The sequence below is a fragment of the Bidens hawaiensis genome, unplaced genomic scaffold (genome assembly GCF_021521415.1).
Source record: "Bidens hawaiensis isolate Kalapana, Puna unplaced genomic scaffold, B.hawaiensis_p1.1 tig00002977_1, whole genome shotgun sequence".
NCBI classification, from domain to species: domain Eukaryota; kingdom Viridiplantae; phylum Streptophyta; class Magnoliopsida; order Asterales; family Asteraceae; genus Bidens; species Bidens hawaiensis.
The window spans coordinates 686,335-758,423 of record NW_027491160.1 but is presented as its reverse complement, the minus strand read 5'-3'; the positions used below and the strand labels follow the sequence as shown (position 1 = coordinate 758,423).

The following is a 72,089-nucleotide window of genomic DNA, read 5'->3' as shown; positions in this document are numbered from 1 at the left end:
AATTTCAGAAGAAAACTTAAACAAATTGCCGAAAAACCTCAAAACTAACCGAGAACCGATCTCTCTGGCCAAAAACTAGAGATTCAGTTGGATTTTGAGTATAACAAACTCCCGAGTTTAGTGGGATTTGATTTGTTTCCAAAACAAAATCAATCTTTCACCAAAAGCAATCCTTTCTCTTCTCCGATCAACAGTTCGCCGGAAATACAACCAAACCACCAAACACTTAGATCTTGAATCCGTTGATATCACAATAACGAGCCTGAATAGGTCAAAGGCTCTTATACCAATTGTAAGTCCCGAATCTGGATCACTACAATATGATATCAAGTATCTTGATGTTAGTGCGGAATCCTAACACAAGATGATTCAAGACAATAAGCAAGAACACGTAAAACACACTATGGAATGCTTCAAAACACACGTTATTATTAACGTCGGGTGCTTAAGCACTATGCTTACAATACTTGTTCTACCAACAACACAGTGAACGACTAATCTCTCTCTCTCAGAATTCCCACCCAAAACCCTATACAATATGATCTATATATAAGATAGCCAACACACTAGCTCAACAAAAGCCCAAAGCCCACCGAGATCCATAAGGATCTCGGTTTACATAATGCACCCCAAACTAAGCCCAAAGTACAAGCATAAACCACAAAATATAGCCCAACAATTTCAACTAGCATTTTGTTTAATAACTTGACACTAATAAGAGAAAAAAAAATGATATTCGCAAGGCACGGGTTAACGTTACAAGTTAAAACTAATTTTAACGGTTTAACGAGTTAAAAGTTAAATAATTAAAGTTTAACGAACGAATTTAAATTAATGGGTTAACGAAACAAATTTCAGTTTTTAAAAAGGAAATGACAAAATATAATTTATATTTTTTTTATAAAAATTTTATTTGGTTTAAACTAATTTTATTTGATTATTTCATAAATTTTCTTTTCTTTTTATAATTTATTTGATTAAAATATATGAAAAATGATTTACAAAAATTAAATAAAAAACATGTGTTCTGACCCAGGTTCTGGAGTGTGCTAACCAAGTGTCTTAACCATTGAACCAACATGTATTGTTGGTTTTTAAACAGAATCTAAATTATATATATAATAATAACCACTTCATCTTCTTCATTGAAACCCTAGGGTTTCAATTGGAAGAATCTGGTCCTTATATGAGAGATTAAGCATGGGGGTTTTGTTTGTGGTTGGACAACCGTTAATATACATATATAAATTACCTGATAAAGACGTATATTTCCAGAAAAAGAACTTGCCGGAAAACCGCACTTTAAATCTTAAAATTATGATTAAGTATAGAGAATGAGAGCGAGAGAAGAGAATGAGCGAGTTGGGAAGAAGGTCTGGACCCTATTTATAGGTTTAATCGGAGCGCATAGGCTTAAATGATCGTTATTGAATTTTGGAAAATTCCGGCGAGATTTACGGGATTGGCACTCAATATTAACATGATTAGAATCTGTTATGTCGCAAGTTGATTAAATATTATAATCATGGTTTAAGATTTCTACTCAATTAAAACGGGTCAACGGCGAGTTTAATGGAGAAATAATGTTGGCCGGAAAAGCATGGCCGCCGTCGACGGTTGCTGGCCGGAAAAACGAAGGGGAGGGACCAGGGGGTGGGTTGATTATTTTATTATTATAATTTAAAATACATTTTACAATTTTGGCCCTTCTACTTTCAGTTTATATTAAATCAGAAAATTAATTATAATTTACAAATTAAACCTTAAACTTTATATTAACATAAAACTTGAAATATAATTTATAAAGCTTGGATAATTTTTGTATTAGACCCGGATAGTTTGCAAATCGATTACACCTTTAAACAAAAACTTTAAATCCCGAAGTATCGTTGGTTGAACAAAATGAACAAGAAAACGAACGAGCGTTAAACGTAAATCTCCGTGAATGTTATGTTAAGGATGAACGTCAACACGAGTACGTTGAGACGTAAACACGGGTCGGTTCAACGAATACGAATACAAACCCAAATAGAAATAGCGAATGACACGTAAAATACATGAAGCGAACTTGAGATATAATATATATTTATACATATATAATTTATTAAACAAAACCGAAAATTTAAAATGGGTTGGGTTTTCGGGTTTGAAAAGTAACGAATGTTACAGGAGAGAACTGGGAGTCCGTCTTGCCAAAATGATTTCGAGAATCAAAGGAAAGATGATATTACTTTCCTATAGGATCCCGAACACGGTATTTGAACATATAGGCTAAAGCGGAGCATGCGTCATATAATCGGAACTTTAAGTGGTCAATGCAACCAATGTGATGGTTACCCTCCCAAAATTATCAACTCTAATTCACGGTGATTTCGTGGCTAAAATTTGGCAATTCTAGTTATTTTATATTATTATTTTAAAATGTTTAGTTGGGTTAAAAACCCATGTCATGCCATGGACACTCCAACAATCCATTTTATCAACCCGTTTTAATTATGATATTTTGTTGGAGTATTATGATCTGTGGTGGTTCACGAAATGCTTCAACTACCCATATTTGATTTCGTTAATTTGTTATTTAGTTGAACCATTTAAAATACCAAGGAACGCTTATAGCGGTTCAACTCCATTATCTTGATGATTCGTTATTTAGTTAGGCCAAAAAATGCCATGGAAAGCTCATGGGAAGCCAAACTCACAAATTTATTTTGGTGTGCTAACAAGTTGGGACAATAAAAATGTCATTGAAAGCTCATGGAAAGCCCAATCTATTGAAGAAAATTCGTTTATTCAATTATGTACTTGATTTTAATCAAAATTTCATGATTTGATTTATTCAATTTAATTTAATTAATCTAAGTATTTTAATTCCCATGATCCGACACAATCATTCAGTTATCAAGACACAGTTATCACAATTTATTTAATCGGTTATCACTTTGTTACTTTATTTAGATTGTCTTCTCTCATTTTTTTTAAATTATAAAACACGTTTCAATTTTCACCCTCAAATTTTAATTATTAACATTTTAGTACTTCATGTTTTGTTTAATCTCGTGTTACTTTTCATGTTACACAACTTGCCTTCCGTCTAAAAATCTTTATTGTTGGAATTCAATTATTGTAATTTTATTATTAATTGAATTTTCCATCATATAAATTTAATCTCTACTATTAAATTTAGATCTTCCATTACTTAATTTAATTTTCATTATTAAATTGAATGTTCATTCTTAATTGAATTCCCATGGTGATAATGGATAACTCAACCACCCATTTCATTTATTGACATTTCCACGGTTCTTGTTGAAAACCTATAGTGGTTCGCGGGTATCACAATGATCCAAGTTCACTTTTATTAAATTTCGTTATTTAATTGAAATTCCATGGTGGTACATGGATATTTCAACGCCTTACTTTGATTTTTGATATATTTTGATAATTTTATGTAAGGCCCCGTTACCGGTAGCCCTACTTTCGTGTTGGATTTACTCATAAACGCAGTTCTAAATATCAGAGTTAATTAAAACATTCGCGGAATATAAAAGCTTTCATAAAACATTTCATAACAAAACACGTCTTGTCTTAAAACATCATTTTGTCTTTCAAAATAAACAAAACATTAAACTTAAACGTCTTGAGTCTTCCGATGCCAGCCTCTTATTCAGTGCCACGTGTCTCCTCAAGCGAGTTGCCTCATCCTACTCACCTGCGTGCATATTAAAAGTCAGCTACGCTGAGTGAGTTCTAGTTAATCATACACTATACAATACACATAAACTTATATTCTTTCATTCATACTTTCATATTTTCATACTTTCTTTTGTATTAACTTACTTTCATATCTTACGTTATAAAGAGCATTACGCCCTACATTCCTCGAGTATTATTAGGGCTCGGTACCCTCCTTCCTCGAGTATTATTAGGGCTCGGTACCCTCCTTCCTCGAGTATTATTAGGGCTCGGTACCCTCCTTCCTCGAGTATTATTAGGGCTCGGTACCCTCTTTCCTCGAATATTAGTAGGGTTCGGTTCCCTAGTTCTCGAATATTAGTAGGGTTCGATTCCCTCTTCGTTACCATACAACCATACATCATACCTCGAGTATTATTAGGGCCCGGTACCCTCTTCGTAACCATACAACCATCCTTACCTTCTTTTATTAACTTTATCACATTCATACACATAAGCATACATATCATACTTACCTTATACTTAGCGTTACAACCTGACAGTACATGCAATATCCGAAGATCGTTCACGTACCGTCAAGCCATCATTCATACATATCACATCATTCACATAAGGCATACACTTATCTCTTAGGATAAGCGTATTAACAAACATATCGAGTATGCACACAGCCCCGAAAGCATAACACATAATTGGGGCTAGAAACTCACCTGAACACGGTTACGTTCACCGTTAATCATAATCCCTTTCTTCAGTTGTGCACGGCTGACTGTATAACAAGTATACGTATCAATTAACTATCACTACTCATATCATCTTTCTAGTCTTAACTACTACCCACAACGAACGGGGGTCCGGGGGTAGCGCCCCTGGCAGCGGGGTCTAGGGGCGGCAGCCCCTAGCAGGGTCTAAGGGGCAGAGCCCCTGGCTGGGGTCGAGCTGCCAGGTCAGCTTGGAAAAATTTTATTTACATTAACTGTCTTAACACATTTTCCATTAGGTTTTTAATTTATTTTCTAAGCGAACTTAACTTTAGGCGAAGTTAAACCTTAAGCGAACTTAGCTTTAGGCGAAGTTATCAGTTAGGCGAACTTGGCATTAGGCGTAGTTATCAGTTAGGCGAACTTGGCCTTAGGCGAAGTTATCAATTAGGCGAACTTGGCCTTAGGCGATGTTACCAATTAGGCGAACTTGGCCGTAGGCAAAGTTAAGCCTTGAAGGCGAAGTTAAGCTTTGAAGGCGAAGTTAAGCTTTTGCAGGCGAAGTTACCCAGTTCAGCTACGGGTTTAGTTTTTATCAAGCATTTTGGCGATTTTAATACCCTTGTTATGGTTCGACATCACCCACTACGTTCCCTAACCGTTTTCGGTCGTATATATATCCCGTATATACTATAAAGCTTGGACCTTTAAGTAAAAACGTTCAATACTACTTAAACTTTAAAGGTCAAGAACATACCTTTAGCGCTCGTTCGATCTTGGTTAGCTTGTTTATGCACTCTAGATCTCGTGTAATAAGATCTAATACCAACTAACGTTTACTCTTTCTCATGTCTTGCTCGTTTATGGTGTGTGTGTGTGTTTGGAGTGTGTAGAGATTATGATGGAAATGAAATGAGGGTTTTGGGTTTTAGCTTCGTTTAGGGGATATTTATATCCCTTAAAGCCCATGGACCTAAGGCCCATTCTCATTTAACCCATCTCAATTAATCTAAATCCATGATCCGTTCTTTACTCGATATTAATTAATTAATAACGCGAAATCACTAAACGTAACTTTCTTTATTCAACATTATAAATTTTAGGATGTTACATTTTATGAATGTTTCGATGATGACTTCACTAGTTTGCTGGAATAGTCATGGCAATTCGTGCATTTCTAAACCTGCATTTTATTTTATTTTATTTTATTATATTATATTATTTCACAACCCATTTTTATCTTCACCATTAATTTAATATTCATTATTTATTTAAACTTTAATTATAAACCATGGATAATTCAATTTATTTATTTCATCTTATTTATAACGGTTATATAGAAATAGGAAAATGCCTTTTAATTTGTGGATACTCCAACGACCCACCTTAACCTCTTAACAATTTATTCGAATACATAAATTTTCTCATTTCCATTAATGTTTCAACTATTATTTACCATTTATTTTAATTCTTTAATCTTGTAATTTGCATTTATCTCATCTCAAATTCATAGTTGTAATTAATGCTACCATTTCATATCAATTTTTTCTTCAAATTTCTTAATTTAACCAAACCCGATTTATCAAAATATTCATTTAACCTTGTTCAAATTTATACTCTTGACCTCAAAAATTTCATTACTAATATTTACAATATTTAAAGTTTCACATGTTATTTCTCATTTTAGGATTTATTATTAATTATACTACTAATTAAATCATTCACTTAATTTTTGTTGTTAATGTCTTTTGTACAATTATAAAAAATGTTTTAATTCGTTATAATCAAAGATTCGATCATTGATTCTTAAAACTCATCCTATTTGTTCTACTAGAAATATTCCAAACCTTTTACTTCTTTATCATTAACTACTAAATTCGTTGAAATAATTTATTTACAAGATTACATCCGTAAAATGTTTTATAACCCATATAATACGACGAATTATGTGGATCATTCGACGATCTAAGTAATTATGGATGCATACGTAAATATCCGAATCCTCGCACCAAAATCATAGTACGTACAATTGTGTGTCATAATCTAGAACCGAAAGCAGTTTTGGATAATGGTACAAATGTAGAGATGATAAGGACATTGTGGATATGCCACAGGTATATCCTAGATATAAGTGACCTTATCGGATTTTCATTTGAAGCGTGGCTCCGACTATTCGAAGTTCCACGTTATGTTAAAATTTTAATTATTATTTAAAAAGTTTTTCCTTAAACTTTAATTATTTTTAACACTATTTTGTTTTAGTTTTCTATAATTTCGGGACGTAATTTCTAAAAGTGGGGAACACTGTAACCTCTCGGATTTTTCGTATTTGTATTTGTTTATGTTTAACCCGACTCGAAATGCCACTCGGATCTTTTGAATTACTTAAATTTTGTATTTATCAGTATTTAACATGGTTTAACTTATTTTATATTCTCATAACTTTCTAACTCGTCAAACAATGCTTAGAAACCCTTAAAATGGCTAAAAACGCATTTACAGAAGTTCAGGGACTAAAAATGATATTTTTGGAAACCGGGAATTTCTCACGAGATATCGTAATTTCTCGCGACATATCATGAGATGCGACCAAAATCTCGTATGTGACACATTTCTTGGGTTTTTCCGACTCGTCGTACTTGGTTTTTGATCCTCCAAATATTTTCCTAACCAAATTAAACGACATGCAAACTCCAAGTAAATATTCTTAGACCTATTTTAATTCTCTAACTTATTTTTTGTTGTCCAAGCTGAAATCTTTATGTTATTAGACTTGATTTTGTCATTAATTGATTATATCATTTCTTATTCGAGTCTGTTAACCAAATAAATAAATACTTAACTCTTATGATTATTACCAAACAATCAAGAAACCCTAATTGCATATGCAACTTAGCCACCATCTCTGGAAAACTCGAATTCCGTCTTCCCCATTGACAATTTTTTAAGTTTTTTTTCTTCGGGTTTGACTTTGGTGCTTCAAGACCCTTTTACTCGTGATTTCTTATTGTTCCATAATTTTTCTAGGTAATTTTTCTTCATGAAAAACGGTTGTTTTCATCCAACTAACAAAATCCCTCAATAAATTTTATAGATTATGGGGTTTTGTCGATCAATTGCTTTCCGACCCGTTTAAGGGCATAAAAGTCAAGTTAATTGCTTTTCAATTACTATATCTTCTTATCGGAATTAGCTTTTGGGCCAAAAGACTTTTATGTTTTGTTATATTTTGAGTGTACTGGTCAGAATCCTACCCCGGATTCGTAGTTTGGATTTTGAACAGTACCGGCTCGCTTAAACATTAAATATTTCATATTTTGAGTTTTATACGTCCGTATGATCTGATTCCAACGGCTATGTTCTTGTTTTTACCTCTAGTTTACTGTCTCAAAGTTCCAGGTCAGTTCATATTGGATCATTTAGCGCGTTAAAGGTTGGGGAGTCGTTTGTTATTCTTATTTTATTGTTTAGCTCAGCAATCATTAAGGTGTATAATCACTCTCCTATTTTAATGATTTCAAAACCGTTTTGGGGACTTTATGCGTACCGTATTATATTAAACATATTATTATCTCAATTCGAAATCTCAAATATTGTATAGTTGATCAATTGAATACTTACATGTTATTTACTTAATTGCTTAGTCGCTTATTTATCGCATTCGGAGAGATCTATCATAATCACATTAAAGTATGATCATACTCCGTCTTAGTAGCCATAGATTGTGTTCGATAATCATGGCCATGATGTGCTAAAAGTAGTCTAATAATTATTAACTAAATTACGCTAATCTAGACACTAAATAATAATCTCGACTCTTTAAAACTCGACTAAGCCACTTACCGGCAAGTATATCGGTCGACTCTAGTATAGGTAAGTAAGTTTGGATATCGAATCCACGAGATTCTTTAAATTACGTAAATTAACTAATTAGACTCGACTGACTGACACGACTATTTAATTATTATTATTTGAGGGGGGGGGGGTTTCGTAAAAACTAATTTTAAACTAATTAAGAAAAACAAATAAAATAAACAAAAGACAATTAAAGTTATTTGAAACCAGATGATGACGAAAAACTACAGAGGCTAGAATCCCCAAAGTTCAGTTATCAAATAATCGGAAAATGCTTTGTTATGGAATCGGGACCTTAAAATAATCATTTAAAAGAAAACCCGAACAAGACCCGTCAAGAAAACACCTATGGATTTCTATTAAATTCTCAAGAATACCGGTTTTAATATTAAACTTCCTTACGATTGTCTAATTAATTATGAACGAGTACCTTTATACGAAATCCTACCTTACAGAGCGGAAATCAAAAGCGACTTAATAAAATCATTCGACATTAATAGACAAAGCTGAAAAACAAACCTAGACGGACTCCTTACGAAGAACTAAATCTAACAATCTTAATCAACCAAGACCTAACAAATAACCTATCACCTTACAACTTTTTAGGTTAGCAACACACTTTTATCTATTCGATTAATGATTGTTTCTATGATATTATTATAAATCAATCACAAACTAGTCAAGAACACATAGTAAATAACCTAACTGAATCCTTTTATATGACAGACAATCGCCAAAGACTCTATGAAACAATATAATTCACCAAATAAAACCAAGCACACATATTGTCACACCCGGTTCTGTTAATTTATCAAAGTCTTATTACACAGCGGAAAATGTTTAATAAAATATTTACTTTTATAACATAGGGAATTAAATACCCTTTTTAGTTTTACAAAATTACTTGCTTTATAAAACAATTTTATATGCTTCGTTTATAAGGTTAGCTGAGCCATCAGCTGTATTCTATGCCTCACGATCTTCTATCTCCATTGGCATCTCCACTTCTATAACTTACTCCTGGTTACCTGAAAACACTTTAAAAAAATATGTCAGCTATATGCTGGTGAATAACGTTGACTTTATAAAAGGTTTTCATAATTCGTTATGACACAATCACCAATAGCGTTCAACGACTCAGTGGATCTCAATCCAATCTCATTGGAACTAAACATATGCACAGACCACTTAGTGGACGGTTACGCGCCCTAGAGACAGTTACTTGCTTCATGGTCAGTCAACTACAGATCATATATGTAAGGATCCAGACACATGTGTATTTTAGCCTGAGTACCTAACACTACACTTACTGATAACAATAATGGCTTCTATCTCTTCAAGCTATCCTAGTGTAGAATAGCACCATCGCTACCATAAAAGTCTCTAGCCTTAAACGTCTAAAACGTCTTATAAATATAGCCTTTCTCCTTCTTTCTTTTCTTAGGCTTCTTTTCTTCATAATCACTATCATTGTTAGAGCTGACATGTCCATCTTCATCTCTTTTGGACTTCTTAGATTTCTCCTTGCTCAATGATTCATGTTTCTTCATAGCCTCGAGCATTGCTGGGAAAAATTTTACAATTCCTTTTGCAATAAGATACTGAATATCCTCCTTTCCCACGAATTGATCATTAGCAGGAGGGGTAACATTTGTTTCCTGATTTTTAGTGGTTCTCTTTAATCTTCCCCTCGTATTCCTTGAGGGTCCGCTATTGACGTCAACGTTTGAATTTCCTCTCTTCGACATACTATAGACGAGAAATAAGAGGTAGGAATTAGTTAACGTGACTAATATTCCACTAGATACATACCTATCTTATCCCTAATTTCCTAAACTTTAACTAGTTAAAGCCTAAGCATTTTTGTCAAAATACTTAATTCAATAAAACTGATGGCTCTGATACCAACCTATCACACCCGGCCTTAGGGGCCTACCCGTGTGACCAATAGTTGGTACCGGTTCTATAATTTATCAAAGTCTAATTACACAACGGAAAACGTTTAATAAAATATTTACTTTCATAACATAGGGAATTAAATACCCTTTTTCGTTTTACAAAACTATTTGCTTTATAAAACAAGTTTATATGCTTCGTTTACAAAATTAGCTGAGCCATCAGCTGTATTCTATGCCTAGCGACCTTCTATCTCCACCGGCATATCCACTTCTATACCTTACTCCTGGTTACCGTGAAAACATTTTAAAAAATACGTCAGCTATATGTTGGTGAATAACGCTAACTCGATATAAGGTTTTCATAATTCGTTATGAAACAATCACCAACAGTGCTCAACGACTCAGTGGGTCTCAATCCCATCTCATCGGAACTAAACATACGCATAGACCACTTAATGGACGGTTATGAGCCCTAGAGACAGTTACTTGCCTCATGGTCAGTATGTTTGTAGTGTGCCCACTACAGATTATATATGTAAGGATCCAGCCACATGTGTATTTTAGCCTGAGTGTCTAATACTACCTTGTATCAGCATGTTTTAGAGGATTTGAACCAACCCTAATGTAAATACTTTTATAACTCTTTACATATGGATAACCCTCCATAATTTAAAAGAGTAAACACTTTTAAAAAAATAGTATATATTCATGATATTAAAAAGGTTAGTCGTATTCACCTTTTGATGAGTTATTCAACTAACAATTTCTTTGTGTTTGATGAACGATTACCTTGGACGTATAGTTCGAGAATAATAGTTTAATAAATTTTCTGGATCGAATGATCTTGCTTCAGACCTTTAGTCCAATTTATAGCTTTAAACCTTGATAAAACATTTCTTTTGATATAAAAGTCATTTTTATTCGAAATGATTACTTTAGTTTGTATGACGTTTGGTGTGGCATGCTTTGGCCTAATAGGTTCGAACACTCTCATCAAGATCTCCAAGAAAGTAAACGGGTCCCGCAATTGACTAGGATTTATACGAATTACTTTCCTTAGACAAGAGACTCGACTACCGGTATTGTCACCCTTCCAGTTACTACATGCCCGTCACGCTTTTTTGTTTAATTATCTATAAATATTTTTTATATAAAAATTAATGTTTCTTCGTTTAGAAGAAAAGTCAATTAACAATAGCCTTTGCATGTAAAACTTTATGTTTCTTTGTAATAAAGAAATGTTTATTTTTGTAAACCTTGTTATATATATATATAGCTAAAATATATCTATAAGCTTTCAAAGGTTTAGGCTATACCTCGACTAGGAGCTAAGCTATGAATTGAAATATCTTAAACATAACTCTTACCTTAAAACGAGTATGATGCTTAAGGACGAACAAGGAGTACTTTGACTATACGTAGGGTGTTGGGGTATGAAACGTTGAAACTCTATAGTGGCGCCGGACTCTAACTCAGTGGCACAAACTTCGAGAAAGTGAGAGTGGTTTGGTGTTTGGGATGCCACAAATGAGCAACACATGAACGCTATTTATAGTTGAAACTCACACTATCGGTCGGATCGTCGCTCGCCATCATTCATTTTTATGATGACACGTGTCCTTTCATGTTGATATGTGGAAACACATGTCATTCCATATGATTAGTCATTGGACATATGTCGATTTCATCCGCTTAGTCATCGGACATGTCTTGATTCATGCGTTTAGTCACTTAGACATGTGTCGCTTCATAAGAGTTTCATATATTTATTTTGGCTAAATGGCTAATTGGTCCCTCAACTTCCTAAATTGACAAAATTGGTATGGAAATTTTTGGTATCTTACGCATATGCATCAAATAAACGAAATCAAACTTTTACTGATTCATAAAACCATAAAGAAAAGCACAATCCGAATAAAATCAAACATCACAATGATTCATCGTAAAGCCTAGGCAGTCTTAAAAGTTTTAGCCAAGCATTTTAAAATTAAATAAAAAAGAACGTTGGAATTCATGGTGAAAATAATAAAGAACGAAAGATTAAAGGCGATAAAACCCGTAGTCTTCGGTCTTGGATGATAGGCGTTTCACCGTATGATTCTGAGCCTTCCAACGCTTCAAAAACCTTCAATCTTGAGCTTAAACTTGTCCATAGTGGCCGGTTCCCGTCTAATATCCTCCAGGTTTAGGTTAATGACATTTATATAGTGATTAAGGCCTAAAACCCGAAATATTCTAGAAATTGGGCCTCGTCGCCCCGCGCGACGAGGAACAACCTACTTGGTCGTGCAGCGTTGGGAGGTATTTGGACTGGTCGCGCCGCGCGGCCTAGCTTCTCCTTTGTGAACGTGCGGCGTGGGGAGGTTATTTTGGGCTCGGTTCGCTTGCCGGCTGGACCGGTTTTCTTTTTGGTTCGACCGATTCTTCGTTTAAGCTCGTTTCCTTCTCGTTTCTTCTTCTTTCTGACCAACTTTAACGACCGAAACCTACCAAACATAAAATGGTTATTAGTATACAAATTCTAAATGAAAATTAAATAAAACCTAATAAAAATAAAATACTATATAAAAAATTCGGGAAACATATGTATTTATCATTATATCAGGCCAATTAACACCTTATTTGTATTTATTTTGTCTTAGTAGCCAACCCCGATTTGCTAGGCAAGAGTCAACCGATACAAATTATTTGCTCATTATTTATTTAATATTTAATTTTTGATACTCATAATATTGATTTGCATAGTTATATATATATATATATATATATATATATATATATATATATATATATATATATATATATATATATGATGTTCATTATCAAAATCTGGTGATTACTTACTAAATATGTGTTGTTGACAAACATATCTATTTTGTAAGCATATTGCAGGTTATGCTTTGGTTTGAAGTGAAGGTTGAAGATCATTTAGAAAAGACTTTAGGTTATAAATAAAAAAAACAAGTTGATATTGCATTATTTGTGTGGTTATATTTATAATTGATTAAGACTTGTGTACTTGATTTGAAATTAATAAAGTAATTTTAGATATTGTCATTTAAATTGTTTGATAGTGTCTTGCGAGATGTGAACCAACAGTTTGTGCCCCTGCATGTTTCGCCGTAGGTTGGGGTGTGACAGTGGACAAACGATGTCAAGCAGTTTAAGAACTGATTTGTTTGAAAACAATGTGAAAACACAAGCATCTTTAGATTGTAAAATAATTAGAGAAACACTGACTACACTTCAAGTTCAGGTTATGCAATAAACTGAATAATTATGACTTTTACCATTTGGATAATCATATCGTCATGCCTTGTTAATTATGACTAATGTATAATTACTAGACACTATAATTTTTTTTTGATGATTCACATAACCTAATCTGACGAATTGACACAACTAAACACGCTCTACCTAATTACCGGTTCGTTAATATAAAACCTAACACTTATCATTGATTAATGATAAATGGTCCAATGACGATAAGAACTTAATCCTAAATTATGATGAACTCAAACTAAATAATTGATGATAAATGTAAATCCCAAATATACATATGTTTAACCAATTCAAATAAAAGTAAAAGCAAGATTAACTGTATGATTAATCAACACTCGCATCCAAAGAAAAGTAGAATTCATAAAACAATCAGTTCTTACATAAACCCTACACCTGAAGTGGGCACGAATGATTTAGCCTTGCCTCTGCATCATGAATGCTTAAATTGTTGAGTGGAATCATGAAACCATTAAAGAGTTGATAATCGAGAAGTGTTAAGATGGTGAAGAATAGCCCTAAAATCATCCATGGTTGCTAAGGTATAAAGTAGTTAAGACCCAGGGAGAAAACCTTGCTTAAATACCTTTAAAAATAATGAAATATATTCCCATCTGAGTCTTGATGGCCGTAATTTACTGCCCCACTGTAGCTTACGGTGGCCAATAGTTCATTATGGTCTCTATAGACTGCCTTACGACTCTCCTTTATGCCAAGGTAGGGTCGTAAGCTACAACGGTCATTGCACCATAATTCTTTGTTTTTTTATTTTCTGATGCGTGTGATTCATTCCAATTCTCAAGTTGTTTCCCTTCAAAGGTAACTTGATTAATTACCATCTTGAATGCTCCAATTTAGCTTGTTTAAGCTACAAACACCAACACACATTAAAACTCAGAAAGTAATCATGTTTGATATGTAAAAACAGTTAATACACACAATATTAAACATTAAAAAAACATTATTTTTCCCACTCATCAGAGCTCGCTCGGATTTAGAAAAAGGTCGCTCGATATGTGATGTGTTGCAAAACACACCTCTTTTCCTTACGTTTTTATCATGTTTTTATTAATAAAGTATTACTTTTATATGTCTTTAAGGGTTTAAATGATAAATATTACAAAGACATGTTAACTTGTGTAGGTGATGCAAAGAAGAAAGAAAGAACAAGAAAAAAAGGAACTTGAAGGGTTTAAGTGTCAAGTTTTCAAAGATGTTAAAGGCCCAACCCATGCAAGATACTAAAGGCCTTAAAGACCCATAATATTAAGTATTATTACTGATTATTTTCCAGGAGTAATCAGCCAATTATCAACATAAAAAACCTAACCCTAACAGCCCCTATACTAGTCCGATCGGCAGCAAGGTTTTGGACAGCAGCAGTTCCGATCGCAGCAGCAAAGAAGAGAAGAAAAAGAGGCGGCTAGGTGTTTGTGACGGCTGGAAAAGAAAGAAGACAGCAAAGAGAGGTTTGGGACAGCAGCTACAAGTGTTTTTAATCCATAATATCAGCCACATAATCATAGTAAACCTCTATAAACTTTGTTCTATTGTTCAAGATTGTTTAACTAGTTGTTTTGATCTTTCAAAGTGAATTGTTTTGCAAGTAACTAGTGGTTTGGTTTATTATTGATTGATCTTGAATCTTGGTTGAGTTTTATGATGTTTATGTTGGTTAATATGATGTTTTTATTAAGTGTTCACGGCTGTCCAAATTTGATTATGAGCTAAACTCGTTGTTCTACCTAGGAATGATGTAGTGTTGACATGTAATTGACATAATAAACAGATTGGTAATGTTTAAGTTGTAAAATTGATTATGTAAAGTTTGATTAGACCATATAATTAGGTTGTATGTTGGCTGTGATTTTTGATGTGTTACTTAATTCCCACTTGCTTGCTTTAATTGAATCGGTTTTGATTATCGTTTGCATAGTTTAGCCTATTACTTGGTGTTTTGGGTTTTATTGCGGGTTGATCACCGTAGGGATATGTTGGGTAACTAATCATATAAAATCAGTTAATATACCTTCCTTGAGACCAAAAGGTGATAGGAAGTAAAGTTGTCACATATCTTTTATTTGCTAGAATTAGGACCGCGCGAAAGAGGGTTTTGCTCTTGTTGAATTTAAGTGTTATGTGCAATGAGTTGGCTTAATTAGGGTTTGGTTAAATTGTTCCTCTGTTCTTGGTTACATAACTGGGTGTTCCATGGGATGGTGTGTCGATGAGACCGAAAGGTAATTCGTCATTAGAACACGTAATTAATTAATTATCCGGTAATGTTTTAATAATCAATTAAAATGAACTAGAGATTAGTTGATGAGACTGAAAAGTAATTTGACTGTCTTAAAGGATTTTTAATTGTGTCATCTTTTGAAACCGGTATCTTAAACGTTTTTCCAATCCGTTGTCATTTTCATTAAACACGAGTCAGTCCTAGGTAGACGTTTTTACATATTGAATTTAATCCGAAAGTTTTCTAAAAAGTGTTTGTTCAAAAGTTTTCATTTAATTAAGTTAAGTAGTTAAATAAAGTCTAAAAAAATCAAATAAATGTTTTGGGTGAGTCTTTGTAAGAGTTTTAGTAATCAAAATCGTTTTCACGTGTCCTTGAGTTCGACATCCGGACTTCCTTGAATGCTATACTATTTATGATCGGTACACTTGCCGGTTTTGTGTGGTTTCTATAGGATTTTCGTTTTTATAAATTTAAAACTTAATTGTGATTCGGTCCTTATTTATAATATATATTTTCACACATCAAGTTTTTGGCGCCGTTGCCGGGGACACGGTTAGAAGCGTATTGAGAACGACTCGAGTAGAGACTTGCCTTTTGTAGTTTAGTTTTAGGTTAGTTTTATTTTAAGTATTCTATTCCGTTTTTATCTGGTGCCCGTGATCCTTCTCTTTTGAGTGTTCTTTAAAGGAAATATGTCCGGACGACACGTTGGAACGCCATACTAGCTCGGTTTGGATAAGATCATTCTACTTTTATGGGGGGGGGGAGGTAGGCTGAGCCAGCTACGCTCTTCTACAAAGAGAGCTTAGCTCAGCTTGATCTGTAACCAACCACACTGGCTCGGTTTGGATAAGATCATTCTACTTTTAAAAACGGGGGGGGGGGGGGGGGTGGGGGTTGAGTATATCCCTCCAAAATCCGAAATCACACTTAAATATTAGTTCCTAATATTGAAAAGTTGTTAAAACAAATGTTCATTCATAATTCTCAAAACTATTGTTATTGAGGGTTGGTTCAAACGTTAATGATCTTACTTTGTAATATGTTTTATATGAATATGTAATGATTTAACTTATTTTCTATTGGTTGTGTAGCATTTCGGGTTTTTATCGTGTTCATTTATTTCACTTTATCATTGTACGAACCTATTTCGGATCCAAATCTTTAATAAAACCTTGCATTTATGAGTCATTTAGTTTCCTTATATTCACTTTAAGCCCTCAATGTTTTAATGATTGTTTATTCACTAACTATAACAAAAATAGTTCATAAATTGATAAAAACCAAACTATAGGGACCATTATTGCACAAAATTGAAACATGGACCACCTGGACGCCGGAGCACTGCGCCGCGGTGGTGGACCAGGTGCTGGTCGCGCAGCGTCTTGGGGGTGCTGCACGTTTTTGTTCGTAATATCTCGTTTCCTAACTTGTTTATGGTATAAAATCGCTTATTTTCGGTATGTTTGAGAGAAGTAAGGACCAAGTAATTGTAATATAATTAAAATATGAATCCTAATTCGTTTCCTCCTTCCCAAGATCAAATATCCATGAATATTTCAATGATTATTTCATTTAAAATCGTATTCACTTGCTTAAACGAGAGAAAAAGCCCATAATTAGTTCGGTTTGCTTTTCCTATATAAACAAACCTTAAACCTCTGGCATAAAACTTTACATAAACCCTAAGTATCATTCCATATCCGTCATACCTTCTGCCCATCTCAGATTCGCTTGGTTTTTGGTGTTTTGTTGAAGGATCGTTTAGAACCGGTTGACTTTGCAAGTTTAAGGACCTTTGACTCGTTTTATCTCTTTGTTCGTTCACTTTCCGGGTAAGTTGTAAACTGAGTTTTCGTTCATAAACATTCTCTAGTCGATAACCTTCAATCAATTTCTGAGATTGAAGGGTATTGACTGGTCAATTGCTTTAAAACCTGAAAAAGGGCAAAATAGTTAATCTGTTTGACTTATCGTTTTCTCATACTTCTAGTCGGATTCAACGTTCAGTCCAAAAGACTTTTCTTCTTGTAATAAAATTTTAAGGCTTCTGACCAAAACTCAACTTCCGGCTCGAATTTCGGATTCTAGTCAGCTCTACTCGTTTAAACGTTAAAATTAACATAACTCAAGTTCTACCCATCCGTTTGGATTGATTCCAACAGCATTAAGTTCTTATTTACTTATACTTTCATATCTCTAAGTTTCAAGTTCTGTTAGTTTTCATCATTTGGTGCGTTAATCGGACGAAGTCTTATTTATTCTTTATAATTAACATATACCCGCTTATTATTAAGGTGAGTTTTGTCATTCCCCCGTTTTACTTATTTTCAAACGTGTTAGGGGCGTATACATACTATAGTATTTCATATTATATATATCTTAACTTTAGAAAACGTTGTATTGTGTGTGATTGCCGAACATATTTGCTATTTGCTTACTTGGTTATTTTACGCATTCAGAGAGGTCCAACATACTCTAATATAGTATGATCATACGACCGCCTTGTTTAACCGGCGCTCGATTCGCTTGGCAATGGTTCGCTTGACACTTTTTTTTCTCATTGGTTTGGTTACATTTGTCGCTTTACTTACGTTTTGCTATTCTTTCGTATTATATTGTAACGTGCAAAATTAATGGCATGCTCACTCAACATTATTGTTGACAAACCTATCTATTTTATACGCATATGCAGGTTATCACTTGAATTGAGAAATTGAAGTCATGGATTGCTAGTTGAGACCCTAGGCTTATTCAAGAACAATTTAATTTAAGTTACTTGGATTACTTCTATTTTTGTCATGAAATATTGTTATGGATTATTTGGTTTATTTATGGATGTTATATTTGGTATTTAATAAATTAATTATTAGATATTGTCACCATTATCGCATGATAGTTACCTCTAGCTATGAGCAATCATGCTCACGCCACGGCATTTCCGCCTTAGATTGAGGTGTGACATGTTGAACTCGTATGTATTTTGTATTCGGTTGAACATGTTATGCACTTATTTTTATTTGTTTGAAATTTATTAATTTAAATAAAAACTGAGCCAAATCAAATCGATCCCTGGTCTATTTAAAAGTCGAGCTTGAGCTCAAATTTTCAACTTGGGTTTAAAACCGAGCCGAATTGAGTCCTAGCTTGCCCCGACTCGGATCATGAACAACCCAAGGCTATTCACAAGTTTAGACATATGATAGTTCGGCCACTTGTGTCTCTAAGGGGAGGCGGCTGCCACCTTAATTTTTTTTATGTTTCATATATGCTAAAATCCCGAGCGCCCTGTAAAAATTTTCAATCGCCCTCTTAAACTTTTTAAGCCGACGCCAACCCTTAATTTAAATTTAATATAATATAATTATTTATATAATTCAGTAATTTTGATCACACCTCATTTGTTCATGTCCAAATTTAAAAGTCATCAGCCTATTACCAATGAGTCCATGCATAAACAAGCCCAAGTAGCCACCCATCTAGATAATTTTAATTAAACTTAATTATAAAAATAAAAAACAAAAGGAGCGACAATCATCATCAACGAAATAGATCAGGCATACAGGAAACCAGCGACGCGACCTCCTGACTTCCTGTTCGACTTCAACCAATGTGCGCCTCATGTAAAACTCTTTAATTTTCAAACCCGAAATCTGACTCATTTTATTATACGAATATGATCCGTTTAATTATACATATAACCACATGTAACATATTTTCTACGTAATAATTTTTCCTAAAGTTATTTGATGATGTTAATCGTTACTAATATATATAAATAAATTTTATAACGTTCATGATTTTTCTTTATTTAGATGTCACATATATAATCATATTTATGCATAACCAAAGTACACTTTTTTTTAATTTAATTACTAGGTTATTGACCCGTGTACGACACGGGTGGAAATATAGAAGTTGTCAAGTACACACGTATAATTTCAAACGACAAGTATTATTTAATATGTTTTTTGAGATGTCGCTATGATATAAAACTGTAATTGATATTTATACAGAAAGAAAGTACCGCAAAACATGAGCATATATATAGAACTACAATTGATATTTACATAAAGTTAGTTTTTAAAAGATAAAAAATATCTTCTTACTCCATTTAAATTTTGGTCAAAACTCTTTATGATGATAATAAACTTGTTTGAATATAATTTGTATGTTCAATTCAAAATTTATGAACCAAATGGTTAATTCAAAGACTTAAAGATTCATTAACAATCATTGACCAATTTGAATTCTATTAGACTCTTTAATAATGTTTGTCTATAAATAGTGGATCATTTCACTTCTTCTAACTTTACCATACTTCAATTTACAAAATTCTTCTGCAAATCCTTGTTTCTTTGGTGTTCTTCCTACTTTAACTTCTCAAAGTCAACCCGTCCAAGTCAAGATTTTTTCTTTATCTTTTGTTCATTTCCTAGGGTAATTGTATTTATTTTTTTTCTGTTTGTTATTATCGTTTAGGACGCGATGCTATGTTGAAAATAATTTAGCAATAGTGTCGGTTCATCGAAAACAAACCCGGTTCGCTTATGCGACCCGTTCTGTTAAAGTTTGGAATTTGTCATCTTTAAACATCTAAAACTAACATTTTCTTATTCAAACCTTAAAAGTAATGTTTTTGTGGAATTGGAACCAAACCCAAACTAAATTCGAGTTTGTATCTGACAAAACAACGTGAACTACTCGCTTAAAACTCGATTTTCTGCATTTGGGTTCGTTTAAGATTTTTCTCAAAACGTCCACCTTCTTTAACATAACTAAAACATATTTTGTTCACAAACTTGTATAATATACATGAAACCAGCCTACCTAAAAACTATTCTTTAAACAACTACACTAATTATAGTTAAATATATATTTTTTTCTTTCAAGGTTTTCTAACTCTAAACTTTGAACCAAATCAATACCTTTTACTCATTCTTTCATTTTTCATAAACATTATTTTTTATCTAAGAATTATTTTCTAGGATCCTGTCTAGAACTAAACTCGTCCGGTTCAGCTCGCTTATTTACTTAGTTCGTCTTTCGCTCGTTTAACTTTACCATGTGAGTTTCATAACCCTTTTTTCTTTTCCATGTTTCATTAATATTTTAGGTGTAGCATGTTACCATGTTTTCTTGTCAATTCATACTCTTTGTTTACCAACCGATTCACAATGATGTCATGCATGTTAATAGTATTATTTTTCATATTATATTGTTTATGATGACTATACGTGACTATTCTTCACATAGTCACGCATAGAGACATGTATAATCTTGACGGGACGTACCTAGGCTACCTATTCTTCAACTTCGGTTGAAATGGATGGTGGTATCACTATCATTCCCATGGTGGTGGGGCATCATTATCATTCCCCTAGGTTAGGGCGTTAATTTTGGTTGCATTCCATTTACTATGTGATTGGATATATATTACATTGTGACATGTGAACGACAATCAATTTTATATTTTTATGTATCAGCTTAAGAAATCTCACTAACATGCGTGCTGACAAAAATATATTGTTTTAAACGTTCTGAAGGTTGAAGTTTAATTTTAGGATTAAAGACTAGAAAGTTGACCTTTTAGGTTACTAGAAAGTAGAAACATATGATATAATTTAAATTTCTTGTATTATTATTTGATTCGTGACAAAATTGTGTACTTATGATTTAATGAAATAAAGTAATTATCATTGCCACTTTAATAGTGTGTACTAGTGATGAGAACAATATTTAACGTATCGCCCCGGCGTATAATTCGTCTGAGGTCCGGGTGTTACACCTCACGTGTTTGATTCTCCTTCTCGTTGATCATATATATGTTTGGTAAGTTTTTGTTCACCTTCTTGTAATGATATTTGATACATGTAATGACATTTTACATATTTTTGTAATTATATTTGACGACTTTATATATTTGTAACTAGTATTTTGAACCCGCGCTTAGCGGCGGGTGAAACCATTCGATCAACTAATTGGCCTACTTGTGTGTTTTGTTGGTACTCAGACATGAAACCATTCAATCAACTAATTTACCTAGTTGTGCTGCTTTGGTACTCGGACGTGAAACCATTCAATCAACTAATTAGCCTGTTTGTGTGTTGAGTTGGTACTCGAGCTTACGGTTCTCATATCTCTAGCATACCCACCGTTACTATTGAATTACATTTATTCAGAATAACCATAAATTAACTTAAAAGTGCAATGAATGATAATTTTTGAAGTAATTCAATGAAACTAAAAGAACCATTTATATGGTATCAATTAACTTAAATAAAATTGATAATTGAATTGAACATTTAGCAGGAAAGCAGTAAAATGCAAATAGATAATTTCTCTCAATCACCATATATATTCTCCATGTCTGCTCCAACATCAACCGCCATCAGTTGACCACCAATTTACTAAACCAACCAAAAACCTCTCAAAAAGCCTAGATTTTCTATAGCCACGAACCATGCAACGCCATGGTCCGTGTTGCCGCTCGAAGCGCAGGAGGTTGCCCATGCCTGAAATGACCACACAACAACAGATTGATCGTTGCCAGTCATTTAAACGGCCATAAACTTGATTAGAGTTTGGATATTTACCTTAGTCGCCGATCTGCCTACATGCATCTTCTGATGTGAGTCGGACGTCTTTCTTTACCGCTGCCGGGTTCTTGATACTGTTACAACGGTCATAGAGGCGCCTATTTCCGGTCGCCACAACCATGACAATTCATACTTTCGTTCTCTCACTCTCTCTCGCTATACGTTCTGTTCCAGCACGACCACAACTGCAACCACCGGCATCAACGCCATCACCATCGGTTCAGTAAAGCCATCTCTGAAAGTTATTGCCGCTACCATGTCGGTCAAAGTCGCAGACCATTACACCCTCTCTTTCTAGATATGTGAGGTGTATTGATTGAATGAATATGTTGAGACTTGGGGATGTAATATACAAGCTGGTTTTGTCAGCGGATTTTCTAGGGACACCGCTCAATTGCTAAAACACCGGCCTGCCCAATTGCTAAAACACCGGCCTATACGCCGCGTATAGGTCTATACGTGACGTATAGACCGGTGTTTCTAGAAAATCCAATCAATTTTGTCTTATTATGTTTTTTTTTGTTTTTTTTCTTTCTTATTTTTTTTTATTATTATTTATTTATTTAATATCCTTTCGGTGAAAAACAGTTAACACATATATATACCAAAAATCATTGTTAAATCTGTACAAATAAAAGAAAATACAACTAAAACATAAAATCTACGTGAAGTCCCCAATGTCCATGCCCATGTTGTCGTCGTGGCCCACGAGCCCCCCGAACGCGTCGGCGTCGTCCTCTCCCCTGCGCCTTGGCCCCGAACCGTCCAGGGCATCCACGTCGTCGCCCCGTCCGCGTCTCACCCCAGACGTGCTCGCCTCGTGGTCAAAACTGGGGGGTGGTGGCGGTGGCACGATGTACTGTTGTCCAGACAGCTCCGCTACCCGACTGGCAACAAGCCAGTCGATCTGGCGCGACATCTGGCTCATCCGCCAGTCAATCTAGCGCGACATCCACCTCATCTCCAACTCTAGGGCCTCCAACCTAGCGTCGTTCAACCGCGCGATATGTGCGTGGAACGTGCTGCGTCGGCCCCTAACAATAAAACCACAGAAATACGTTTAATACGAAGTCGAATTAAAAGAAACGATAAAACGATAATATATTAAAACGTACCTGAGATGCGCCCGGATCCTCACGTCCGGCACCACCGTCGTCCGAATCCCCGCCGGCCCCCTCCCCCGCGTCGATAGGCTCATAGACAAGCTCCACCTCCGGTGCCGCGATCGGGGGAGGCTCGTGTAACATCCCGAAATTTCTAAAGTAATATTTAATATATTATTTGTCGGGTGAAATAAACGAGTTAGTGGAACGATAATAATAATAGCAAAATATGAAGACTTAGTAGGATAATTAGATGGGATTAGATATGGACCAAAAGGAAATATGGGCCTTCGGTCCATGGGCTTAAGGGAGTATAAATACCCCCTTAAACCCCAATCATTTCGATTCCATCCATTTATCCATCCTAATCTATACACACTCCAAAACACACAACCCGAACCAAGATCCAAAGGCAAGGACCCGAGCTCGTTGGTGCTAGATCGTCGTGACGAACCAAAGCAACAAGACCAGCTCGTGTTCGTAGTTCGACTCATTTACGGTACGTTTATATCGAGAACTTGTTCGTTTAGGTTTGGATTAGTATAGAAATGATAGATCTGTGTTTGTATGGTAAAAACGAATCCAACAAAGCTGAACTTACTGAAAATGGTTAAGATTTGATGGGTTAATCGATTGATAAAAGAACCCGTAACCTATATGCCTAAATCGCACCCCTTAAACATCGATGTTAGGTCGATTTGATGGTTGGGGTTTGTAGGCGCTGGTCAGACGATTCCGTGGATACCTAAATCGAGTTATTTGGTTAAGAAACGAAGATGATTAAGGACGAACAGTAGCTGCAGCCGACAACTTCGCCTGCAAGCTAAGTTCGCCTGATGAACTTCGCCTAAAGCTAAGTTCGCCTAAGGTTTAACTTCGCCTAAAGCTAAGTTCGCCTAAGGTTTAACTTCGCCTAAAGCTAAGTTCTCCTAAGGTTTAACTTCGCCTAAAGCTAAGTTCGCCTGATGACAACTTCGCCTGCAAAGCTAAGTTCGCCTAAGGTTTAACTTCGCCTAAAGCTAAGTTCGCCTGATGACTGGCCCCGGACCCCCGTTCGTTGTGGGTAGTAGTTAAGACTAGAAAGATGATATGAGTAGTGATAGTTAATTGATACGTATACTTGTTATACAGTCAGCCGTGCACAACTGAAGAAAGGGATTACGATTAATGGTGAACGTAACCGTGTTCAGGTGAGTTTCTAGCCCCATTTATGTGTTATGTTTTCGGGGCTGTGTACATACTCGATATGTTTGTTAATACGCTTATCCTAAGAGATAAGTGTATGCCTTATGTGAATAATGTGATATGTATGAATGATGGCTTGACGGTACGTGAACGATCTTCGGATATTGCACGTACTGTCAGGTTGTAACGCTAAGTATAAGGTAAGTATGATATGTATGCTTATGTGTATGAATGTGATAAAGTTAATAAAAGAATGAAAGGATGGTTGTATGGTTACGAAGAGGGTACCGGGCCCTAATAATACTCGAGGTATGATGTATGGTTGTATGGTAACGAAGAGGGAATCGAACCCTGCTAATATTCGAGAACTAGGGAACCGAACCCTACTAATATTCGAGGAAAGAGGGACCAGACCCTTATAATATCTGTGATGTTAGGGACCAGACCCTTATAATATCTGTGATGTTAGGGACCAGACCCTTATAATATCTGTGAGGTTATAGGGCGAAAGGCTCCTTAAAACGTATGATTATGTATGTAAAGAAAGTATGAAGGTAAGAATGAAAGTATATGCAATTATGTGTGTATGAAAGAAAGTTAAGAGGTTAAGTATGAAATGTAAAAAGGTATTGTATGATTATGTGATTAACTAGAACTCACTCAGCGTAGCTGACTTTTAGTATGCACGCAGGTGAGTAGGATGAGGCAGCTCGCTTGAGGAGACACGTGGCACCGAATAAGAGGCTGGCATCTGAAGACTCAAGACGTTTAAGTTTAATGTTTCGTTAATTTTGAAAGACAAAATGATGTTTTAAGACAAGACGTGTTTTGTTATGAAATGTTTTATGAAAGCTTTTATATTCCGCGAATGTTTTAATTAACTCTGATATTTAAAACTTCGTTTATGAGTAAATCCAACACGAAAGTAGGGCTACCGGTAACGGGGCCTTACAGCTCGACAAAAGGCACCAGGACGTAAGGCGCACGTGCCCCCGCCCCGGCCACCAGTCGGTCCCGCGGGCCGTGGGGCCCGGGGAACGAACGCACAATGTGCATACGCCGCAACGTTGGCGGTCCAGCGAGCAGGGAGGGGTCGGAGTGATACGCAGGCCGTCCACCAGGTCTCCATGGCCCAGAGATATCGCAAGCTGGGTGACGTACCCGCCACCCATCAAGGACCCTCGTCTTTGCCTGAACTAGTAAGCGACAAAATAGTCTGCAAACCCCCTAGCGAGGTTGCAGTACCTGTGAGTCAGCAGACACCTCAAAAAAAACAGGTCGCGTAGGCTGCAGTGATCCGCGCCCTGATTGCTACCCGCAATGGACATCGCAATCAGCCTGTGAAGGTACCTGTGTAATATAAGATAATATAATTTATTAACAATAATAATAGTAATATAATGTTATATTCTATTATATTATACTATATTAACAATTATATTATATTATATTATATTATATTATATTATATTATATTATATTATATTATATTATATTATATTATATTATATTATATTATATTATATTATATTATATTATATTATATTATATTATATTATATTATTACGTTATACTAAACAATAGAATACATTTTAAGAACGTACCTGTGCAGCGGGTCTCTAATAGACGAGACCTTGGAACTGGTGTCCAAGGTCCTATCCCCGAAGTCGTGATCGCTGATGGCCCGCCACCATACCCGCAGCTCGTCCTCCGGCATCTGGTGGATGCTTTCCGTGTATATCAGGCTGCTTACCTCCTGCGCGGTGTATAAGCCCAGAGCAACCGCGAACTCCTCCATCGAGAGATTGACGTCATGCCCGAACATGCGGAAGTAAACCTCCGACTGTGTCGTATCGGCGCCTGGCACCCTCATCTCAATCTCTGGCGTACCGGCGCGCGGGGCCTGTAATAATATAATATAATATAATATAATATAATATAATATAATATAATATAATATAATATAATATAATATAATATAATATAATATAATATAATGGACTAAACTTACGTAACGCGTATCGTGGAGTAAACCTCCGGTGTCAGCTCCCGGTGAGCTGATAGTGGCATACTGAAGCATCGGCTACAGGGCGTATCCTGTCCAATGTACTCAGCCGCCCGCTGGTGCGCGTCACAAGACTCCAAAAACGGCCAGGATATAATCGTGCTGGGAAACGGGTGCATCTGGCGTATGCGAATGTATCGTGTGTGGGCGGGAGTACCCTCATCAAACTGCACATGAGGGTAGGTGAGCAACACGTCGTTGCCCTCGGGGGGTCAGCGGCCCCGCCCCTGGCCCTGGGCCCCTGGCCCTGGGCCCCTGGCCTAGCCCCTGGCCTTACCCGAGCTGCTCGAGCTCGTGCTTAATCTCGTCGTCCACAAACTATAATAATAACAAATAATAATAATTAAAACAATAACAATTACAATGATAACAATAAATACTAATAATAAATATTTATAATTATATTTATAACAAATAATAATAACAATAACAATAATAATAATAATAATAATAATAAATACTATTAATAAATATTAATAATAATATTTATAATAATATTAATAATAATATTTATAACAATATTAATATTAATATTATTATTAATAACAATAAAAATAAACAGAAAAAAAATTATATCAGACGCCGCATAAAGGGCTATACGCCGCGTATAGGGCTATACGCCACGTCTGATAGTACCTGTAAACCGACGGCCGGACTCCGGCCGACAGTTTTATCCATCCAAACAACATAATCATCATCATCACATCATCAACAACACATCTTCATCATCATGTTAACCTAATCATCATCACTAATATAATATTAAAATATTACCTCCATATCGTGTCGGTGTCGGTGTCGGGTGAAATCTCGTCGGCTCGTTTTGGTATTCCGGTCGGTGTCCGTCCGATATAGGCTCGTGTGTGGATGCTCGGTTGTTCGCGCGGGAGTTTTGAAATTTGAAAGTGTGGCAGCTGAGCAGGCGTCTGCTGATATAAGGGGTCCTAGACGCCGCGTATAGGCCTATACGCAGTGTCTTAGGCCTAAGTGTGGCAGCTGAGTAGGCGTCTGCTGATATAAGGGGTCCTAGACGCCACGTATAGATCTCTACGTGGCGTCATAGGCCTATTTTTTTTATTTATCATTATTTATTAGTATTTATTATTTATTAGTTATTAATATTAATATTAATATTAATTTGTTATTTAGTTATTATTATTTATTTATTATTATTATTTTTTTTAATATTATTTACTTATTAATATTAATATTAGTTTGTTATTTAATTGTTGTTATTTATTATTATTAAAATTATTGTTATTTATTATTTATTATTTATTATTTATTATTTAATATTTATTATTATTAGTTATTATAGACTTTTTATCCGTTGATACAATGTCTTCTATAAGCTCTCTAGATCTATGTTAGAGGATTCCCTTCGCCAACCCTGGCGTATGTCTTCGTACTCCTTCAAACGCTGTCCGAGCCATGTTTTCCATTCGAGCGCCGCCGGTACGGCGCTTCTTTCCCAATTAGGGTTTGGCGTAGGCATTGGGAAATCCCTTACCAGGTCGATATATATCCAATGATCACCTCCCTAGTTAGCGATGCCTATAACCTATGGATCCGGAACCAAGTCAGGACCGATTCTCAATGGGAAGTAAGATTCGATCTGATTGCCAACTAGGTTGACTAACACACACGCGTATGTCTAAGCAGCCACGTGCCCGTGACCGGGTAATCTGAACCAACGACTCGGCGGCGCCGATTTGACCGGGTAGTACGGAATGCTGGAATGAACCCAGCCGTACAATTTGTCATCCTCTTTGTTGAACATCGCCCTCCACTACCCTTCGTTCGTTTCCAGCTCGTTATGCATCGCCCACCTAATATCCGGCTAAACTTTCTCATGTATCCCCAAACCCACTGCAATTGATCGAAAACCACAGTTATCGTCTGGGCGTACGTTTTTGATGTCTGCGACGAACGGCTGGGCCTGATGTGTTGTAAAACACACGTATTTTCCGTACGTTTTATCTACGTATTATATTATATTTTATATGTTTTAACTCGTTTTAGATAGGTTTTACATACATTTATTAATCTTGTAGGTTTTGAGTAAAAGAAAGGAAGAAACCAGCACTTTTCAAGCATTTTACGAGCCTTTTACGCATACAAGTTCAAGACAAAGCTCAAGGCCCGACCCGTATGCATCATGGAGGCCCAAATTTTACATTATAATATAATATATAAAAAAATAAAAAACCCTAGGGATGGAACAGAAGTTCCGATCGGCAGGCAGCAGCAAAAGGGAACCAAGAGAAAAACTTTTTTCGGCTTAGGGTTTGAAGGTTTTGTGGGCTAGGGAAGGAAGAAGGAAGCAAGTGCAAGCCTCGGGAAGGTTATACATCAGTTGTTACAGCCAAGAGCAGCCCCGGAATCATCCATATCCTTACATCTTTTTCATTGTTCTTATACTTTGATTTACTTATTCAATTGTTTGAGAGATTGAATTGTTAGTGGTTATTGTTGATCGTTGAATGATTATTAAGGTGACTGGTATGAGTTATATGATGATTTTATTGAGCATTAGTTGCTGTCCAAAAATGATTATTGGCTAAACTTGCTAGTTCTACCTAGGAATGATGAAAATTGTTAATGTTTGATGAGCTTGTTGGATTGTTTGATTGCTAGACGTATTTTGCTATTGTAAAGTTTGATTTAGACTTCAAATAGGTTGTGTTTAAGGGCTGGAATTATTGGTTAATTTATTGCATAAACCCCGTGTGTTGATTGATTAGTTTTGTATTGATTGATCGGTGCATTGTTTGATTCTAGACTTGGTGTTTAGGGTTTGTTTGCGGTAGGAACAACCGTAGGGTTTTGTTGCATGATTAATTGATTTAAGTACAGCAGTTAGGCACCTTCTTTGAGACCGAGAGGTGATAGGAAGTTAGGGTCATCTCATTGCCTTCACATGCTAGAATAAGGATTGCGCGAGAGCGAGTTTGTTTCTTGTTAGGTTTAGGTGTTTTGAGTGACTAGTTGATCTATTTTAGTTTAAGTTGAATTGTTCCTCCATCCTTGGTTGTGTAGTATTCATTTCCATTAGGGTCGAGTGTTGGTGAGACCGAGAGGTGATCTAGCATTAGAACACGTTAGAAATTGTTTCCCGGTTTGGTCGTTTTAGGCGATTTTGGCTTGTTGAGTGAGACCGAGAGGTAATCCAGTGAGCCCGAGCGATCCTTAGTCGTGTCATCTTTAGGGACCGGTGTCTTGAAGTCATTCAATCCATTAACTTGTTAGGCCTACAATTTGATTCAGACCTAGGTAGACGTTTTTCTCCCTCCTAAGTTAACATAGTTAGTTTTCCGTTAAGTTTTCTATTTTTGGTAAGTTTTGTTAGTTAGTCCAGTTAGTTCAGTTAAGTAATTAAAAATAAAAAAATCAATTAATTATTATTCTAAGGTAGGTCTCGTCTAGGGTTAGTAATCGTTAGTGTCTTACGTGTCCACGTGTTCGATACTCGGACTTCCTAGGTCTATACTACTTGCAATCGGTACACTTGCCGGTTGTGTGTGGTTTTGGGATTTTCATTTTAATATTAAAGCTTAGTTGTGAGGGTCATTATTATAGGGTTATTAGACACACATCAAGTTTTTGGCGCCTTTGCTTGGGACACGGTTTTAGGCTTATTGAAAGCAATCCGAGTTAGGACTTACCTTTTGTGCTACTTGTAATTATTTTTGCTTTATTTTACTTATTTGTTAGAATAGTTTAGATAATCTTATTTCCAATTATAGCTTTTATGCGACAGACTCGATCTCGTGAACCACCCGACACTAAGGCATTCCCCGAGCCAGAGAGAGTTTCGTGAGAGACTTCGTCCCGTTTCACCCTCGTCCACTTCTTCATTCGTTGACCCCGATGATAGAGATAAGATCATGGGCGACATTCCACCGAGGAGGACAGTTGCGGACCGGGCCCGACCGGCCAATGCTGGCGCGAGATCCAGCATCGCACCACCCACCATTGGAGTTGCTACGAACTGGCAGATCCCGTCAAACATTCTAAATACCATTGCTCATTCTGCGCAGTTTCACGGGTTGCTTCATGAGAACCCACACTCTCATCTCACCCGCATCGTGCGTATCTGCGACACTTTCCATCTTGCGGGCGTTTCCGAAGACGCTGTTAAGCTCCGCGTCTTTCCGATTTCACTCGCTGATCTAGCGAGTCTGTGGCTCGAGTCCCTCCCACAGGGCGCTATTGCTACTTGGGCTTCCATGCAGACTCAATTTCTTGAAAAATATGATCCTCCGGCTAAGGCCGCTCGTTTGCGTAACCAGATACATTCTTTTCAGATGGAGGACACCGAGAGTTTTTACGAGACCTGGGAGCGATTCAAGAATCTATTAGCGTTGTGCCCGAACCACGGCTTGCAAGATTGGGCGGTCGTCGAGAAATTTTATAATGGAGTGACGTACGCGACACAGAGTATGCTCGACACGGCGGCGGGAGGAAATCTGTTGACGACTAAGGACCCTGATGAGTGTATCGCTTTATTCAATGGGCTAGCTATGAGTGGATACCAGAGACCACCCGCCAGAGGAGGTAAGACCGTCGATTCCATCTCACGAGGCATGCATTCGGTGGACACCACCACCGTACTAACAGCACAGGTCGAGGCGTTGGCGAAGATGGTGAAGGATATGCAGACGAAGAGCAAGTTGTGTGAGATCTGCAGAGGGGGGCATGATACCGTTCAGTGCCCAGTCAGTTCGAAGGAGGACGCCGTAGACTTCATAGGAAATCCAAACCGAAATCCAAATTTTTTCAATTCTTATAATTCGGGATGGAGAGGCAATCAGAACTCCAACTGGAGGAGCGGCAACCAGCCCGAGTTTCAGCAACGCCAGAGTTTATTTCAGGATGCCGGTGAAGGAGCGAGCAGTGGGGAGAAGAAGCCCACTTTGGAGGAGATGATGGCGCAACAGACACAGATGTTGTCGCAGCTTATGACGCGTGAGGATTCCCGACACAAGGAGACGCAGGAGAAGCTTCGAGAGCACGAGCAGTTCATGAGGAATCAAGGAGCGTCGATTCAGAGTCTCGAGCGGCAGATGGGGGAGATAGCCAGTCGATTGAACGAGAGGCCGCAGGGTTCACTACCGAGTAACACCGAGCAGAACCCGAAGGGATTCGCTAAAGCTGTGACAACGAGGAGCGGTGCAGGGGCGCGAGATGAGCCCAGGATTCAGCATAGGTCTAGAAGAGGAGTCGTCGAGGAGCCTGCAGTAGTTCTAGAGGAGCAGGTGGATGAGGAGATTCAGATGGAGTCTCCACCGGCCCAGGTGCATCAGAGGAGCAGCCCAGGGAGTTCAGCACATGCCGAGAGACAGCAGCTACCGAGCGAGCCGCCGAGAGTCTACAAGCCCAGAGTACCATACCCCGGGAGACTCCGCAGAGACAAAGATGAGGAGCAGAATTCCAAATTTCTTGATCTTTTGAAACAGCTTCACCTTAACATTCCATTCCTTGAGGCACTGACTCATATGCCTAAACACGTGAAGTTCCTCAAGGATATCCTTTCGAATAAGGAGAAGCTTGCTGAGGTCGCTTCCATCCCATTGAGTGCTAGTTGTTCTGCTGTCTTACAGAGGAAATTACCAGAAAAGATGGCCGATCCAGGGAGTTTCACGATTCCCTACATCTTGAGTGATGATACGATTATTCATGCGCTGGCCGATCTCGGTGCCAGTATTAACCTCATGCCGTACTCTGTGTATCGCAAGCTGGGTCTAGGCGAACCGAGGCCTACCAGGATGAGTATCCAGCTTGCTGATCATTCTGTGAAATACCCTCGAGGGGTGGTCGAGAACATGTTGGTTCGTGTCGACAAGTTCATCTTTCTGGTGGACTTTGTCATTCTGGACATGAACGACGATGATAGCGTACCATTGATTTTAGGCCGACCATTCCTTGCCACTGCACAGGCGTTGATCGACGTCTGCGAGGGTAACTTGATTTTGAGAGTTGGGGATGAGAACGTCACCTTTGACGTTCGACAGTCACTGAAACACCCCAAGTCTGCTGATGACTCCCTGTACTTTATCGATACCATCATGGAGCATGTTGGGGAGTTTTTCAGCGAGATCTGTGGAGGATCTGCCTCCGACACTCAGATTCTCGATAGGGACATTCCGGAGATTGAGATGGCTGCCATGACCGATCAGTCAACGGAAGATGACGCCGAGTCACATCACCCTGAGTCTAAAGTGTCTGCTGGGATCGTACGTGACGATCCAATGGACCGACCTTCTGTCGAGAGCCCCCCTCTGTCCTTAGAGCTTAAGGATTTACCTGTCCATCTGGAGTATGCGTTTTTGGACGAGGAGAGGAAGTTGCCGGTTATTGTCGCATCTGCTTTGACGGAGGTCGAGAGAGAGAGACTGTTGAGGGTGCTTCAAGAGCACAAGGAGGCCATTGCATAGAAGATTATCGACATCAAGGGTATCAACCCTTCGTTTTGCACGCAAAAAATCCTCATGGAGGATAATTATAGGACTGTCGTTCAGCAGCAGCGACGGCTTAATCCTAAGATGCAGGAGGTCGTGAAGAAGGAGATCATCAAACTCCTTGATGCGGGGATCATTTTCCCCATTTATGACAGTTCGTGGGTTAGTCCAGTCCAAGTGGTTCCCAAAAAGGGTGGCATGACTGTCGTCACCAATGAGAGGAACGGGCTCATTCCCACTAGGACTGTGACCGGTTGGAGAGTCTGCATCGATTACCGCAGATTGAATGATGCCACGAAGAAAGACCACTTTCCTCTACCTTTCATTGATCAGATGTTGGAGCGTTTGGAAGGTCAGCAGTACTATTGCTTCTTAGATGGTTTCTCCGGGTACTTTCAGATTCCTATTGCTCCCGATGACCAGGAGAAAACCACGTTTACCTGCCCATACGGTACATTTGCCTATCGACGTATGCCGTTCGGACTGTGTAACGCTCCAGCCACATTTCAGAGGTGCATGGTGGCTATATTTCATGACATGATCGAGGACTCCATGGAGGTGTTCATGGACGATTTTTCTGTATTTGGGAGTTCTTTCGATCGGTGTCTCTCCAACCTTGAGAGGATGTTGGCCCGATGCGTTGACACCAACCTAGTTCTTAACTGGGAGAAGTGTCACTTCATGGTACGCAAGTGCATCGTTTTGGGGCATCGTATTTCGAGTGCGGGGATAGAGGTCGAACGAGCGAAGGTCGATACCATCTCTAATTTTCCCCCGCCCACTTCCGTGAGATCCATCCGGATTTTTCTGGGTCATGCTGGGTTCTATCGCCGGTTCATTAAAGATTTTTCTAAGATTGCGAGACCCATGACAAAATTCTTGGAGAAGGATGCCCCATTTGTGTTTTCTGAGCAGTGTATCGAGGGGTTTGATCTTTTAAAAGACAAACTCGTTAACGCCCCGATTATGATTGCTCCCGACTGGTCGCTTCCTTTTGAGTTGATGTGTGACGCGAGCGACTTCGCAGTCGGAGCGGTTCTTGGACAGTAGAAGGATAAACACTTCCATCCGATTTACTATGCTAGCCGGACCCTGAATGGTGCACAGGAGAGTTACACCACCACCGAGAAAGAGCTTTTAGCTGTGGTGTTTGCATTTGATAAATTCAGGTCCTATCTTGTTTTGTCCAAGACGATTGTGTACACGGATCATTCTGTCATTCGTTATCTCTTTAGCAAACAGGATGCTAAGCCACGTCTTATCCGTTGGATCGTTTTGCTTCAAGAGTTTGATATTGAAATCCGTGATAAAAAGGGGACCAAGAATGTGGCGGCCGATCATCTTTCGCGTCTTGAGGGAGCTGAGTTAGGAGAGCCGGGGGTCATGATTAATGACCACTTTTCGACAGAGAGTCTTATGTTTGTTTCGGCTCAGGATGAGGTTTTCCATGGTTCACCGACTTCGTGAACTATCTTGCGGACGGGTACTACCCGAAGATGTCTTACCAGCAAAAGAAGAAATTCTTTGCTAATGTTAAGTTTTACCTGTGGGACGACCCGTATCTCTTTCGTATTGGTGCTGACCAGTTGATCAGGAGGTGTGTTGATGTTAAGGAGGGATGGCAGATTCTGAGCCATTGCCATGTTGGACCGACAGGAGGTCACCACGGTGCGAGTTTGACGGCGAAGAAGGTGTTTGATTGTGGTTTTTATTGGCCTTCGATTTTTAAAGATGCGCACGCGTTTGTGAGGAGTTGTGATCGTTGCCAGCGGGTCGGCAACATTTCTTCGCGAAATGAAATGCCCCAGAATGCTATTCAAGTTTGTGAGGTTTTTGATGTTTGGGGCATTGATTTCATGGGACCGTTTCCATCCTCGCATGGAAACAAGTACATACTCGTGGCGGTCGACTACGTTTCAAAGTGGGTGGTTGAGGCCAAGGCCTTACCCACGAATGATGCCCGAGTTGTACTCCGTTTTCTCAAGAGCCTTTTTGCTCGTTTTGGTGTCCCGAAGGCGTTGATCAGTGATAGAGGAACTCACTTCTGCAATATGCAGATGGAGAAGGCATTACGACGCTATGGGGACACCCATCGGCTTGCGACCGCCTACCACCCACAGACTAGTGGGCAGGTAGAAGTGAGTAATCGGGGGATCAAACGTATTCTTGAGAAAATGGTTGGTTCGAATCGTCGGGATTGGTCCGACAAGTTGGATGACGCGTTGTGGGCCTTCCGTACAGCCTACAAAACTCTGACCGGTTCTACACCGTTTCGGATGATTTATGGGAAGGCTTGCCACCTGCGTGTTGAGTTAGAGCACCGTGCTTATTGGGCCCTACAGAGGGTCAACTTTGATATGTCTGCCGCAGAGAGCACTCGTTTCCACCAGTTGCACGAGTTAGAGGAGCTAAGAGATCACGCTTACGCGCAGTCATTTAGGTATAAGGAGCGGACGAAGGAACTGCACGATAGGAAGTTAAAGGATAATAAGCAGTTCAAGTGTGGGGATTTGGTTTTATTGTATAACTCCCGGTTGAGGTTATTCCCGGGAAAGTTGAGATCCCGATGGTCGGGACCGTTCATGGTCACTGAGGTCTTCCCGTACGGCACTATTGAGATAGAGGATAAACGCGGGAAGTTTAAGGTGAACGGTCACAGACTGAAGCACTACATAGGAGAGCCGGTGACTGATCAGACGGTTGAGGTATTCTACCTTGACTCGCTCTATGAGACGTAGACGTGATGGATGCACCACTCGGGAGATTGCCCGAGTTGTAGAGTTTGTATTTTTGTTATATGTTTGTGCTATCTGTTTTATTTGTTTTGTCTATTTCAGGATGTTCAAAGATGAAACCGCTCGTACTCAATCTCCATTCGAGTTGGTCGATTTAAGGGGTGTTCCGTTGAAATAATAATAATAATAATAATAAATAAATAAATAAAAATTATAAAAACCAAAAACACAAAAATATGTTTATTTGTTTATGTTTTCCGTGTTGTACGCCGCTACATGCGAGCGAGTTTGAGTTCTGCAGGTTATATTATGCGCATGGTAGCTACGATGTCGTTGTGGAACAGGTTCTCCCGAGGTTGCGGCCGCGATTGAAATGCTATACGGTCGTTTGGATACTAATCAGCTATTGAGGATTCTGCACACAAACCAGGGGAGTAACCCGTTCTTTGTTTTAGTCTTGTACATTCTATTTTTATTTTTATTTTCTGTTTTATTTTTATTTTATTTTATTTCTTTTCCTTTTACTCATCGAGGACGATTTCGTTCTAAGATTGGGGATGGGTTTATTTTACTTAGTTGTAAAAATTTTATTAAAAAAAAAAAATAATAATAATAATAATAATAAAAAATTTAAAAATTTGAAAAAATAGTCCATTGAAATTTATTTTCTCTACGTTAAACAGGAGATGATATTATTACCGAGTAGTGGTTATTTTATAAATTCTTGGTGGTTTCAAAAATATATATATAATAAATAAAGACAGTGCCCATTAGACCCGCACGAAATGTATGGTAACCAAACGGTTTAGACTCAGTAATCGTGTGTCGGTAGGCTCAGCCTTTGAGAATGAAATGGCGGTTTGGTTGTTGATCTAATTGAACCTCTTAAATGGCCTGACTATAGTGGGAAACATCTTAGGGGTTTTGTTTGTTTAACTAAGCTCGTGACAGGACTGGAATGAAAAGCCGGGTCATACTCAAGCCTCGAGTCACATGATCGTCTGTTTATATTAGCTATTTTATCTTTTGTATTTGTTTCTATTCAGGCAAAGCCATGTAACATGAGTATAAAAAATAAAAAATAAAAAAATAAAAAATTTGCAAAAAGCCAAAAGGCAGAAAAAGAAATAAAAGAGATACATTTGTAATTGCGTGCACTTGAAAGAGAGCTAGAGTTTATAGTTTGTATCTGAATGAAATGTTTAATCATGTGACAAAAGGTTTAAGTTGAATTGGGGTGGCTCGGCCCGGTAAAACCATAATGGAATTGGTGAAGTGGCAGCAGGGCTTATAGGTGTGGGTTCCACTTAGTCATACAAATTAATAGAATTGTTACGCCTTATTTGCCTCGGTAAGTATTAGGGGCATGGGTTTAAAGTGGACAACAATACCGGCAATCGACCTGATCTGGCTTATTAGGTGAAAGTTGGAAGAAATATTTGGGTAACGGGTCACTTGTTCTAATACTTTAAAAAGAAAAACAAATATATTAATAATAATAATAAATAAATAAAACCAAGAGTTGTCGGTTTAACTCGGATATGATCCTGTGTAGAACTCTTGTTCAGGGACGAAAAAGTCTTAAGTGTGAGGATATTTGATGTGTTGTAAAACACACGTATTTTTTGCACATTTTATCTACGTATTATATTATATTTTATATGTTTTAACTCGTTTTAGATAGGTTTTACATACATTTATTAATATTAATATTAGTTTGTTATTTAATTATTGTTATTTATTATTATTAAAATTATTGTTATTTATTATTTATTATTTAATATTTATTATTATTAGTTATTATAGACTTTTTGTCCGTTGATACAATGCCTTCTGTAAGCTCTTTAGATCTACGTTAGAGGATTCCCTTCGCCAACCCTGGCGTATGTCTTCGTACTCCTTCAAACGCTGTCCGAGCCATGTTTTCCATTCGAGCGCCGCCGGTACGGCGCTTCTTTCCCAATTAGGGTTTGGCGTAGGCATTGGGAAATCCCCTACCAGGTTGATATATATCCAGTGATCACCTCCCCAGTTAGCGATGCCTGTAACCTGTGGATCCGGAACCAAGTCAGGACCGATTCTCAATGGGAAGTAAGATTCGATCAGATTGCCAACTAGGTTGACTAACACACACGTGTATGTCTGAGCAGCCACGTGCCCGTGACCGAGTAATCTGAACCAACGACTCGGCGGCGCCAGTTTGACCGTGTTGTAGTACGGAATGCTGGAATGAACCCAGCCGTACAATTTGTCATCCTCTTTGTTGAACATCGCCCTCCACCACCCTTCGTTCGTTTCCAGCTCGTTCTGCATCGCCCACCTAATATCCGGCCGAACTTTCTCATGTATCCCCAAACCCACTGCAATTGATCGAAAACCGTAGTTACCGTCTGGACGTACGTTTTTGATGTCTGCGACGAACGGCTGGGCCTAGCTAGGAATGACGCTCCTAAACGTTTCTATCGCCGGTACTTGCGCTGGCGAAACCATCAAAGGAAACCCGAGGTGAGCTCTCGTAGGTCGTCCACGAGGATTTTTAAACTGCAACGCTGACTGGGACAACGAACGAGTCAGCGAGGATGGGGTGGGGTTTTCTTGGCTGGGCCCCTGTGATGAGGATGGGTTGTAGGAGCTGTGTTTGAGGAGATCTGGAGCGGGGGTGTATGCGCTGTGCCTCGGGGGATTTGGTTTTTTGGGACGCCCCCTAGGATCCTCTCTTTTTTCTGGCTCCTTCTTTTTAGATCTCCCTGGAATAGCAAAAAAGAGCCTGGCGAAAAAACTTTTCTTTTGATTAGGGTCATCTATGGACGATAGTGTATCTGTGATGTCCCGTAGACCTGCTGCGTAGTCTGGCTCTTCGTTCGGCGGACAGGCTGGATCAAAATTAAGCCTCCTCCAGAACGGGTCAACATCCTCTATTGGGATACACGTGTCGTTAACTATGTATCCCTCAATCCGACAAGCACATGGCAGCCCCAAAGACGAATACAAATGGTGGTCGCATGAAGCGCCGCCGTCACGCATCTTGTGTATCAATCCATACTCGTTCACAAGTAAACCCAGAGTGTGAATCGACACCCTGTTTATTAGCTTCTTCAACCAGACGTGCTGTCGATGTCCTTCCATGACCTTCGAACGGGAGGCTTCAAAAGATTTACCGATTTCTTTCATCTGCGAGTTGACCATTTTAAAGATTTGCCTGGCAATTGTGTCGAGCGAGTTGTTGCTTCCATTGAGGTACCTTTTCAGATTTGCATGCTGGCTCTCAACTCGGTTCGTCGTAGTTTCGGCGTTCATCGATCTAGTAGGCTACAAACTTATGTTTGTATGGATCCAGCTAGCTTTTGCGAATGTATTGCCAGACCTCTGAAAAATAAAAGGAAACGTTATTAACACGTATGTTTAGGCTATTAAAAAATGTTAGGTGATACGAAGGACTCACCGGCTCTATCGTCCCGTATCAAATGACGCTCCATGTTGAGGCGACGGTGGTTGTACTCCTGAATCGTTGGCGATTGATACAGGACCTTCCACCAGTACGCAAAGTCCATCCCCATTTCCGTGCTATATGGGCCCTTAAATTTTCTCCTTATATTCTCGGATATGTGCCACCTGCATAAATTTTTGGTGGCATTAAGGAAGACCGCGTCGCATGCGTTCATGAGGGCCTGGTCTGGGTCAGTCAGGATCACGCGTGGATCCATGCAGTCGTAGAGCATTTGTTTAAGTTTCTCCAGAGCCCAGCTGAAGTTCCTCTGCCGTTCCCTGATCACAAACGCGGCGGCGATACAAACGACTGTGATGTCGAGGTCACACCGATAAACTGAACCAACGGCCAGTCGTACATGTTGGTGTTGTACGTCGTGTCAACCATCAGCACCTCGGGGAACGCACGCCACATCTTATGCGACTTACTATGACAGAAGAAAATTTCCTCTGTCCTGTCGTCGATATCACTCTCCCGGGTATATAACGTGAAACCGTTGTCTGCGAGAAAGTTTTCCAGCGCCTGCATTGGATGAAATAAAACTTTGCTAAATATTACAAGCACGACAAGTACACATTAAAACTACAAGTGTTTTGAACTACCTTCATAGGGGTGTCGCCTAGTAGCCCATCACTCATAATCTTGGCGGTGTGGTTGTATATATCTTTTAATACAGGTTGCACACCGGGAAACTTTTCGCGGAGGGCTGCTTCAATTTCTTGCGGCTTCACGCCGGCCCTGTGTAAACTCTCAACCATATCCAGCTGGTCGGTGTTCATTTTTCTAAAAGACGCACACCCCTCCTCGAATTCAACGGGATCATGGTTATGAGTCTCGTACCTGCCCAGGATCTTAAACGGACAACATTTTTTGATGCTGCCGGTACGTCTCACCGTCGCCTTTATTTTGGGTTCGCCTCCACGATTGCATGCAAGGTCCACGGCGTTTTTCCTTGACCGCTGGACCACAACAACAAACCCATGCTCTCGTCCTCTAATTTTTACCCATTTCTCCAGCTCCTCGCGACTCTCAAAAATCTGAAACAGTTTTACGCTAATTCTTAAGCCGTTTATTAAATAACATACAAACAAATAATTTTAACTTAAACAAAACACACGGTGTCTTACAGCATCTGTTTTATACGAAACCTTCACCTCGCGTATGTAGTCGTCATCGTACCCATCTTCGTTATTTGGGTTTGGCCCAGCATAATCATTTCGCCCGTGGTGCGATGAAGACTCGGTTCCATAAAACGGATCATTTGCTACTGGTGGCTGGTACAATGACGTAGCCTGACCTCCATAATCCGACCAGGCGACAGATGACGGGTACGAAAGCTGTCTACCGTAATCCGACACGAAGTACTACTACCATACATAAATTAGAAATTCAAACAACAGTGCCAGTGGTAATAATTAATAATAATAATAATACCTATAATAATATAAAATATAATATTTTAATAATAAATAAGAATATTAAAATAATAATAACATAACCGTATATTTACAAAAAGACTGTATAACGAAACTTGGTTCAAGTTTGGCAAGTCTGACGAGCCAGTGTTACCATAAAACTGTTCGGGCCGGGTATCATACCCGACATACTCCTAACAAAACGTAATGCAGCATGTGTTAGTAAAAAAAACTACCAAATTCATACTAAATAAATATATAACGAAACCTGGTTCAAGTCGGGTAACCACGACGTGCCAGGCTGATCGTTAACGGCGTAACCCGGGTCCTCCTCTGGAAATAAATGGTTAAACCAAGACATTCTGGGTATATATAGTACAAATGTTGTGTTGTTTTTTGTCGAACGATGAAACATACAACAACGACATTTATAATAAAGAAAGGAAAGGAGGGAAAGGAGGGGAGCCGGCCTTCAATAATTCAGCAACATCAAGACGCTGCGTATAGACCTTTACGCGGCGTCTAAGGTACGAGTTGACAACCTAGCCCAGCTTTAGCACGGCAGGTTGTAATCAAACTAAGACGTCGCGTATAGGTCTATACGCGGCGTCTTATTCATAAAAAGAAGCCGCGGAAAGGTCTATACGCGGCCGATAGGGGAGCTTTTCTAGAAAAACCCACCCGCTTGTCTTGTTATGTTTTTTTGTCTTTTTTTTTTCTTTTCTTTTTTCTTTTTTTTTTGTATTTATAATAATTATTATTAATATTATTCTAATTATGAATAATATATTATTATGAATAATGTATGTATTATTCACATGCATGGTTTAACTCCGACTGACCATTACTCGTTCGGCATCTCCTCGTCCGACTCCGGAAACATATATGGTTGTTGGTGTTGGTTGAATGAAGAGGGTGAGGGTTAAGAAAAAAAAAGGAAAAAAGAAATGGTGGAGAGGGAGGGGAGGGAGCCGGGCTCCAAAAATATACAAAAGACAATATGCCGCGTATAGCCCTATACGCGGCGTATAGCCCGTACGATCCGACAACCCTATGACAGGCTAGGCTAAGACGTTAAATCGTACCCTAAAACGCCACGTAGGGTGATGATAGGGCGATGCCCTATCAGGACCTTTTGTTAGCCATGTGCTAGTGATTTTGAGAAATGACATGACCATATGGTTGTATGAAGACACGTAGCAACACCCAACAGCTGGCAAAGCACAATGATGAAAGAAAAGTAAAACATATGTAATGTAATGTACAACAGGTTAAACACATACCGTCCAGATATTGTTATATTATAAATTATATTTGACGTATTTTGTTTAATGATACTTGATATATTTTTGTTGATTATCTTAAGTTGAATTATTTTTTGTAATGATATTTGAAATACTTCTATTGACGGTCTTTTAAAATGATATTTTGAAGTACTTTTGTTAATTATCATAAGTTTTATTATCTTTTTTTTATACGAACCGACCCAAAGATGATAAACCCTACAAATATCCGCCCCGATAAAAAAAATTCTGAGTCTGTCGCTACGACCAAAATAAATAAATAAATACATTATTCCATGTCATGCGAAAAGTTTCGGCTTAAGAGTAAATAGAACAAGGAGGTCAAATGTTTTTATGGGCTTGTGAATTTAATTTAGGCCTACACGAAGTTGGAAAGAAGCAAGCTTTGGCCCATGCTACATTGCACCCGTTTTTGTTCTTTTTGATCAGTGTTTCTATAGTGAAAGAGGTTCTTCTAGTGACAGTGATGCTATGCAACGTCAATAGACTCTATGTGCTGTAAATGGGACTCACTAGAAAAAATATATTTATTAGATTGTCAATAAATGGGACTTATTAAAACCTTTAACCTAAAGCTATTATAAATTAGTGTGTAAATTATAATAAAATATACAAGCCGAAGAAGCTGATGTAGAAATCACTTTAGAATGTGTTTTAGTTATAAATAATACAATATCGTTTATTAAGAATTAACAAACTCCATCAAAGAGTTTAGGTATTGTTAACAAAAGTAGGTTGTCTTATTATTGTTGCCAAAGTATAGTATATCTGTTACTTTGCTGACGATATAGCTAACATGTTTGTTAAATGTCTGATAAGAAATATATGCACACTTTATAAACAAATCATCAAGGTAGCGTTTGGTACGTAGGAAAATTAGGAGGAATGGAATGATTCATTGTATAGGAATGAAAAAAGTGGTGTTTGGTTGCTCAATGGAATGGAATCATCCATTACACATGGAATCTCATTCCATCAAAACCATTCCTTCCCACCCCCCTTCTTTTTTTTCATTCCATTCCTTCTACACCCTACTTTCTCAACATCACCACTACCTAACAACAACAACCACCACTATCATCGTCACCACCAACACCTAACAGCCACCGTCACCACCACCACCGCCTCCGCCACCACCAGTGCTACCACCCTCACCGCTGCCGCCACCATTGTCACTGTAACCACCATAAACATTGTCACCGTCACCGCCACCACCACTTTCACTGCCTGACCACCACCACCGTCGCCACCATCACTACCAATGCTATCACCACCACCCCGCCGCTGCCGCCGCCACTGCCACCACCATTTTCGTTGCCAAAGCTAACCCCACCACAGTCGCCATTGATTTTTTATTTTATAATTTTTTTGTTAAAAAGTATTTTTGGATAGGAGTATTTTTATTATTTCTATTTCATTCATGCAATTTTTAATAATTCATTTAATTCACAAACAAAGTAATGGAATGATCCATTTCATTCCATTCTCTATTCCATTTCTTCTCCCATTCCATTTCCCTTTCATTCCATTACCTTCAACCAAACATATCCCAAATGCCTATGCAGGAAAAAGAAATTAAATACAAACCGAATACCTACAAATATGTGACATGGCAATGACTGATATACTGCTAAAGCTACCGAGCCAAACCAATAATTTGATGAAAAGAGAATATTGTGTGTCGTACTATGGTCGATCTAAATATAGACTCTACAAGTGACAACTTAAAATATCATAATACAATGCATCAACAATAGCAATCACCACTTTAGCGAGGTTGGTCGGAGAGTTTCCTCATACACAGGCCAGCTCTGAAAAAGCAAAAAAAAGAAAAAATATGAGGCCGAAGGCAATTTTTTTTTTTTTTTTTTTTTGCCTTAAGTAAAATGAGCATTTTGTTGGGTTTAAACAATTTAATTTTGATATGGGCTTACTTGGTTATAGTTTAGGTTGTGTAAAAAACTTTTGTATAAAAATAGTATTAAACATGTCTCAAAAATGATACTAGAACCCATAACCTTTTGGTTTGGAGTAATACCCCTTTGCCACTAGACCAAGCAAGAGTTATGTAATTGAGTTTAAACACTAAATATATATGTTGTTTTAATAAAAATACATATAATTTTATTTTAAAAAAATCGGGCCTAGCGGGGTGTTAAGCCTGTGGACGTCGACCACCCAGCCCCCCTTTAGGGTCTGCCTTGCTTATAAGGGTTTCTTTCTATGAGGTCATGTGTTAGATACTTACAAGTGGAAAAGTCTGTAAACATAGCGAACACCACTGTAAGAGGATTCTAACTTAGATAAAGAAACCCTACCAAACAAGCGGTGAGTAGATGAGCCGTTGTTCTGATGTCGTTTAAGAAAAAGAAGATGCATCCACAATAAGGGTGGTGGCAATGGCCCTATATCATCTCACTTCGCTAACCATTCTTTTACTCTCTCTCTCTCTCTCGTCTAAATCAAGGCCACATCGGTCCGTCTCAAAATCACCTCATCCATCCCTAAATCTTTGCAACCCTAAACCATCCAAATCCATCTTTCAACCATTTTATTTTTTTTTATCATTAATTAAGTTAACTAAATAATTTTTAAATTAAAAAAACATAAATATGATATAAATTAAGAGAAACCTTGCAATAACATTCATTAAAATTCACACTTATGGCCTAGTGCTAGGAAGAATATATTCGATCCCCACTTATAGCCTTGCGAGGTTGTTAATTTGAATCCCGAGCTCACTTGGGTTTTCGTCCTACCTTGTGTTATGCTAGAGAATTCTAATCTTGTGGTGGCATAATTGTCAAGTGACAGTCGGTAGTATGGTTTCCTGAGGGAAAACCTAAGCCAAACTCTGAAACCAGCATCGGGCCGGTCAAAACAACAAAGTCTGGTCGGAGTGAGGCCGCAAGACATACAAAATTAGGGAGTGTGGTGGCCTAATACACAAAAAAAGTCGGCGTTCTATATATATATATATATATATATATATATATATATATATATATATATATATATATATATATATAGGATGTAGCCCGTGTAATACACGAGTGGTTAAAAAAATATAACAAAAAATTTAAATTTAATAATATACGTAATAACATACATTGCCATCTCAAAAGTATATTAAAATATATTTATATGTCTAAAAATATGTTTAATATAGCATATTTTTATTTTATGGATTTATAATAACATACCTTATGAAAGAATAATTTTGTTTTAATAATATAAATAAGTAGATCAAAATTAAATAGCTTATTAGGTGTAAATTATAATTTTGGAAATTGTTGAGATGGAATCTTATATGGATAGCTTAATTAAAGGCCGTGTGGAAACCATGTTGCTTTAATATAAAAATTAGATATAATTCATTAAAAAATTACATCTAAAAACATTATAACATAACATAAAATACTAAATTAAAAACAGCATAAAGTTAATCCTCCACTTCAGATGCGGCAAAGTAGGAGTCGTCTTGAGACGGAGCAGGAGCCGGACCCCGTGGTTAATCAAAGCCACAAATCGGGGATGATTTCTTAAAATATCCCATGCTTCAATGCTTAAAAACCTTTTCTGAGTGACAAAACTTCGGTAGTCACGATGCACTTGTGAATATGCATCTTTTTCGGGCATGTCGGCAAGTGCTGGTACATAGAACCGGTAGAATTAACCATTTTCTTAGTAATGTCCCTCTACTTTAATCTGATTTGGTGGACGGTACGATTGCCGGTATTTCCAAATTGAACATACAACGTTTGAACCGCCGACCAAAATTGGCTTCCCAGTGTGCCATTATCCGTAACATACATCCAAACATTCGACAACGCGACCTCGGCACCATATCTCCACATCGATGATCCTACTCTTGGAGGCATTTTTTGGGGTTGTGATTTGAAAGAAGAATTTTTTTTGAAAAAGTTTGAGATAAAAGAATGTATGAATGAATATTAAAAAAAAATGGTTGAAATATTTAATATTTGTAGGGTAAAAATAATTGTTTATGAAAGTTACCATTAAAGGGTAATTAATATTACCATTGAAGAAATTAATAGGGAGGTGGGGCGGGGTGTTTTTTGTCAGTACCGCTGCGGGGGTGTTCCCGCACATTCGAGGCGACACCAATATATTCTTGAGCTTCATTGCCACCCCCCTAACCGTTGCTCAACTATAATATTAACTAATCAACGCTTTCTAAAAAGGAACCCATGGTCGAAATGAAGGTCTTCTAGTCTTGATACGAAACTACCAGTCTAACTTTTTTCTATATTTTAGTATATATAAATCAGTTTTTTTCCGATATCGTTGTCCTTTATTAACCTAGGAATACTTATTATGTTATGGCTTTTTGACTCAAGGGGTTGGGGGTGGGAGGGGGACGAATCGATGATTTGCGCTCATCTAGCAGAGAGTTCCTCAAATGCCTGAGTGCCCTCAATTTGGTGAATTGATATAAACGTATTTGAGTGTAACGATTAATTTAGAAATTACCTCTCCTAATTATACTCACCAAGAAAATAACTCATAACTTTTTACAATCCGTAAAATAGACTCAACATATATAGCTAAACATAAACTCAAATAGAATATAACTAGAATTCCTATTATTTATCCTCTAAGTAGTAGTGGTACTGACAGCGGCAACGTCAGAATGGTGGCAAGGCCAGCTCTCAAGGAGAGGCAGGGTGGTCGATCGACACCCGCTAGGCCTGAAATGGTTTTTAAATTTTTTTAATATATTTTTATGAAATAGATGTATATTTTTAATGTTTAAATTCAATTACTCAACTCATTAAGCCTATGCTTATAAATAAATATTCTTTGCACAACCCAAATCATAACTAAGTAAGCTCGACTATTTAAAAATTTAATTGTTTAAACCCTACAAAAAAAACCCCTTTTACTTAAGACCCAAAGTTTTTTTCGCGTTCGGCCTAAAAAATTTTAAGAATTCTCGTAGACGGCCTTGAATGGTGGTCGCCGGTGATGGTGCTTGGGGTGGTGTTGGTGGGTGGCTGGAGAAGTGGTGAGTGGTGGTGGGTTAATCATCTTTTTTATTTAATTAATTAATTAATTTGCTTTGTTTTAATATTGATGTTAGTCTAGTCTTTTTACATGACTTAACTAAATATTTTAACCAAGTTAGCTAGTAAAGGCCAATGGTGCAATGAAAATTCAATCATTAGGATACGTTGCATAATTATCATACATTGAGGATCCAAGATCTGCAAAGCATAGATATACCAACCTAGCAATTAACTCTTATCTAAAACAATCCAAGTTTCTAAATACCGAATCAGTGAAAATTCGGAATGAGATGAAACCTTTCATGTCGTACTAGCATTGGATAAATATTGTAACTAGGAAAGACAATTGATGACTTTTATTCTCCGTGTAACATAGGAGTTGGCCTGCTTAACTCTCTTATTTTTTGAGTTTCAAGTTCTTGGTCTTACTCTCGTTACCTCAAATGTGATAATCAAGCTCTTATTCACGTTGATAAAAATCTAGTTTTTTGTGCATGAGGCACTAAGCATATTGAATTGGATTGTCATTTTATGCGTTAGAAACTTCAAGATGATTTATTTTGCTAACTCATTCGTACTTTGGATTAGCCAACGGATGTTTTCATGAAGAATCCGGATGATCATCTCTGCTTGGTTTACAAGTTGGGGTTGTATACACCTCCCACTTTGGGGTGGGGCGGGTGGGTGTTATGCAACACGTGTTGTTGTTTAGTACACAAATTCATGCGCAGTTTTGCAAGTTTATTTCAAGTGAACGAAAATCAAAATTAGAAAGATTCTCATTCATTTCTCTGATTACATTAACAAAACCTTTAATTAGGAAACAACTAACCCATCAAATGGTTAAGATATAAAATCTAACTATATATTAAAGCAACACAAAACTCACTATCTTGCTTTTAAAATGTTTGTGGCTTACCAACTCAACTAGAATGAATTGATGTTAGGCTTTTCTTTTTTTTAATTGATAAAGATTCACAACTTTTATTTTGTTTTATCACTGATGTATCACACGGGCTCTATCCTATTTGAAAAATAAAACGAGGAAATACATTTCAATTTAGATCAAGGAAGATAGCCAATTTGACTTGATACGTATTTTTTTATTACATGAATAGGATTATGAAGTAACTCTACATGGCTTGTGAAATGCGTTGTACTATAGTGTTAACTTCATCATTTGGTATTAAACTTGGATTTAGTGAAGCATATGCAAGTAGCTCCTTGTTGCGTTGTAGAATCTTCATTTCTTCTTCACCCAAAATCACCCATGCTTCTATCCCTCTATGACATTTTGTGTCCACTAAAGTCACAAAATTCGCGAACACAGGTCTGCTATCGGCTACGATACCAGTGACCCAACTTGGCTTTCCCCAACCAAAATCAATATCATAGATGTTAAAAAAAGGAAAAAAAAATATTTTGAGAAAATTATGGATCAGTCAAGACATCATCTCTATACTTAGGGTCCATATTCAAGGCAACTCTGATTTCCAGCCATATTTCCAGTCATGATATTATATTTTCTTTTTATAGTTTATCTTGTAAAGCCTATAAATAAAAAGGCATTCTTCCATTGTAAAAATATACAAAAAAAAATCAATGAATATGAAAATCTTTCTCTCTGAATATCATTGTTGAAACATGGTATCAGAGCAGTAAGAGATCCTTTGCTCATCATCTACCTTTTTCCTTCAAACCGACAGGGCCGCCATGTCCGACGACGGCAGCCCGCTCAACAATGAGCTATCTATTCAAATCGCCAATCTCCTCAAAAACAGCCTCAATACCACAAACACAAATCATAAACTTTCCGACTGCCTAACCATCAGTGTTAAATTGAATAGCCAAAACTATGCCCTCTGGGCAAGAATGATCCGTGTAGCCATCGGGGGGAAATCAAAAACATTATTAAGTCATCTTTCTGGAAACCCACCAAACCCAGAAGATGAAAAGTATGAACAGTGGGAACAGGAGGACTTGGTAGTCTTCTCGTGGCTTATCCAAAACATAGAACCATCATTAGCTAGCAACCTTACCGAGTTTCCCACCGCGAAAACACTATGGGACGCTCTAGTGGTCACTTATAGCAGTGGAAAAGACAAGTTGCAGACGTTTGACCTACACGTTAAAGCTAATGAATTTAAACAGAATGGCATACCGCTTGAAGATTTCTGGATAGTGATGCAGGGTATCTGGGGTGAAATCGAGCGGCGAGATCCAAACCCAATGACGTGTGCCGCCGACATCACCACCTACAACAACATTAAGGCAGAACAAAAATTGTTTCAATTTTTGAATAGACCAACAGTTTGACCCGATTAAACGGGAAATACTCAGATGGGATAAACTACCAACGGCGGAGGGAGCATACGCGGCGGTTCGGAAAGAAACCGCGCACCGGAATATTCTCGGATCTGTTCCCTCACCATCACAAGGCATCGCAGCTGGCCTTATTGCCTCGGAAATCACTGAAGGGGCCGGCTACGCTGCTCGAGGAGGAAACAGGGTTGACTCGAATGTCAAAACGAACGGCTCATCTCGTATTGACAAATCTAAACTCAAATGCACTCACTGTGGCATGAACAAACACACAAAGGATCAGTGTTTCAAACTTGTGGGTTATCCGGAATGGTGGTCTGATGGTCACAAGAAAGGGAAGAAAGAAGGGGGAGATACGGCGGCCGCCGTGGGCAACTCTAAGGCCACCGGCAGCGGCGGCGGAAATCACACCGGCGGTTTTTGAGGGATAGCCACTGATCAATTTGGGGATGCTACAATACCAGGTAGAAGGGTTGGAGTTTTATCTTCTAACCCTTCAAAAGTTAATTCCATTACAAACCTTTATGTTTTAGAATTGACCAACAGGCCCCCACAAGTCAACAATATTAAAAATAATAGTTTGTTAAATGCAAAACGTGGGGAATCAAAAGTAAATGTCGGAACGGCTAATATGGCAGTTAACAATGAATTCTCCAAATCTTGGCTTTTTGATTGTGGTGCCACAGATACTATGACATTTGACCCTTCTGACATTTGTTCCATGTCAAAACCACAAAAAACACACATTCAAACTGCAAACGGGAGTATTATGTCGGTAGAAGGAGGGGGTACAATAGAGTTGTCGCCAACTCTGAGATTACCAAATTGTCTTTATATACCATCTTTGTCACACAAACTATTATCTATTAGTCATGTGACAAAGGAATTGAATTGCACACTTCTAATGCATCCCACCTTTTATATATTACAGAACATCAGGACGAGAATGATCATTGGACGTGACACTGAACGACAAGGATTGTATTACGTAGATGAAGTGACTCAGCAAGGTACTGTAATGTTGGCTCATGGAACATTAGACAGAGAAGCATGGTTATGGCATAGAAGGCTTGGACACCCATCTGCTGGTTATTTACATCATTTATTTCCTAAACTCTTTCCTTCGAATAAATTATTGAATTGTGAGACTTGTGTTTTGGCTAAAAGTTATAGGCATACTTTTAAACCGAATAACACTAAAGTTGATAGTCCTTTTGATTTAATCCATTCTGATGTGTGGGGTCCCGCAAAAGTCACTGGGAGGCAAGGTTTTCGATATTTTCTTTTATTTATTGATGATTGCACTCGCATGTCATGGATATACTTCTTAAAACACAAATCAGAAGTTTTCGATAAGTTTGTTATGTTTCATACCATGATTAAAACTCAATTTCAAAAACATATCAAAATCCTTTGATCTGACAATGGAGGAGAATTCGTTAACACCTCTATGAAAGAATTTTTCCAAACAAACGGAATGATTCATCAAACTTCATGTCGGCATACCCCGGAACAAAACGGGGTTGCTGAACGAAAAAACCGTATTTTGTTAGAAAAAACCCGGTCCCTGTTAATAGAGTCCCAAGTTCCTACAATATTCTGGCCCGAAGCCCTTGCCACCGCTACATACCTTATAAATCGGCTTCCAACGATGATCCTTAAATTCAGAACCCCTCTTCAAGCCCTGTCCGAATTTACTAAAATACCTCCCATTCTCACCCTTGAGCCTCGTGTTTTCGGATGTTCTGTCTTTGTTCACATACCTAAAACTGAACGTGCCAAACTTGATCCATGTGCAGAAAAGTGTGTATTTGTGGGATATGGCGTAAATCAAAAAGGATACCGGTGTTACAGTCCCAAGAAACGTCACATATTTACTACAATAAATTGTAACTTTCTTGAAACAGAATACTTTTATAATATCCAACATAGTGGTCAGGGGGAGAGAGAAAGTAACGACATACTGAGTTGGTTGAAATGGATGCCAACAATGGAAGAAGAAAATCACAGTACCCAAGCTGAGTCATCTTCTCCACATTTTACGACACCAACAATTAGTGTCACTGGACATGATCTTCTCAACCTGGTGCCCGAGGTAAGTAACACTGAAACCACTCAAGAAAATTCTAATTCTGATTCTGATTCATCTAATCATGATAACCAAGAAAATCATGAAGTTGCAACAGAACAGGTTGAGCCATTACAAGATGAACCTAATGAAACAAGGGAAACAGGAGAGACAACTGAAAGATATGTTCTTCCACCAAGAGTCAACAGAGGAATTCCTCCAAAAAGATATTCTCCTGAAAAAGAAGCTCGAAAATCCATGTATCCTATGGCGAATGTTACAACAAGAAATTTTTCAAAAGAAGCCAAGGCATTTATGACTGCTTTATACTCTGAAAAGATTCCAACCACTGTCGAACAAGCCTTAGAATTAAAAAATTGGAGAGATGCAATGGAAACAGAAATGGATGCTCTGAGAAAGAATGAAACATGGAAAAAATGTGCGCTTCCACCAGAAAAAAGACCAGTAGGATGTCGTTGGGTTTTCACTGTAAAGCATAAACCAGATGGCACCATCGAAAGATACAAAGCCAGGTTAGTTGCAAAAGGGTACACTCAAACTTACAGGGTTGATTATTCTGAAACCTTCTCTCCTGTTGCCAAATCGATACAATTAGGGTTCTCTTCTCCATAGCAGCTAATGAGGATTGGCCCCTTCACCAACTTGACGTTAAAAATGCTTTCTTACATGGAGAACTGAATGAAGAAGTTTATATGGAAGCACCTCCTGGATTCACACAAGATTTCAAAAAGGGTGAAGTTTGTCACCTAAAAAAATCGCTTTATGGGTTGAAACAATCTCCACGAGCTTGGTTTGGGAGATTTACTTTGGCTATGAAAAAATATGGCTTTAAACAAAGTAATTCTTATCATACTTTGTTTCTTAAACAAAATGGAAAGTTGATAACGTGTCTAATCATTTATGTAGACGACATGATTATAACAGGGAACGATGAAGAAGAAGTGGAAAGGCTAAAAGAAAACTTGTCCACAGAGTTTGAAATTAAAGATTTGGGTAGACTTAAATACTTCCTTGGTATTGAAGTTCTTAGATCTAAACAAGGAATTTTCATTTGTCAAAAGAAATACATTCTTGACTTACTGGCAGAGACAGGGATGATTGATTGCAAACCAGCGGATACTCCAATGATGGCAAACCTCAAACTTCAGAGAGAAGAGGGAGCCGAACTAGCAGACAAAGAAAGATACCAAAGAATGGTGGGGAAACTAATATATCTTTCACACACCCGACCTGACATAGCATACGCGGTAAGTGTGGTGAGTCAGTTTATGCATCAACCCGAAGTTTCCCATATGGAAGCAGTCCAGAGAATCATTAGGTATCTTAAAGGGACAACTGGTCATGGGGTTCTGTTTAAGTCAAATGGGCATCTAGAGATCCAACTTTATACTGACGCAGACTGGGCAGGAGATAAAGAAACTAGAAGGTCAACCTCAGGATACTTTACCTTGGTAGGAGGGAATCTTGTCACATGGAAGAGTAAGAAACAGAAGGCGGTTGCCCTTTCAGGTGCTGAAGCTGAGTTCAGAGGGATAGAACGAGGTCTAGCAGAGGTACTTTAGATACGAAAACTTTTAACTGAGATTGGTTTCTTACAAAAGAAAGCTAGTAGAATCATGTGTGACAATACAGCTGCTATACAAATCTCTGAAAACCCAGTGCAACACGATCGAACAAAACATGTGGAGGTAGACAGAAATTTCATCAAAGAAAAATTGGAAGCAAAGGTCATTGAGCTTCCCTTTGTCCGATCAGAAGACCAGCTAGCCGACATTCTCACTAAAGCTACAAATGGAAGAATTTTCTCAAATTGTTTAAACAAGTGAACTTTGGCAATCCCACTATTCAACTTGAGAGAGAGTGTTAAAAAAAAGGAAAAAAAAATATTTTGAGAAAATTATGGATCAGTCAAGACATCATCTCCATACTTAGGGTCCATATTCAAGGCAACTCTGATTTCCAGCCATATTTCCAGTCATAATATTATATTTTCTTTTTATAGTTTGTCGTGTAAAGCCTATAAATAAAAAGGCATTCTTCCATTGTAAAAATATACAAAAAAAAATCAATGAATATGAAAATCTTTCTCTCTGAATATCATTGTTGAAACAATAGAAACCCATGTTACACCAGCTTGTAAAAAAATAGTTGTTTGTCGTGCTCATTGCTCCGTTTTCTTGAAGCCACTTCTGCATTGCAACATACCCTTTATCACCTTGTGCTTCGTTCACAAACTCAACGTCAACTTTTGCAATGCTTTCACGCACCGTTTTCACCAAACCATGCAACGTGGTCTCAACGCTAGCATGGTGCACCGCGTTTGCAATCCAAACAATGTTACCCAATAAGTCCTTAGATGAGTTTGTTGCAAGTTTTCTACGAAGATTCACAAGATGGGTTAAGCGAGAAGTGTTCTGAAAACCACATGCTTCTTTAGATGTTGCAAGTGCACACTTCCATATCAAAGCAGACACCACCTCAACTCTTGAGGGTTGTTTAACTCCATTTCTTGTTGCCTCAGCTTTTAGTTCTTCTATGGCTTTCGAACTAAACACAAATCTTTGCGTGCTACACTTTCCATTCTTTATCAAAGTTTCAGCAAGAGCCATTGATGCGTCTCTAAGCCACGAGCTTTTTGCAGGGAAAATTGTTGATGCAGTTAAGTTTGGATAAATAACTTTAGTTTCCCAAGTCATGCCAGCCCATCCTTTTAGAAAAGTGTGGAGTCCAGCCCCATCAAGGATATTGTGTGAGATGCTTAGCCCGATAACGATCCCACCGCATTTGAAAATATTCACTTGAATATTTGTTACCTGGGCACCTCTAGGTCCATTAACAGTAGGAGAGATTGGCAAGAACCTATTTATCAACTGGAGGTCAGGATGGCGTAGAAAGTCGTCACAACGACCATGAACCAAAGCTAAAACATAATTAGCACCAGCATCGTTACAGTCAATCGAAAAAGTATCTTTTGTGGTTCCCGCAAGTGGGTAAAACTGGGCCAAGTTTTACTCAATGCTTTCTTTAGAAGCACTGATCTTTCCAAAGCTTGGAACACATTGTCGCCATTGTGATTAGGGTAGTAAAAGCTAATTGGTATGTAAGGTTGGGTAACAAGTTGGTCTAGGATGCAAAGATTGAATGTTTTCAAGTGAGGTGGTGTTGAGGAAGATGGTTTGATGTTCTCTTTGGAAATGAGTTCAACTTCCATTTCGTAAATGGTTATTGCTAAATATTGGAGATAAAGTCTGCCGCCCTTTCAACGCCCTTTTATTGATAGGTTATGTATAAAATATTTACCATAGATGGCTACAAAAAACAATACTGCATCAGCAGTTTTGCACTAGAGTAGAGTTTCCAGAAGCCTTTTGGATTTGTTGTAATTTATATTCGGAGTTCATACGCTAATTAATTACATATACAACATACGCTAATTACATATAAAAAAAGCATACTTAGGTTGACTATTTACATACATGTATAATGCCCATAACTTAATTAATTGGGTATAAGTATCCATCCAGAATCATCTAAACTGGTGGGGATTCATTAAAATAATCTAATTAACATCATCTAACTAATATATTAAAGCAAAATATGTTTTTTACATGGCTTTCAAATATGTCATCCACATTTGATGCCAGCTAATCAATTTCCAATTATACATATTCCATCTAATTAAATAATTTTTTAATTACCATTCTTTCAATTTAATAAATTTTTATGTTAAATGATATAACAATTAATGTATTTATTACTATTTAACATTTATTAATTAGCTCAATTAAACCAATTATGACTTTCTTAAAATTATATTATTAATAATTTCTAATTACCTCAAAAAAAAATATTAATTTAAAAAAAAAATTACCTCAATGTGAATGCATATTTGAAGGACATGTAGAAAACATGTTTTGCTTTAAATATATATTATGATTATAGTTGTTTCATATGCTATGACATATATTTTCATGTTTGATCTCACATATAACTTGTATCGAATATGCAAATATATTTTTTATTGGTATTATATCATTTTTCAGTTCGTGTAATAGGGTTACTAACCTAGTATTATAATATATAAAGAGTAAATTATAACTAAATGACGTTTCATGTGTAGCACATTTAAATAAACTAATGATATATATATATATACACACACACACACACTAGACAGGAGCTCGCGCGATGCAGTGGGTGTTTGAATACAGACTCCGGTAATCACGTAACAATTATGTGTGTTCATGGTTCGGTTTAAAACTTTAAAATCGTTTAAACCAACCATCAGTTAAGTATCACAGTTCATTTTTCTTTAACTTTCTATTTCAATTTATAAGAGTTTAGTTTTGATTTTCGTCAACAAAAAATCGTTACTAACGGTTTGTCTCACATGTTTAACTTAAAAGTAGTCAAAACAGAGTTGTGAACAACCATACGTAACATGTTATTATTTTAATTGAAAAAAGTACAATAAATACTCAAATTAAAGAGAATAAAATTCTTGTTTTTATGGTGTAACTTTAAAAAAACAATATTAACGTATAAAAAAGTTATGGTCGTTTAAAAATCATGGGGGTAAGTTGGTTTAAAATTAAAATAAAAAATAATATATAGTGAAAGATGAGGGACCAAATTTGCAAGTATTATTTAATTTAACAAAAGTCTAGTAAAGTTGAGGATGAAATATTGTAAATATTTTTAAAGAATTGAAAATTCACGTGAGATTAAATGTTTGAAAGACCATTTTATCCTTCTTCAACATTCTTTGTTTATGGTACCATGTGTTATGTAAATTGTAAATCCTTTAAAACTCAGGTGTCTTAATTTGCCATCCTCTGATACATTATATATATATAGTGTGTGTATATATATATACACACACACACATAGGGGTGAGATCAAGTGAAAACTCCACTTAAAGAAATTGAAAACTTAAAAACTCCTAAAAAATATTTTTTACATTTTTTTTAAAATTTTTTTGAAGTTTCTTTTTTTTTTCCCATTATTCTTCTATGTTGTTATTGGTTAAAAAAAACCTTGTTGGTAATCACGTCGATATAGTGCACATGTGTAGGTGTATATTGCATAGAATACAACACTATTGTATATATGCAATACTAGTAGGTGTGCCCGTGCGTTGCGACGGGGACGCAAAAAGGATTAGCTTGGTATGAGTAAGGTTCACGGCGGAAATTCAATGGCATCGGTACGGTTTGTGACGGTACCGTAGTTTGCAATAGGTTAAGGCAACATATGCTAGTATGGATTGAGTAAAAACAAGGCTAATGCGACAGAATGGGTGATGAGTCTTTAATGTCAAAACAAGACAATTTGCAAGGCGAGCATACACTTGACAAAATTTTAATCACTAACAAATATTATAAACAAATTTTAATGAAAGAAAAGCATAAAATTTAAATATTTATGATAAACTTCATTATTTCATCATCAAATGTATAGTTTGTAAATTGCACACCACTACTTATACTAAAAGATGAGTATTCTTAAAGCATGATGGTAAAATGATTATGGTCAAATGTTACTCTCAATTATCGCCCATGACCCCTTACCACTAGTTATATTGTCACTGCTAATCATGTTATGATTCTTTGCGATTTTTCGTTACTCGTATATATGAAGTAGCTTCTGAGATATAGTTTGTCTACACTGTGGAGGCACGACGGGCATTTGATCGAGCTTGATGGTTTTTTTTTTTTTTTTTTATTTTAAGCGAGGTCCAAGAGTAATCTGTCATATATTTTTTTTAAACTCAACTTACCAAGAAAGTCAAACTTTACCAAAAAAACAGTTTTAACGCCAAAAAAGTCGGCGTTGACCAAACTAATCAATTTTGGCCATAAAAAGCGCTAATTGCATAAAACCCGAAATTCCAAAATTATTACCCTCGAGGGCCCATAATGTCTTCATAAAAAAAAGAAACTAAATGAACTGATCAAGGATATATATTACATTTACCCAATTATGGATCTTGCAAAACCAGTAGACTTTTTGATGAACTTGAACAAAATGTCAAAAATTCAAAAAGTCAACCTTATCATACCTTCCAATTTAAAAAAAAAAAGGTAAACTGATTTAAAAAATTCATCTTTTCTAACCCGTTAGCTTAATTCCTGGGCCGAAGCAACTACCTTTTCCTATACTCGCTAATCTCCATATGACACCCAATTGCCCTTTTAGCTGAATCAGCTCACAAATAGCACATAATGTAGTTTTTACCACAATTACTTAATAACCCGTTTATTCTCCACTTGAAAAGTTTTAACCCAATGCAAAAAAGGGGATGTTTGCACTTAAACTGTAATATACAATTTTGCAATTTTTGATGGCATCCACCAATATGATAGCATTACTAAATTGTTAGCGCAGTTTCATGCTCTCTACAACAATATACCTGAACCATATCTTCATATCTATATGATAATATAAACTTTGAATTTCCTTTAAACTTTGACATTTCCTGTTATGAATTTGATACTGCACATTCTTGTTCTTTAATAATATAATAATTATAGAACAACATTCATACCAACCTGTTTTCAGTAGATGGCGCTAACACCATGGTTCCCACATAAGTGTAGAAAAGTCACACCATATGCCTATATTGCATACAAACTGCAATTAAAGCCAAAAATTAGTACAAATGAACATATATATGCAAGTGATATGAAGCCAAATGCAAATTTAACCTTAATTTAAGGTGACAAAATGGCCCTTGGCAAAGAGCTCAAAAACATATCAGCATAATCTCCAGCCATACCCATAGTTAAAAGATTCACTAATCAAAATAATCTATCTTGTCTGACAACAATGATGCTAAGATTAACATAGAACTATAATAAGCCAACTATTGTAAAGAATCAGAACACAAGGCATTTAATATACATCAAATCAACACCGAACAAGATGACATGTGAATGCAAAGTCAAGGTATGCCCAAATTACAAGCAGGCACTTCAAAAGAGAAAAATAAACTGATGCATATGCAGTTCAAAAGGTACCTCGTATTGGAATCATTTCGGTTCGTTATGCTTCACGCAAAGCATGTGATCTCTCTTTTGTCGGTGTGCGGTTTTGATTCGTGAAATTAACTGCAATAGTCAATGCAACATTTGACACCGTAAACAATTTGGGTCGGATTGTTTGTTACGGGGTCGTAGTCAAACGGGTCATAATATTGCATACCGAATCTTTATCATGTCATGAACCGACAAGGCAAGAAACGTCATTAGTTTACGTTTGTTTAAGTTCGGTCATTTACATTCATTAATATGTATCTAAATTATTTAGGCACATTACAACTTAGTCTAGTTTTAATAACTTTTTAGGCCCAACACATTTTAGTTCACATTTACTTTTAGTTGATTTTAGCTCAACGTTCGTTTATTTTCTTAACAAACGAACACGAACAAGAAAGCCCCATTCGTTTAAATGTCAATGTTCGGTTAAAGTAAACGAACGAACATGATAATGCTCAGTTAGTATTCGTTCGGCTGCTTTATAGGCCTACTTTTTTTTTTCCATTATAGTCCTTAAGATTAAGAGATGTACCCGGGTATCCTTTTTTTTTCCAATAATAATAGCGGCTATCCCTTTTGAGCAAGCAACAATTTCTGTCTTAGCATAAACCACCTAAATTTACATAATAATATAACATGCTAATAAAGATAAAACAAAGAAATGATGAACATATTCTTATATAAATTAATTACCAGGGTTTGAGCAACGGGAACATTTGGTACACAACTTGTTACCATTAACAACATCTATACGATCAGCTGTGCATTTTATACCAACAATAACTGAACCCGCTAATAATATAAAAAGCAATAATCAACTCAAAATAAATCCTCAACAAAAATCCAAAAAATAACCAAAATTACTCAATCAAAAATACCATAGGCTCACTCATCACAAGTGCTCCCACATGCTCCCCACCGATTAGCTATACAAACAAAAGAAATAAAATAAGGCCGCAAAAGAACACACATAAAGAAAAAAGATTGAAAGATTAAATAAAATTACAAAATCAAACATGTTACATATATAAGGTTATAAGGTTAACACTGCAAACAAAAATTTTCAGGATTGATACACAAAAAACCTATCCACACAATCCTAATTCTGAAAATTTTTGTTTGCAGTGTTAACCGTATAACCTTTACATGCTTGATTTTGTAATTTATGCCAAATGTTTTTGTTGGTTAATAATTAATTGATTATTATAAAACTGGACTAATATATTTGGGTTACACTATTTATTTAGCTCTTGTAAATTACGTAAAACTCAAAATAAAAAATGAAAATCCATACATTTGATTCAGTTCGGCTTATTCAGTTTTAATTCCATGAAAAACGGAACCGGAAGTTTGGTTTTTATGAAAACATAAAACCACAGTCAGTTTTCGCTTGGGTTCGGTTTTTTCGGTTCCATGCACCCCCTGAGGATTCCAAGATAAGTGGGTCGTTGGATCATTTTAAACCTTAGGGACGAAATCCATAATTTGGGCCAAGTCACATGAACCATCCATGTAATTTACTCTAGGAAAAGCTAAATACACATTCTTAACTGTTATCCGAAAGAAAAAGAACGTGTTATGTTTTTGGTTAAGATACCTGCATCACTGATCTTCCTGATAGCCATATTCATATTGTTAGCAACATAAACATTTCCTCTGTCATCCACTGTAAGCCCTTTCGGGTGGTTCATTCTGGATTCTCTGGGCTTCCCGTCCACATGCCCAAACAACCCTTCATGAGAATCGGCAAGAAGCTTTGGACGGCTATCTGTGACAACCAGTCATCTCAAATTATACATGACCGCTTTTTAATAATAATAATAATAATAATAACAACAACAACAATAATAAGGGTATTTTAGTCGTCTGAACCTAAAGAGAATAAAGTTTAGTCAACTGTTGATCAAATCTGACTTTTATGAGAAAAGCAAGTTATCATCTAAACATAATTTGGAATAATATCTAAATGCTTAATAAAACAACTATACTTAAAGATGAGTATTCTTCTAAACAAAAGCATAGACAGTCCCTATTCCCAACATCGGAGCCCTCGTGAACTTTAACTTGCATTCTAACTCATATCAACCATAATAAAGTTTAGCATATTTGCATGGTGTTTCATGTTTGATGAGCATAACGCGATTTAAACAATCACCATATTCAAATACATTATTCAAGTATAGATAATCATGTTTGAACAATGTCTCTGATTCTTCTAATTAAGGGGTAATGAAACTCAACAATATTTTTAATATAGAACAATGAAAATCAATTAAAAGGGGTGTCTGAAAACAATAACCAAAACCTGGAGGATTTTTTTTTTATTTCAAGAACATCACATCTGCATTCCAGTTTAAAGCTGCTCCAGATATTCAATGGCTTAATCCAGCATCAAATCCCTATCAGTCAAATTGAAAATACTAATCACTTGAACCGAATCAATTGAAACCTAGAACGAATAGCACCGAATACGTAAAGAAAACCAGAGAAGATGAATGCATACATACCTGGTTTCATGATGAGATGGTGGAGGCTGAAACCCATGATTGTAAATATCGCTCTTATAGCTGAAGGGTAATTGATCCACAATTCAATTGATCCACAATTCAATTGATCGGTTTTCAATTATTGCTCCATTTAATTGACCGGTTTCCGGTAATTGATACTCAATTTGGAATACACTCTTTAACATATAATAACTATGCAAAGAGCTTATTGACCGTTAAAGTTTGTATTGAAGAACTAATACACTATAATCTTAGAGATTTCATTTAAACTCATCTTCGTAGAGATTTGTTTTCAAGTTCAATCATAACCCCAAACATTTCATTGAACTAAAGAAATATTGAACAAACCGGAAACCTCATAAGCTGTTGCACATTCGATTTAGGCAGTGCTTACAGAAATCAATTCTTGGCACGTAAGCTAGCAGCTAGAGAACTATTAGACCCTGAAAAACAAATAAAAATTATTAAGAAAAACAATATAGAAACACATTGAGAAGTGATTATTTAATAGGGTACATCATCAGAATATGATAATCATTTCAAATCACTAATTTGAAACCATAAACTAATATCCAGTTTCTTCATCTAACAAAAATCACAACCAATATGTAATTAAAGAATCTATTGAATTAAAATTGAACAAGACAAACCTGAATTGTGTTTGGAGGAGTCGGCCAGATCAAAATTGGTCTCACACCACCTGTTTATGATTGTTAGTCATAAAATTGCAGTGTCTCGATCATAATTAGGTTAAACATATAATCAAATCGAGTTAAATAGTAATCACCTTAAATCCATTGATTTGGTTGAAACATCTGTAGATTAGACAGCTGGAATCACGCAGTCAACAGAAGGAGAACACCCACAGACCAGGAACTCAAGATGTCGCATTCAGATAGTATAAATAACCGTAGGTAGCGATTCAGCTGTAACCGATTTGATGATTGGGTGGTTTTAGTTGTAACAGATAATTGACTGATAAATGATTCAAAGGCTCAAAGCACTAATTGAAGAGATTGAAGGGGGTCGGTTGGAATGCTCAGGAGAACGATTGGTTCTTGAATCATTGTTAACTTCGCTGGGATAGTTGCAGGCATAGCTGCCATGGTGTTAAAAGACAATTTAATTTTACTTCGTCTTACAGAGAGAGAAAGAAGGAGGTGAAACTTGACTATATACGTTATAATGTAATACGGATAAGACTAATAGCACATCGAATATACATTAGTAAGTATGTGTAATACAATATTAACGCATATGTGCAGAACATCGATTTTTATTTTATTATTATTTTTTTTGCATGTAATACAACAACACTACTACACATATACGACACACAAATATTGAATATATGCAATTAAACACTATTGAACTTAAAAATACATAGTAATACACATGTGTAATACAACGGTATCGCATAGTAATACGTATGTACATTACAACGGTTTTTTTTTTTATTTTTTTTGAGTGAAGGGTAAGAAAATATAAGAATAATGACAATAACAGAAATTTGAAAATATTTTTTTATTTTTAATTAAAAATAATTCTTTAGGAGTTTTTAAGTTTTCTTTCTAAAGATGAGTTTTCTTTATATAGGGAGACGATCAAGAGAAAACTCACATTTAGAGAGAAAACTAAAAAACTCCTAAAAAATAAAAAAATATAAAAAAATAAAAAAATAAAAAATAAAAAAAAATATTTTCAAAATTCTGTTTTAACCATTATTTTTATATTTTCTTATATTTCACTCAAAATATAAAAAAAATAAAAAAATAAAAAAAACCGCTGTAATGCACATTCGTATTACTGTGCGATACCGTTGTATTACACATGTGTATTACTATGTATTTTTGAGTTTAATAGTGTTTTATTGCATATATTCAATATTTGTGTATTGTATATGAGTAGTAGTGTCGTATTATATGGAAAAAAAATAATAATAAAAAAAAAGTCGATGTGGTGCACATGTGCGTTAATGTTGTATTACACATACGTACTAATGTGTATTCGATGTGTGTATTAGTCTTATATCGCATATATACAATAATTTGTATCAAATATGTGCAATAGTGTTGTATTCTATGCAATACAAACACTTTTGCATATATGTAATGCACACTATTACACATGCGCACTATACCGACGAGTTTACCGACAAGTTTTTTTTTTTGAACCAATAACAACATATAATAATAATGGAAAAAAAAGAAACTTCAAAAATTTTTTTTTTTTTAAGTTAAAAATAGTTTTTTAGAAGTTTTTTGGAGGTTTTAAGTTTTCTCTTTAAGAGAAGTTTTCACTAGAACTCATCCCTATATATATATATATATATATATATATATAGGGTAAGGTTAAAATGAAAACCCACTTGAGTTGTGAAAACTCTAGAAACCCATTCTCAACCACATGTTTTTAATTAAAGTTTAAATCTTGTGGTTCATAATTAAAGTGAATAAAAAATGTAAATATAAATATAACTTTTTCTCTCTCCTGAAAACATATATAAAAATTAGTAAAAAAATGTTAAAAAATAGCGAAACATTTTTTTTTGATGTTTCGATGTTTTGTATTAAATGTTACAACATATATTACATGTAACAAAAAAAAAAAACGATGTTATATAGGGTTTTCACTGGTTTTTACAACTCAAGTGGGTTTTTATTTTATACTTTGCCTATATATATATATATATATATATATATGATTAAGAAACTATTTCTTCTTTAGGACTGATTTGATTACAATATCAACTCCATATTATTTTTTTGCCAACAATGACATAAGTTAAATTTATAGCGATCCTAGTTGTAGTATAATGTGATAGGTTATATTATAAATATCGTGTTTGGGAATTAGGGATTGTAATTAAGATTTGAGTAAGTTTTTTTAATAACAATAAGCGTTTAGGTGTTTGCCAACAATTTGTGTATACAAGTTATGTTTCAACTGGTAATCATTATTGATTGTATTTGTGTGTATATTACAAAAGGAAAGGGAAATTAAATAAATAGAAGAACACTAGCTAAATAATGGAAATACAATAAAAAAGGATTGTGAGTTCCTTGATTCTTGGCTGCAACGTTTTTTGCTTGGCTGGCAATGATTGGAATATCTCCTAAGTAAAGAAAAATAATCTTTATGTATTTTATTTAATCTTTTGTTTTTCTAACACTCCCCATCAAGTTGAGTAGTAGGGGATCTCCAATAGTTAACTTGCCAAGACAATTGCTAAATATTTTTCTGTTGACTGCTTTTGTTAATATATCTGCTAGTTGGTCTTCTGATTTAACAAACGATAGTTCTATAATTCTGGCTTCAAGTTTTTCGTTGATGATGTTTCGGTCAACTTAAATGTGTTTTGTACGATCGTGTTGGACAGGGTTCTTTGAAATTTGTATTGCGGCTTTGTTATCACACATAATCTAGCTTACTTCGCTTGGAGGGAACCCAATCTCAGTTAGAAGTTTGTGGATCCATATGACTTCTGCAAGACCTTGTGCAATACCTCTGAATTCAGCTTCAGCGCTAGATAAAGCAACTACTTTTTATTTTTTGCTTCTCTAGGTTAACAAGTTTTCGCCAACCAGAGTAAAGTATCCTGATGTAGATCTTCGGCCATCTTGATCTCCATCCCAGTCTGCATCAGTGTATAGTTGGACTTTCAGATGTTTATTTTGTTGAAAGAGAACTCCATGACCCACTGTTCCTTTAAGGTATCTGATAATCCTCATTACTGCCTCCATGTGGGTAACTTGAGGTTGGTGCATAAATTTGCTAACTACTCCAACTGCATATGCAATATCAGGACGAGTATATGAGAGGTATATAAGTTTATCTACTAGGCATTGGTATCGTTCTTTGTTTGTTAACTCGGCTTCTTCTTCTTCCATACGAAGTTTGTGGTTCACCCTTATTGGTGTGAGTTAAACTTGGTGAAATTGTATTGTATTGATAATCGTTTTCTATATTTCCTGGACACATAAGATGGCCCTTTATATAGAGGGCACATAGACCTTTCATATGACCTAACATAAAGGAACCTTTCATATGACATAACATAACCCTTTCATATGATATAACATTAATTGCTTAATATCCCCCCTCAAGCTAAGGTCGGGGAGCGACCTGAAGCTTGGACCGTAAAGTGAGAAATCATTGTGAAGGTAGTGGCTTGGTGAATACATCCGTAATTTGATCATTTGTAGAGATAAATTGAACAAATAGCTTCTTTTGAGCAACTTTTTCTCTAACAAAGTGAAAGTCAACCTCCACATGCTTTGTACGAGCGTGAAACATGGTATTAGCCGATAGGTATGTAGAGCCAAGATTATCACACCATAAAGTGGGAACCATACGCATAGGGACCTGAAGTTCGTGTAGAAGAGTCTCTATCCATGTAAGTTCAGCAACAGTGTCAGCTAAGGCCTTGTATTCTGATTCAGTGGATGATCGAGAGACAGTATTGTGTTTGCGTACTGACCATGAAACAAGATTGGAACCAAGATATATGACAAATCCCCTGGTAGATTGACGATCATCCGGGAAACAAGCCCAATTAGCATCAGAATACACACGTAAGGAAGGACACGTTGCATCTGAGTAAGTGTGTAAGTGAGACCCAGGTTGCAGCTGAGGAGAAAACCGTGGTCGGAAGTTCCCTGAAGGTAGTAAAGTATCCTTCTAACAGCGAACCAGTGGTTCTCAGTGGGAGAATGCATGAATTGACAAACTTTGTTCACGACAAAGGTGATGTCAGGCCTTAACAAGGTAACATATTGGAGGGCACCCACAATTTGACGGTACCTGACCGGATTGTCAAAGAGAGGGCTATCCCCTATAGCTAACTGAGTGGTGGTACACATGGGCGAGGGAACCGGCTTAGCATGAGAGAGGCTGGCCCGATCAAGAAGCACCAGAATATACTTTTTTTGAGAGAGTAACAGACCTGTACCTTTGGTAATAACTTCAATACAAAGAAAATAGGCAAGTGTTCCCATATCCTGAATGGAAAACGATGAACGGAGGCTGGTGACAACATGTTCAATAGCCCGAGAATTATTGCCTATCAAAATTATATCATCGACATACATTAACATATATAGCAGCGTCCCCCGACGCGAATATATAAAAAGTGAAGGGTCGATCTTGGAACCCTTAAAACCGAGAGCTAGGAGGGTTGTTGAAAGCCGTTCAAACCATACTCTAGGGGCTTGTTTGAGACCATAAAGGGACTTGTGAAGCAAGCAAACGTGATCTAGATTATTTGGGTCAACAAAACCGGGAGGTTGCTGTAGATAAACTGTCTCTTTAAGATCACCATGCAAAAAGGCATTTTGCACATCTAACTGTTGCAAAGGCCACTGGTTGGTGACCGCAAGGGATAAAACAATTCGGATGGTTGTGGGTTTGACAACTGGGCTAAATGTCTCATAATAATCAATGCCCGGCTGTTGATGAAACCCTTTAGCCACCAAACGCGCCTTGTAGCGCTTAACAGCACCAGTTTGATCTCGTTTGAGCTTATAGACCCATTTGCAAGCAATAACATTAGCATGAGAGGGTTGTGGAACCAAGGACCAAGTGCCATTTCGTAAAAGGGCAGAATATTCCTCGGTCATAGCCTTACGCCAGTAAGGGTCTTTGTTAGCAATGGTAAAAGTTGCGGGTTCCTGGGAGTCGGAAGTGGTGCTTGTGTGAAATGTGGCTAGGTTATATCTTGATGTTTTCTTAGGGTTGGGGCGAAGGTTGGTTGGGCGTGTGCGCGATGGTGGAGGAGGGGTGGGGTGGTGGAGATGGAGGTGGATGTAACGGGCCGGTAGGGCTGATGGGTGTTTGATTTGATGTTGATAATGGGTTGATGGGAGTTTGACCAGTATGTGTTGGCTGGGAGAACACGGTGTGGAATGGCATTGCATGGTTAGACGGAAAAAGGGTGTGGGCTGGTTGTAGAAGACGGAGTGTGTGGTGAAGATGGAATGTGAACATTAAGGGTTGGATTTGGAAAGGGAAGAGACAAAAGGATCTGGATGTGAGGGTGTAGGAGTGTTGGAGGAAACTCGAAAGGGAAAAGATTGATCGTTAAAACGAACATGATGAGCAATATAAAGGCGATCAGTGGTAGTGTCAAGACACCGATAACCGTGATAGGAAGTGCTATAACCAAGAAAAACACAAGGTGTTCATAGAAAATCCATCTTGTGCTTGTTGTAGGCACGAAGATGGGGAAAGCACTCACACCCAAAGACCCGAAGAAACGAGTAGTCGGGTTTGTTTATGAAATACTTGTTCTAAAGGAGAAGTGCCTGAATTGGCACGAGATGGCATTCGATTAATTAAATAAGTTGCCGTGTCAAAAGAAAAATGCCATAAATGTTTGGGAACATTGGAGTGAGCCAAGAGAGTAAGACCCGTTTCGAAAACATGTCGATGGCGTCGCTCGATAATGCCATTTTGTTCACTCGTATGTGGGCACGACAACCTATGAATAATTCCAATAGAGGAGAGAAACGGAGAAAGATTTCGAAATTCCCCTCCCCAGTCAGTTTGGATAGATTTTAATTTAGTAGAAAATTGTCGTTCAACCATGGCTAGAAATCTCTTAAAGGTGTCGTATACATAAGATTTTTGTTTTAAAGGGAAGATCCACATGAATTAGTGAAGTGATCAACACAAAGTAGGAAATAGTGGTGACCGTCAAAAGAGGCAATCGGGGCAGGTCCCCACACATCACAAAAAACCAAATCTAAAATATTAGAGCTTTAAAATGTAGAGGATAGTAAGTGCAATTTTGAATATTTCCCAGCAGCGCAAGAGTTACAAGAGGAACATGCACTACTATTAGAAAGCGGTAAACAATATTTATTCAACATTGACTGCAAAAGTTGTGGATGGGGATGACCAAGCCGTTGATGCCAGGTTGTAGAAGAAGCACGAGCGGTGGAGAAGGCTACTTTTGGAATAAGTTGACTACGAGGTGACAAAAGGAGCAGAGCCCGTCTTTACTTGGACTCTTCAGGAGGGCAATGCGAGAAGCTTGTCCTTCACAGCAAAGAAAGATGAGTGAAATTCAAAAAATACATTATTATCACGACAAAATTTTTGAACCGAAAGTAGTTTTTGTTTGATTTTAGAAACATGAAGTATATTTGTGAGGAAAAAGGTTTTAGTGGGTGAGTAAAATTGTTAGGAGCCAATGTGGAGTATGGGCAGACCCTTACCATTGCCAGCATGAAAATTGTCCTCACCGTAGTAAGGTTCAGACCCGTCAAAGCTAGAGAGGTTAGGTGCAACATGATTAGTAGAGCCTATGTCAGAAAGCCATGAAAAGGATGCCTGTGACCTGTTATCAGAAAAATTAGCAGAGGGTTATCTTACCCTCAAAGTGGCAGGGTCACGGTTAAGACAAAATGACGGAATATGACAGATGCCACATCTATTACACGAACCATAAACGGTGTTTTGATTGGAAGCCTAACTGAACTGGCTTCGGTTTCCACTCCCTTGTGAACGATTAAACCTTCCACAATGATTCCCTTGATCGCGACCACGACCGCGGCTGGTATAAAAGGCTTGTGGAGTAGAGGATTGAGGTTGAAGAGGAAGTTTGGCAATCAGCTGCTGAATAAATCAGCTGGGGTGGCAGCAGGGGCTGATGTGGCTATGGTAAAAGCCTGAACAGGTGGTACAACAGGAACAGCCTTTTAGATCATACAGTCATAGTCGGATAACAGACCAGGGAGTTCTGTGAATGCGGTCGGAAATTTTCTAGTAAGAAGGGTGCTTTTCAGGCCATTGTACTCATCTCGGAGACTTTATATCATGAGCATAACAATGTCCTTCTCCTTCATTGGTTCACCGATGTTTGCAAGGGTACTTTCATATTCACGGGCTCGTGTGAGGTAGGCCGATGATGTTTCATCGCCTTTCATTTGAATTTTCAGCAATTGTGTTTTAAGGGTGTATTCTCTTGAGGAGGTGTGTGGAGCATAAGCAGCCTCAAGAGAAAGCCAAAGGTCACTGGAAGAAGAACCTTGAACATGCTGGAAGGAAGCTTCTGAGATGGTGGACAGCTGTAACATCCGAACATGTGCATCGTTTGCGATCCAAATTGGGTAATTAGGGTTGGGTTGTGGTGATTATTTAGCAGCATCTTTGTCTGATGAGGCTGTTGATGCTATGAACTCTGGTGGGAAGGGAATTGTTCCTTCAACATAACTAATCAGATTGGTGGTAACAAGAAAGGGTTGGGTCATGTCTTTCCAATACCCATAGTTTGTAGGAGAGTGAGTAAATCCACATTTGTGTGAATTATGAGCAGTTTTTTTAGCTGTGGAGAAAGCGGCGATGAGAGCCATAGAAAAGCTCTGATACCAAGTTACACTTGGTGAAATTGTATTGTATTGATAATTGTTTTCTATATCTCCTGGATACATAAGATGGCCCTTTATATAGAGGGCACATAAACCTTTCATATGACCTAACATAAACAGGAACCTTTCATATGACATAACATAAACCTTTCATATGATATAACATTAATTTCCTAATAGTGTGTTAGCAGGCTTGCTGTCAACCATCCTGGTCTTGGCTAGGTCAAGAATGTACTTTTTTTGGCATATAAAGATCCCTTGTTTGGACCTTAGTACCTCAATTCCAAGAAAGTATTTAAGTCTTTCCTAAGTCCTTCATTTCAAATTCTGTGAAAAGGTTTGTCTTCTACTTCCTCATTTCTTCTTCATCATTTCTTGTAATGATCATTTCATCGACATATATAATTAAAAAAGTTACAAGTTTGCCTCGTTGTTTAAGGAACAATGTATGGTCAGAGTTGCTTTGTTGGTATCCATTATTTCTTCATTGCTATAGTGAATCTGCCAAACCAAGCTCGGGGAGATTTCTTGAGCCCGTAGAGCGTTTTTTTCAATCGACATACTTCTTTTGCCTTGAAATCTCGTGTGAACCTTGGTGGAGCTTCCGTATAAACTTCTTTTTCTAATTCTCCATGTAGGAAGGCATTTTTAACATCAAACTGATGAAGAGGCCATCCTTCATTTGTAGCGATCGAGAAAAGAACTCTGATTGTGTCAAACTTTGCTACCAGGGAAAAAGTTTATGAGTAGTCAACTCCATATGTCTGGGTATAGCCTTTAGCTACTAGTTGTGCTTTATACCTTTCAATAGTTCCATTGGGTTTGTGTTTGATTGTAAATACCCAACGACATCCCATCGATTTTTTCCACGGGGGCGGGGGTGGGGGGGGTTCACATTTTTCCCATGTGTTGTTTTTCATTAGTGCTTCCATTTCGGTATCCATTGCGTTTTCCAGTTCTCTGATTATAGAGCTTGTTCTATAGACGTTGGGATTTGTTCAGTGTATATATAGAGAAGATGTAAATGCCTTGGCTTCTTTTGAAAGATTTCCATCGGCTATGTTTGCTATGGGATATCTGGAGGATTTAGATTGTTTTTCTGGAGAGTATCGTTTTGCGGGAATGCCTCTGTTAACTCTTTGGTGGAAGAGCATATCTCTCGGTCTTTTCTTGTATTGGTTCTTCTTGTCTTGTCCCTTTTTGTAATGGTTGTTCTAGTTCTTGCTGCACTGTAGTTCTACTTCTATCTCATGATCGTCAGATATGTTAATATTTGATTTTCATGAGATTCTTTATATGTTATATATTCTGATGTTTGGGAATTACTGACCGTAGAAGGTAGATCAAGAGGATTTTGTTCTGGAACACTAGTTGTTGGTCCACTAGGTTGTTGTGAAGTGCGTGACTCATTTTGGGTACTGTGATATACTTCTTCGGATGACGATACCCATTTTGGGACCATTTTAGCCAACTTAGTGTGTCATGCTCATTCTCCCCCTGACCACTATTTTGGGAGGTGTAAAAGAACTCGGTTTCAAGAAGTCACAGTTCATGGTAGTGTACATATGACGGGTTTTTGGACTGTAGCAACGGTACCCTTTTTGGTTGACCCCATAGCCTACGAAAACACACTTTTCAACACATGGGTCGAGTTTGGTTCGATTGATTTTTGGTATGTGGAAAAAGACGGAGCGCCCAAATATTCGTGGTTGTAATGTTAGGGTGGGTGGAAGGTTGGTAAATTTTGAAAGAGCTTGAAGAGGTGTTTTGAAGTTAAGGGCTTTTGTTGGAAGTCGGTTAATCAGATACGTAGCAGTAGCGAGAGCTTCAGGCCATAAGGACTCAGGGACTAGAGATCCAATCACCAGGGCACGAGTTATTTCTAAAAGAATACGGTTTTTTCATTCGACGATGCCGTTTTTTCAGGAGTGTGAGAGCATGATGTTTGGTGAATTATCCCTTTTGTTTGGCAAAACGGTTTCATTGAATCGTTTATGAATATTCCCCACCGTTATCGGATCGAAGGATTTGGATATTGGTTTTAAATTGTGTTTGTTACATAGTATAAAACATAGTAAATTTATCCAAAACCTCAGATATGTGCTTTAAAAAATAAATCCACGTCATACGAGTGCAATCGTCAACAAAGAGTACGAGAAAACAAAACTTTTGTCCTCCAACAACTTTTGCTGGTCCCCATACATCCGAATGGATGAGGGAAAAAGGAGATTTAACTTTCGTGTTATTAGGTTTAAAGGTATGTCTATGGCTTTTGGCCAAGACACACGTTTCACAACATATTGTGTCATTTAAAGGAAATAATTTTGGAAATAAAAGGTGCAAATAACCGATAGATGGGTGTCCTAATATCCTATGCCATAACCAAGCCTCTCTATTGATAGTTCCATGAGCTAACATGATAGTACCATGTTGAGTCACTTCATCCACATAGTACAATCCATGGCTCTCATTGCCACATCCAATAATTGTTCCCGTCCTGATATCTTGTAATATACAGAAGGTCGGGTGCATTAAAACTGTGCAGTTTAATTCTTTTGTCACATGACTGATAGATAAAAGTTTATGTGACAAAGACAGGACATAAAAACAATTTGAAAGTTTTAAGGTGGGAGATATTTCAATAGTTCATCCTGCCTTTACGGGAACCATTCCACCATTAACGGTTTTTATGTAGTTAATTTTAGGTTTAGAA

The 72,089-nt window shown here is 37.2% G+C and overlaps 3 protein-coding genes across 3 annotated transcripts; 1 reads left to right on the top strand and 2 right to left on the bottom strand.

Annotated features, from left to right (window-relative positions):
- Positions 1-39,585: 39,585 nt before the first annotated feature.
- On the bottom strand, positions 39,586-41,079 carry LOC143621875 (protein FAR1-RELATED SEQUENCE 5-like). The gene is made up of 5 exons (XM_077093166.1): positions 40,987-41,079; positions 40,814-40,912; positions 40,483-40,667; positions 39,906-40,143; positions 39,586-39,825 (listed from the first exon to the last, which is right to left on the bottom strand). Exons 1-5 carry the CDS (start codon positions 41,077-41,079, stop codon positions 39,586-39,588), a joined length of 855 nt encoding a protein of 284 aa, XP_076949281.1.
- A 7,686-nt stretch (positions 41,080-48,765) lies between these two features.
- Positions 48,766-49,798, top strand: LOC143621873 (uncharacterized). Its single transcript, XM_077093165.1, has 2 exons — positions 48,766-49,243; positions 49,356-49,798. The coding sequence occupies exons 1-2, from the start codon at positions 48,766-48,768 to the stop codon at positions 49,796-49,798; spliced, it is 921 nt and encodes a 306-aa protein (XP_076949280.1).
- A 3,730-nt stretch (positions 49,799-53,528) lies between these two features.
- Positions 53,529-54,674, bottom strand: LOC143621872 (epi-neemfruitin B 7-O-acetyltransferse L7AT-like). The gene is made up of 3 exons (XM_077093164.1): positions 54,476-54,674; positions 53,669-54,383; positions 53,529-53,553 (listed from the first exon to the last, which is right to left on the bottom strand). Exons 1-3 carry the CDS (start codon positions 54,672-54,674, stop codon positions 53,529-53,531), a joined length of 939 nt encoding a protein of 312 aa, XP_076949279.1.
- Between the last annotated feature and the right edge of the window lie 17,415 nt (positions 54,675-72,089).

What these genes read in the sequence shown, in the direction of transcription:
- LOC143621875 (XM_077093166.1), bottom strand. Translation starts at nt 41,079, where the DNA reads ATGTCTTGGTTTAACCATTTATTTCCAGAGGAGGACCCGGGTTACGCC. An exon ending in GGTTACCCGACTTGAACCAG is followed by an intron (nt 40,913 to 40,986) that starts GTTTCGTTATAT and finishes ACGTTTTGTTAG; the next exon opens with GAGTATGTCGGGTATGATAC. An exon ending in TTTCGTTATACAGTCTTTTT is followed by an intron (nt 40,668 to 40,813) that starts GTAAATATACGG and finishes GTATGGTAGTAG; the next exon opens with TACTTCGTGTCGGATTACGG.
- LOC143621873 (XM_077093165.1), top strand. Translation starts at nt 48,766, where the DNA reads ATGTCCGACGACGGCAGCCCGCTCAACAATGAGCTATCTATTCAAATC. An exon ending in TTTCTGGATAGTGATGCAGG is followed by an intron (nt 49,244 to 49,355) that starts GTATCTGGGGTG and finishes ATTTTTGAATAG; the next exon opens with ACCAACAGTTTGACCCGATT.
- LOC143621872 (XM_077093164.1), bottom strand. Translation starts at nt 54,674, where the DNA reads ATGGAAGTTGAACTCATTTCCAAAGAGAACATCAAACCATCTTCCTCA. An exon ending in GCTTCTAAAGAAAGCATTGA is followed by an intron (nt 54,384 to 54,475) that starts GTAAAACTTGGC and finishes ATTATGTTTTAG; the next exon opens with CTTTGGTTCATGGTCGTTGT. An exon ending in GAAGCACAAGGTGATAAAGG is followed by an intron (nt 53,554 to 53,668) that starts GTATGTTGCAAT and finishes AATGATATTCAG; the next exon opens with AGAGAAAGATTTTCATATTC.